General features: G+C 31.5%; 9 protein-coding genes and 1 non-coding gene across 12 annotated transcripts in view; 9 read left to right on the top strand and 1 right to left on the bottom strand.

The window, feature by feature from the left end:
* Positions 1–460, top strand: part of LOC129870811 (auxin-responsive protein IAA27-like) — a 4276-nt gene extending 3816 nt beyond the window's left edge. The window contains exon 5 of the mRNA XM_055945675.1: positions 94–460. Within this exon, the coding sequence (XP_055801650.1) occupies positions 94–128 (35 nt within the window). The 3' untranslated portion in view covers positions 129–460. The remainder of the gene's footprint in view (positions 1–93) is intronic.
* Positions 461–13776: 13316 nt separating this feature from the next.
* LOC129870817 (protein SPEAR3-like) lies at positions 13777–17070 on the top strand. The gene is made up of 5 exons (XM_055945684.1): positions 13777–14118; positions 14819–14917; positions 15752–15819; positions 15978–16065; positions 16694–17070. The coding sequence occupies exons 1-5, from the start codon at positions 13900–13902 to the stop codon at positions 16805–16807; spliced, it is 588 nt and encodes a 195-aa protein (XP_055801659.1). The 5' UTR covers positions 13777–13899; the 3' UTR covers positions 16808–17070.
* Positions 17071–23221: 6151 nt separating this feature from the next.
* LOC129870612 (probable xyloglucan endotransglucosylase/hydrolase protein 26) lies at positions 23222–25512 on the top strand. The gene is made up of 4 exons (XM_055945432.1): positions 23222–23393; positions 24121–24221; positions 24325–24518; positions 25102–25512. Exons 1-4 carry the CDS (start codon positions 23222–23224, stop codon positions 25508–25510), a joined length of 876 nt encoding a protein of 291 aa, XP_055801407.1. The 3' UTR covers positions 25511–25512.
* A 5618-nt stretch (positions 25513–31130) lies between these two features.
* On the top strand, positions 31131–33310 carry LOC129870611 (probable xyloglucan endotransglucosylase/hydrolase protein 26). The gene is made up of 4 exons (XM_055945431.1): positions 31131–31302; positions 31727–31827; positions 31924–32117; positions 32897–33310. The coding sequence occupies exons 1-4, from the start codon at positions 31131–31133 to the stop codon at positions 33303–33305; spliced, it is 876 nt and encodes a 291-aa protein (XP_055801406.1). The 3' UTR covers positions 33306–33310.
* A 3253-nt stretch (positions 33311–36563) lies between these two features.
* LOC129870884 (probable xyloglucan endotransglucosylase/hydrolase protein 26) lies at positions 36564–39392 on the top strand. Its single transcript, XM_055945764.1, has 4 exons — positions 36564–36768; positions 37839–37939; positions 38110–38303; positions 38885–39392. The coding sequence occupies exons 1-4, from the start codon at positions 36582–36584 to the stop codon at positions 39291–39293; spliced, it is 891 nt and encodes a 296-aa protein (XP_055801739.1). The 5' UTR covers positions 36564–36581; the 3' UTR covers positions 39294–39392.
* A 1135-nt stretch (positions 39393–40527) lies between these two features.
* LOC129870030 (casein kinase 1-like protein 3) lies at positions 40528–48421 on the top strand. 3 transcript variants are annotated; one of them, XM_055944606.1, is made up of 17 exons: positions 40528–40842; positions 40963–41003; positions 42891–42960; positions 43036–43184; positions 43755–43850; positions 43956–44026; positions 44217–44278; positions 44443–44506; positions 44603–44687; positions 44795–44921; positions 45053–45129; positions 45344–45398; positions 45728–45858; positions 46013–46178; positions 46316–47004; positions 47301–47440; positions 47549–48421. In XM_055944606.1, the coding sequence occupies exons 1-14, from the start codon at positions 40767–40769 to the stop codon at positions 46169–46171; spliced, it is 1263 nt and encodes a 420-aa protein (XP_055800581.1). In that variant the 5' UTR covers positions 40528–40766; the 3' UTR covers positions 46172–46178; positions 46316–47004; positions 47301–47440; positions 47549–48421. The 3 variants fall into 3 exon arrangements, with proteins under 3 accessions (XP_055800581.1, XP_055800580.1, XP_055800579.1); XM_055944605.1 differs by having other exon boundaries at positions 46316–46506; positions 47301–48421; XM_055944604.1 differs by having other exon boundaries at positions 47301–48421.
* LOC129871854 (small nucleolar RNA snoR86) lies at positions 42484–42602 on the top strand. Its single transcript, XR_008762324.1, has one exon. It is a non-coding gene; the product is annotated as a small nucleolar RNA snoR86 (small nucleolar RNA).
* Positions 48422–49004: 583 nt separating the features above from the next.
* LOC129871136 (uncharacterized) lies at positions 49005–50379 on the top strand. The gene has a single exon (XM_055946016.1). It carries the CDS (start codon positions 49279–49281, stop codon positions 50182–50184), a length of 906 nt encoding a protein of 301 aa, XP_055801991.1. The 5' UTR covers positions 49005–49278; the 3' UTR covers positions 50185–50379.
* A 2098-nt stretch (positions 50380–52477) lies between these two features.
* On the top strand, positions 52478–53645 carry LOC129870691 (B3 domain-containing protein At1g05920-like). Its single transcript, XM_055945538.1, has one exon. The coding sequence runs from the start codon at positions 52595–52597 to the stop codon at positions 53456–53458; it is 864 nt and encodes a 287-aa protein (XP_055801513.1). The 5' UTR covers positions 52478–52594; the 3' UTR covers positions 53459–53645.
* Positions 53646–55176: 1531 nt separating this feature from the next.
* On the bottom strand, positions 55177–60462 carry LOC129870466 (probable lactoylglutathione lyase, chloroplastic). The gene is made up of 9 exons (XM_055945272.1): positions 60195–60462; positions 58411–58615; positions 58180–58304; positions 57966–58030; positions 57469–57681; positions 57296–57343; positions 56064–56171; positions 55814–55954; positions 55177–55709 (listed from the first exon to the last, which is right to left on the bottom strand). The coding sequence occupies exons 1-9, from the start codon at positions 60331–60333 to the stop codon at positions 55668–55670; spliced, it is 1086 nt and encodes a 361-aa protein (XP_055801247.1). The 5' UTR covers positions 60334–60462; the 3' UTR covers positions 55177–55667.
* Between the last annotated feature and the right edge of the window lie 11163 nt (positions 60463–71625).

The raw sequence follows: 71625 nt of genomic DNA, 5'->3' as shown, positions 1-71625 counted from the left end.
TTCCCAAAATAAAATGTCCTAAACTTAACAACGCGAAAATGAATGTTAAACTATACGACATGTAACATACAATATATGTCCTGTTTCTTGCAGCTCCAAGAGCCATGGAAAAGTGCAAAGATCGTTAGAATCTACAGTACTCGCTATAAACGTGTCAATCAATTCTCTATAAGCAATGAGAAATCGAAATTCAGGTGTTTCTTCTGATATATGCCAAGGTAGAAGGCCAAATTCAGATTTGAAGATCAACGCCAGGATTTCGAGTTTCTCTGTCTTGGAAAGCTTTTAACTATTTGTGTTACATATATATTCATAATATGGAAGTGTTCTAATTTTCTAGCCTTTGTAGTATGTTATGCTATATTTTTCTCTGTATTCTTACTGCTTGAGTCTCCAAGGCTTCAATGACAGAATATGTAAATGGTCTCACTTTTGTTTATAGAAATCTATTTGTATGTGCATCTCGAATTTTTTTACGGAGCACCTGCTATCTCCTACCAACACTGGTATTCTGATATGTTTATTTGGTTGTAACAATAGAACATATGGATAAGAACTCCAGCAGAATTTATCGATAACAAGATATGTAGATGCGGAAAATCGTGTCTAATTCTTGCTAAATTTGGCAAAACTTGTGAACAACTGAAAAAGGCATAATACTGACAACTATGACCTCTAATTTTATTAGTGCACAAGGAGATACTTTAACTATTCAAAATTTGAACAAATAAGCACATCCGTCCTACATGACAATTTTGTATCCTTCGTGGCGTCCTATGTGGCTATGTGTATCTATTTGTTCAATTTTATACAAGTTTAAGTGTCTATTTGTGTACATTCAAAGTTGGAGGGCATCAATGTCAGCTGAAGCCAAGTTAAATGACATATTTATGTATTATGCTATTGAACAAACACATACAACACATCTATCTTCACTCCATCCCAATCACCTCACACTCCCTACCCCGCCCGCACCTTCCATATTGTTTGCTCAGATTATATACAAATTTCTATAAGATAATTTTTTCCGCTTATGTACCGAACACATCCTTAACCTTGAAGATTTGCACATAAGGTAAGCAGGAGTTAATGTAACGATCCATTAGGTCGTTTTGACAACTAGAACTTTTTATGTCATAAAAGACTCATACCATAAATTGTTAATGGGTATTTGGACTTAGATAACTTATTTAATTAGGGTTAAAATAGTAATTTATTTAATACCATATATCCCGACAACTTATGCATGAACTTTTCAACAGACCGATTTTATTTATTAATATAAGTTATTGAGATTTATCACTTTAATACATAAGAGATTAGAAAAGTTAAGAACAAGGGCAGAAGATTACCTGTGCGGCGTCGAACACAAAACGAAGCCACCAATTTGCTTCAGGTAAATAATCCACGCCTAAATCTTTCATTATGAATGTAGGAAGTCATGTTACTATTATTATTATAATGATAACTAATGAAAGAGGAATGAGAGAAATTAAATGGGGCAAATTTGGTTGCTGCACGCATTGTTATTATTTACTAATGTTTTGGTGGCTATCGTCCATTACTATATAAGCTAATTCATACATATGCTGCTCGTCCTTTTTTTTTTTCTTTCACATAGTTGTAATTTCGAGAAAATTATTTTAACTTTGATTCCGTGATGGAATTTCTGTATAACATTATAAATTTAATTCAACTTTTGATATGTTGAGATAAGTAATTAAATATTAGGTGTATTGTATTATATGAAAATCATTAGAGTTATGATATTGGAGGAATTGGGGCTTAACCCTAGGTTTGAGTTTTAGGGAATTGATTATAGAGCTGGGTGAGTTGTTGGGTCTAGGTTAAACATATATATAATATGGGTGACTACAGACTCGTGTATTTATGAATATTATATATTTGATAGATTGGAAAACGTTCTGAGGCATCGAAGAAAGGAAAAACCTTGGTGGATTAGCTTGCTTGGCTTCGATTCTTCGATTGAGGTAGATTATGGTTTATTCTATATCATAGATAGACTCTTAATAGTGATTGATAGTCATTGAGTAATGTGGAAAGTTTACTATGCATTTAATTATTGTGGTTTTGATGATTGGTATGAAATTTCAAGACCGTGAAATCCATAATCTTGAACTTGCCCTATAAAAAATGGTATCTTGAATAAAGAAGGCTTGATGAAATATTGTTAAAGAAGTGGAATGTAATAATAAAGAATAATAAATTAAATATATTTGGATTGGGTGTCACGAGCCGACACGGTATATTTGGATTGAGTGTCACGTTCCAACAAGATATTATTGGATCGGGTGTCACGTTCTGACACGATATATTGGATCGGGTGTCACGATCCGACACGATATTATTAGATCGGGTGTCACATTCCGACACGATAGTATTAAAGGAAAACATATTAAAACGACTTAATACTACCCAATCTCAAATAACTCATTCCTAAAAGACCGTGGTGTGGAGGCTTGGGTCCTCATGTATACTTTTGATATTGTTGACTGATTGTGTAATGGTTTATTGTGTTGTTATTTGATCTTGAGCTTGTTGGTTGCCAAATACTAAGTGTTATGGTTGATTTTCCGTTATTACTTTATGCATATTGATTTCTATTTTGAGTCGGCTAATGATATCTACTCAGTACATGTTGTCCTGTACTGACCCCTACTTGTATTTTTCTTTGTTTTATTTTGTAGAGTGCATCGAGTGTTCCATCAACTTCGACTCGACCTCAACTCTAGCCAGTGTCCAGCACATTAGGTTCCAGGGTGAGCTACTCCTTCTAGCTCGTGTTGGATTCTCTCGGGCATGGCATGATGTCCTTAGTTTTCGGACACATTAAGTTATTTACTATTCTGGTGTTTGATATTTTCAGACTTAGTATTTTAGAATTAGATTTCTTTGAAGTGATGACTTTCAGGTTTTGGAAAAACGTATCTAATAGACTTTAGTGGTTTTATTATTTCTTACTCTCATAAATTGAACTTCCGCGTTATTGTCATATTTTCTGAGTTGGGGTTTGTATCGTTGGTTCTCCCACCTAGGAGGTTAAGTGTGGGTGTCACTCATGACCCATTTTGGATCGTGACAGTTAAAAGTTCAAGATTGTACATTTCCATGGTTGAGCTAATTATTGGTTGGTGGTTTTAGCAGTTCAAATTTCTCAACTCAATTAAGGCTCAGTAAAATCCATATCTTTTAGCCCACTGAAGAAGCTCAAAACTCTTCATTTGCTTTTGTTTGCCTTATCAAATTATGAATTTGAGTTGTATACTTGTATTTAGGGGCTTTTGTGGTTCAGTTTAATTCGGTTTTTATTTAAAAGAAAATCAAATCAACTAAGATGTTTTTCTAAATTTTAGAACAAAACCAAACCATTGGAATATAAATTTTTTCAGTTTCGATTTGAGCTCTAACTCTTGTTGGGAACTTCTAATTTAACACAACATTATTATAAACTCTTGTTGGGATATTATACATATTATTATAAACCAAGTTAGGATATTATATATATTTTTTCTAAAAGGGTTTTTGGTATATTCGTACTAAAAGGGGTTGTTTACTTATGTTAGATTAAATAGTTGGTTTGTATAGATCTTGAAATTTGACAAACAAACAATATTGTAAGACCATATTCCACTATACTACAACTTCACTCGGATTAATATCACCGTATCTTAGTCAGAATTATCTTTAAAGAAATTAAAAATATAAAAAAAGTAAATATACGTAGAATAAAAAGGAAATTTAATCTACTATATACATAAAAAAAAATTTAATTTTATATATATATCATATAATTTTTCGATAAAGAGAGTTTAGATGAACCTATGTGGCCCCTCTTGTATGGCATGTGTAAGCTGCATGAATGGTGAGTTTTCACAAGCAAGTTGGCTAATTAATAATACAAATACAATTTGCAAAAGCAAATTAAACCTACAACATATATTTCATTATTCAAAAGCTTAAAGTGCATATGGAATATATGTTGAAAAAAACAAACAATATGTCCATCATCAAGTGTTACACTACTTCACAAATACCATTCTAAAATATAATAAAAAGTTATTACAAGGGAAGTTTCCTTTTTAGTACATTTATTCCATTTGATCAAATTACTATAAATATATCCCCACATGTTCAATAAAAATAGAAATGAACCATGTTGCTTTTCTTGCTACCATCATTGGTGAGTCACTCCATGTGTTCATAAATCTTTCTGTGGCCAGTAAAGAAACAACTTATTTATATATTAATTTTGTAAATGGTATATTTTATTTGTTCTATTTTATGTGGCATTTTTTAATTCGACACGATGTTTAAGAAAAAAATAATATTTTTTAAAAAATTTGTGGTTTAAAACAATCGTTAGATATTTGTGTGGCTAAAAATTATTTCGTTAAGGGTTATAGTAAGGTGACATTTTTTTGGGACATATTAAAAAAAATGGTGTCACATAAAATGGGACAAAGGTAGTACGATATTTGATAGCTAATTAAAAAATAAGTTATTCATGTATGAAATTAAATTGGTTTACAATTTAGAAATTCGGCATACTAATATATGTATAAGTTATAAGAAAGTTGATGTATTATCTTATGCATGGTAAAAGATGGAGTTATTAATACATGCATAACTGATGCCTTCATAATTCTAACCAGCTATCAAACGACCTTAAACGTGTGATTGGTTTTCCTAGAAAAAGTAATATTCTTACGTATTTCTAGTAAGTATTTGATAAGTAAACATAAAATATTATGTAACAATTTTGGCAAAACACTATAGGAGTAGAGTTATGGTACATTACTAAAAAGGGGAGACGAACACCCGAAAGTTCGTCAAAATTTGTCCCGTCAATAACATTTTTGATGAATTTTCAATCGATTTCATCGAAAACGTCTATCGAAAATTCTCGATTTTAGTAGTGGTGTGGGGGGGGGGGGGTAGTGGAGTGTAGGGGGAATGGGGTAACAACTAGCATGGAATGATATTTATGAAATTTATTTTTCTATTTTCTCTAAAAAAGTTATTTTCTTTATGTTTTCTTGAAAAACTATTTTTCTTTGACGAACAAAACATGATGAAAAAAATATTAGAAAATACCTTCTTCGAAAAAATATTTGCATATTTGACCAAATCTTTTAGATTGGATGTGCATGCTTTGAGTACTCTTAATAGAGTTGTTGCCAAGAGATAAGATATTTTTCAAGTTCTTTGATTATTAATTGTTTGATCAATTTACTAATAATCTTTATCTTAGTTTGCAGAATTATTTGATATTTGTAATAATTTTTTACGAAACATTGGTTAGAAATTTACTTTTTTTTTTCATTGGTCTCGAATAACTTTAGATTTTTGCATTGCGAGATTCATTTTTTTGGATAATGGGTCGACACTATCAACATGATTTTTTTTATTTTCAAGGATTTGAATTTGAGATTTTTGATTAAAAAATGAAAATAAAATCATATTGAGAGCACCACTTCAAAAAATAGGTCCAATAATATCGAATACGAATTTAATTAAAACTCAATACATATATCAAATCGGAGGAAAAACCAACAACAACAAAAAAAAAAAAAATCTTAACGCGTAGATCAGGACTTTCTTTGTGGTTTCCAAGATTCCTTATTTTATGAAGCAAGAATACATATATTAGACTCTCTTGGACTTTAATTGGAACAATCAATTAGTTTTATTTATTTATTTATTTATTTATTTTGGTCAATGCAAATGAAAATATTAATCTTCGATTCTATGGATACTAAGTAAATATTTAATGCCAGCAATATTAACCAAAGAGATCTAGGAATCTCTAAAGTCTTTAGAATCAATAATGCACTAAATTATATCTCTTGGTAAATCATACCATCCAAACTATTATAATATATTTCTTCATTCTTAATTATAGGTTTCAAGTTTGCATTCTTAATATTTAAAAAGTCATATTAGAAAACTTTTTTTCATTGAGCCTTACTCATCATAAATTCAAATAAATTGGAGCCTGATATGAATAGTGAAATTCTTCATTCTTAATTATAGATTTCGAGTTCGTACTCTTAATATTTAAAAAGTCATGTTAGAAAGTGTTTTTCTTTGATTGAGCCTTACTCATCACAAATTCAAATAAGTCGGAGCCTAATACGAATGGTGAAATTCTTCATCTTAATTATAGATTTTGAGTTCGTACTCTTAATATTTAAAAAGTCATGTTAGGAAGCGTTTTTCTTTGATTGAGACGTCTTACTCATCACAAATTCAAATAAATCGAGCCTAATACGAATATCAAATATCAGATAAGAAGTCGAATTATATTTATATGCTCCCACGTGATTCCACCAAATTCCATGTCCTATCAATTATTCAATATTGCTAAATATACAAAAAATATATTATACCTTCATTTGCATGCAAATCTTGTGGATAGCTTTCTGTATTCTTGTCAAATGTGGTGGGCGTGGGGTGATATGTTTGGGAAATAAACAAATTGTATAATTTTATTTCTGGAGAATTATGTTGTTGTTTTTTGTTATCAATAAAAAAAAGATATAAATGATTATATCTACCTTTTCAACTAATATAAAAAGATATTCTGAATTTTTTAGAAGGCCCTATATTATCAAAAATGATTTTTTTTATTCACACGACAAACATCAATTTTTAGTTCAACGGCAATTGAGGCGAATCTCTAAGTTTTGAAGTTTCTGAATTTCTATAATAATCTCAAATTAATATAAAATAATAAACGAGTTCATAACAACAACATAATACTCAATATTGAGTTCACAGTTAATTATTTATGAAATTTTTAATACATTAGTGCGTGAACAAAAGTTAATGAATTTCCGTGAGTCCATATTCAAAGATCCACCGCTAAACACCTAATGCTTCTGGGTCTTCAAAATTTTAAATTTATGGGTTGTGGATGTTGAGTTTAAGAAATTGTAGCTCACTAAATTTTAAATAAAATTATTTATATATATTAAGTGAATTTATTGATAGAAATGCGAAGATTTTGCCGAAGTTATAGGGTTCTACCGAATGCATAATTAAAACTCACTCCGTCTCTGCTTATGTATAGTAAGTTTTTCTTTTAGTACCATTGTGACGCAATGATTGAATTACTTTACCCTTAGTCAGAGGTCTCGGGTTCAAGTCCTGAGTATGGAAAAAATTCCTTTGGGAGCACCACTTTCGAATGGACCTTAGAGTGCCCGATTCGAATTTAATTGAGACTTCAAACACTGAATAATAATAATAAAAACTTTTCTTTTAGTAAGAAAATGGAAGAAAAGCTTCTAAATATAATTTATTTATTTCTATATTTTTTGCTTTTCTGCTCGACGACATCAAGTCACAACCACTAATATTATCTATTTTATAGTGCAGGTGAACTTTATTTCACTTATAATATAACCACTTGATTAGTTCATTGAACAAGACCAAACTTATATATTTTATACAACATATAGTATTGTGTTTAATTACATTTAACAATTACTTATAACATATTAACAATGGACAAAGAAAACAAAGTGGACTTCAACATCAGTAATTAATTAGTCCATTCAAAAAGAGGGTTAATTAATTACTAGGTATAAAGGAGCACCTTCATAACTATTAGTTATTTCACAATTTATTTATTTTTTAAAAAAACCCACAAAATTATTACTAATACTTGGTATTTAGCGATTAAAGTTATTCATCATTAAGTCATATTTCTTTTATATATTTGAAACTTAAATCATTAAAATAGCTAACACCAACATATATAGTCTTGAGGGTCAATTCTTGAAATTAATAAAAATTACTTAAGATTGAACAACTTATGGAGGTTAGCAAAAAATAATCGGAAAAAAAACTTTGTCCAATTGTTCTTTTATTAATTTATTCATATTCGACTACTTTGAAGTTTGAACTTTCAATTTTCTTTTTTTTTTTCTTGAGTTTGAATAATCAACATTATATAGTGTGTGCACATTGAAGTCAATTAGGCATAATATTTTCATTTTAAGTTTTACTAGTCAAACTTCAATCCCAATGTATCAATATAAAAAATGTTGGGACTTCTATCACTCATTTTCAAATAAGTACATGGTTATGGACCTACGTGCGGTAAGCATTTCTCGGAAGAAGAGGGGATTTGCGCATCCAACAATAAGATAAATGATTTTATTTGTTTTTGGAATGGTTGAGATTCACTATTTCAATTAGAGACATTGGGTTTGCGGCTTTGCGCCTTTGGAGATAGGAAAAAATTCATGTTAGGAGCACCACTTCAGAATTGAGTCCTGCAGTAGATGAATACAAATTTAATCAGGCTTTAATACAGATTTCAGACATCGAATGAAAAATCAAAAATAAAATATATAATTCTTGCATATATATATAAATAATTTGAAAGACTTAGTTATTAAAAATTCATTATGTATATTATATTACAATTAAATGATTAATTATTCCTTGAATATGTGATTTTCTTATGTCCAAGAAAGATACTATATTAGTTCAAAGATTATGACCAATAATTAATCAAGATGATAATCTTTTGTTTATGCTAGAAGAATAAATTCCCTAATACCAAGAAAAAATTATTATATTACTGAAGTTCTTAAATGATCTTTTTTTCATTGGATTGATAGAACTAGAAGACATGGATTGCCTAGGGTTACTTAAACGCCTAATTGTAATATTCTACATATTAAAAAAATTACCATCATGTGATACTTATATAATTAATATAATTAATAAAATTAAAGTAGAGAAACTAACTCCACTTGTATTTTTAGTACTAAAATATTATTAAAATGATGTATAATTCATGCTAGCCTGGATTCATTATATATTATAAATTAACAGGCTTAACTAATGATAGGACAAGATGAATTTTTTTAAATTTCTTTTTCATACAAGTGACATCTACTAGATGTAAATAGATTTTAGCTTGTTATAGAATAGAAGACTTTTATATTATTATTTGCATTTTTACATTTATTTAACTTTTATTTTTATTTAGTATATCAATGACATGAGTTGAGCTTAAACGAAATAATGAAGATTCATATGACCGATTTTAACTTATTTGAGACTAAAAATTCATTTTCATAAAATATGTTAGAGAAAATAATATTGATATTAGCCTTGATATTATTCATACACACATATAGCTAGAGGATTTCTCCCTTTAGGTTGCTTCTTTACTCCCTCCGTTCACTATATTAAAAATATATATGCATTTATACTTGTTCAGTTTAAAATATTGAGAGATAACTTATACAGTCATTTCTCAAAATATTAAATTTATTATATTTAAAAGTAAATATAGTAAAATTGTATTTATTGCTTCTAAAAAAGTATGTCAAATCAATAATGAATAAATAAAAATAGATGGCCGGAGTAATAAATGTGCCTTCTTAAAAATTCCTTTTTCTGGGCTCCAAAATCACAATAAAATATTTACTTGAAAGCATTAATGTAAAAAGTGGATTAGCTTAGACATGGAGAGCCCAAAATATTGTCTCATAAAGTGTAATTATAATACTTTAATAGCATTAGGGAATTAGACAATCACCTTACTTTCATTCATAACCTTGATTAAAAAAATATGGTGATGCAGAACCTAATCTTTTTTTATAGCATAAAACATAATAATTACAATAAAGGATCAATAAGTACAATAATAAATATAAACAAATAAATAAAGCAATCGTAGGAGGAAACAAGGGTATTATGTGTTGATTAGGTGGAGATTTGATGTAGTGGTTAGTAGTAATGATTTGATTTTGTAGAAAATTAAAAATATTAGGAATATAGCAGTTTTGGTCCATTATTTACTGATAAAATGTTCTCTTAGTTCCTTCAACATCTGATTAAACACATTAACCCTTTATTCAATTATCATAAATCATATATTTATGATAATAATATATTTTCTACATGAAGAGACATACACATCTTACTTAATTGAAAATTAAATAATACTGAATTATAATATAGTATTGTTATTGTTACGCTTTTACTAGCTCATTCTTCGATTCTAATATTAGTTGTTATTTTCTTTGCTTTGATTATCATATCATTAATTTGTTATTGTTTTCTTCATTATTATTTTTAGTATGACTTCTTCACTACTATATTTGCTTTACATACTTGATTTTTAATATCTATTACTTAAGTCGATGATATATTAGAAATAATATATTTACCTTCACAAGGTAGGGATAAGACTGTGCACACACCATCCTCACTAGATCTCATTCGTAGGATTGTTATTTATATATCACAAAGACCAAAAGTATGTTTTTTTTAATCAATAATTTAGGGACTAGAAAGGCTATTATCCTAAAATATTTAGTAGGAAGGAAATTAAAAAAAAAATGGCAAAAAAATGGTGGGAGAATATCTACTGTAGATTTGTGGGCACATGCAAAACTACAGTATACATTACTCTACAAGATTTGCTAAACAAAATCCCTTGGAAAGAGAAAAAATATTTTTATAACATAAGAAAAGAGAATAACCCAACACTTCCATATCAATCCAACTAGACACCATATCAACCAAAATCTAATAAAGTAATGAAATTCTAGTTAATAATGTTGTTAAATTAATCAAACTCTCTTATAAAGGGTTGAGGGTCATTGTGTTTCTTCATGTCGAGGGAATACATTTTTATGACATTATGTTGTGTTCCCACTTCTATGAGTAAGTAAAGTTAAGACAATAACATCCTAATATAGAAGGATTCAGTATTCGAAGTATATGAATTTTAATCAATATTAAATTAAAAAATATTATATGTGCCTATGAGAAATTAAACTCTTATCAAGAAAGGTAGCAAAGCTGTGTTTATACCGCTGGATCAAGAGACTATTTTGTTAATGAATTTTCAATAAATATTTCTAATATATTTAATAGTTTTGTCAATATAATTACAGGGTCTACATGAGAGTTTTGTCAATAAAATTAATATTGAACGGAATAACTCAACTTCAAAAGTCAGTTTATGAGATAATTAATAAATGCTACTTAATAAAAAAAGAAAATGGACATTTAGTTTAACTCGACCCATATTCTAATTATTAATTAAGTTGAATTTGCTACTAGATTGAATTTCCCTTTTAATTTACTTCAACCTTCATATGTACTAATTTATTATTCACTTAAGAAAGTGGGGGAAAAAATGACATCATTTGAAAGAATTGATTAGTTTGTTTTCTTGTAATTTCTTGAGTTCACATGTTTGTTTAACAAATGAGATTATTCTCTCTTTTTCACAAAAAAACAACTCATAATATATGACCCACAAATTATAGCGTGTAACAGCTCGATTTGATATGGTTTTGCATGCCAACTCCCCTCCCCTTTAGGTTCCGCAATTTTTTTTTGTACTTGATATTTATGCAAGATATGTGTCTGGCTTATATATCAATTGATTTTAGCACTATTAATGGAATGTGATGAGATGGATGAATTTCTCTATACCTTTATATATAAAGGTCAAAAGTTTAAGATCTAAAAATAAAATAAGACCTAAAAATAAAATAAGTACTCTTGATAAGAAGCGTTTTCCGATAACCTTATGTGACACAAATGGGAGTTAGTTGGTCCTATACAAAAAAAATTATTTAATCACTTATTTTTTTCTCTTCACCATGAATTATTTATATCATCTTTTTAAGGATAAATTACTTAGTTTTGTATAAATATCGAATGCATGTAAATATTTTACTCCCCATCGATCATATTTTGCTTTAATATTATACGAAAGGTGCAATCTTTTTCTGACATGTGCATGAACATGTGATGATTTGTGTATCGAGACAATATTATAAGAGTTTTAAATATTGTCACCTACAAAACTTACATCAGATTAGAATTTTGATGCTGTAGTAAATCCTCCAACATATATTATGAAATATGTTGTTTCATGAATTACAATAGAAAAAAAGACCATCTATAAGGTTACATAATTATTTCATTTCTTTCAGAAGAAAATCTCTATGGAGATTTTTGTAAATCTGATAAACAAGTGCATTGAAAAATTAAAAGATATTGAAATATCCACATAAATGGAAGGAAATTTTAATTCTCAGTAATGAGAGAATCATTGAATTTGATTGCATCTTACCTAATTAATGATCTACCAACCAAATTCCTATAGATTTTCTCCCAAATTTTATCCAAAAACACATAATTATGAAAATATTATAATTAAAATTATTAGGGTAAGAAGCACGCTACTTGGATTTTTTTATATTTTCCTTTTGTAAATTTGAAGTTTAGGAGAATATATTGTCTACTATAGAAGGTTAGGTTTGATGTTAAAAAAAAGAAAGTAGAAGGTTAAGTTAATTTGTCATAATAGGTTAAATTATAATGTATTAAAAATCATTACACTGTCAATAAATATTTAACTTAATTATTTTCTTAGTTAAAAATCTCTTGTTAATTAAAATTTCTGATTTGATCACTGTATACATACGCAGAATTGTAGACATTCAGATGTAGAGTAATTTTTCTTTCTTTTTAAGAAAAAGATAAGAAAGAAAAGGTAGAAAAATGACAGGAATTTAGATACTACAAAAAATTGTGATAGAATGGATTAATTTTCTCCATTTTCAGAAATTTCGAATTTAAATTTTAAAAATGTAGAAAATAAGGAATGTTTTTTACAATACACGATTAGACTTCTCTATAACAATATCCTTATATAACAATATCTCACTATAAATATTAATTTTTTTCAAAATCGATTTTGTATGTAATATATTATCACTCTATATTTTCTTACTTACAACAACCTACATATTTATAACAATATGATATGTGTAAAATTACTCCCTTATAATAGCTATCTTCTTTTTTAATTCTCTTTGTCAAATGTTATTATAGGTGTCCATCTATAATAATAAAAAAATTCTTGGAACAAATAAGGCTATTATAAAAAATTTAATTATATTACATAAGTTTATATTAATGAAGACTCTAGTATGAATATCAATCATCGATTTTTTTTACTAATGGTAAAAGAGTAGTGGTGGGGAAGCGTCGGAGTGAAGCGCTTAAGAGGAAATATATGATTTAGAATAATTGCATTAAACTAATGAGACAATCACTATCAAGTCTTGAGTCTTGACTAAGATATTATTATTATTATTATTATTAATAATAATAATAATAATAATAATAATAATAATAATAATAATAATAATAATAATAATAATAATAATAATAAACAATTTTATAGAAGTTCACAAAAATGAGCTAGCTAGCAAGCAAAAGTAAAAGGTATAGGTTTTGAGTTTGAATTTCTAAGAATGAAAAAATATTGAGAGCTTTGTACTTATAAATGAGCATTATATTATGTAAATTTAAATTAAATCAAATTTTAATAATTATATCGGGCGCGGAATGAGGAATAATAAAATGTAAATAACATAAGTCTCGTCTTTGAGCTTCTGAAAAAAAATTCATGTTGAAATCGTCTTTCTTAAATATGAGCTCCGCAAAATGTATGAATTAGATTTTAATCGAAACTGTATAATGTAGATATTGAATATCGAGTGAGATATAAAATAATAATAATAATAATAATAATGGGTATAAAATCCAATTATATAAGGATAAATCAAATCAATCTCCATAAATCTATATGCAATCTCTTCCAGCTATGCAATTATTGTCATCTTTTTTTTATAAAAAAAAAAACCACCCCTTTTGAAGATCTCTCTCCCCCTCTCTCTTTAATTGTTTTAGCCATATAATGCTACAAAGTTTTTGTGCAAAAAATCATCTCAATTCTTGAATCTTTCTTGGTTTTAATTTCTTTCTTCATCTTCTTGATTCTCAAAATTTTATTTTATTTTAAATTATTTTTTTGAGAATATGGGAAGCAATTATTTTGGTGAACCAAACTTTGGAAATGAAAGATCATCATCTTCATCAGGATCATCAAGAAAAAGCAAGAAAAATAATTCAGAAAAAACAAACAAGCAGCCACAAAGAGGACTTGGTGTTGCTCAATTAGAGAAAATTAGGTTGCATAGTGAAATGGGTGCTAATTATCTTCACAATAATAATCCTTATGCCAACAATCTCACACAGGTAATTAATTAATTAATTTGTCTCTAATTATCTTGTTTATCTCTTAAAAAAAGTCTTTAGTGACAGATCTAATAATGAGTTCATATGTTTGATTAAAATTCAGTGGTCTCAAGTTCAAACTTTATATGTGTAAGAAACAAGTATTAGATAGAGTCATGTTATATATACTCTAAATCATTTTTATCTCTTCAAATAGCACTTTAGTGGTGGATCTAACAATAAGTTCATATGTTCGATCAAAACTTAGTGGTATGAAATTCGAACTTTGTATGTGTCAAAAACATTTGTGTTATATATACTCTAATAATTTTTATGTCCTCAAAAATTTAGTGGTGGATCTAACAATAGGTTCATGTGTTCGATTATAACTAATTAGTGATCTGAAGTTCGAACTTTATATGTGTAAGAATCGAGTATTAGATAGAGTTATGTTAGATTTACATTTTAGAATTTATTGTCTCACATATGGCTTTTTGCCCTCTAATCATCTTTATCTTTTCAAAAGTCTGTAGTGACCAATCTAACAATAAGTTCATATGTTCAATTAAAATTTAGTGGTTTGAAGTTCGAACATGAGTTTTAAGAAACATAACCCATTAACTGAGTTTAGAATTCATAATGTTTAAATTTCTGAATCCGCCAGATTTATTTTCTTGGGTTAGACTCTTTTTTTATGTGTGTGGATTTTTTATATATGCAGGAGGATATGAGACTACAAGCAACATATTCATCATCTTCATCTTTTTCATACTCAGCATCCTCTTCTACGTATGGTTTTCCCAATCACCAAGGCATTATGGTATGTAGTTGAAAGATATTTATTGGACATATGAACTATTTTCCTAGTAATCTCAATGTTTTTTTTTTTTTCAATTATCATTCCAATAATATGGGAAGATGTCCCAAAACATTATGTACTTATTGTGGAGATGTCTAAATCATTTCTTATAAATAGATATACTATTGGTGTTATTAATAAAATTCTTTCTAAATTTTTATGTGATAATCCATATTAACCCTAGATATACATACTTAGATTTCTACATTTTGCAAAAGAGAGACTATCTTGGAGCAATATATAAGTTATTTAAATGAGTAAATTGTGAAAGAGAATTATATATATTCTTGTATTTGGAGGAGGTTTATACACTTCTTCTCTCATTTTCCCCTCTTTATTGGGCGTACTTCACGCCTTTCATTTTATGTGTCTTAGTTTGACTTGACATAAAGTTAAAAAAAATAAGAAAGACTTTTTTAAAATCTTGTGAACTATGTACAGTTTCATTTTACATTTCTAATTAGTTTGATTGATCACTGAATTTAAGAAAGTAAGAAAGACTTTTAAATCTTGTAACCTATGTATAATTCCATTTTATTTTTTAAAAAAAAAAACATATTAAGATGATGGTGCAAGACATGACATAAATTGAAATATAGAGAGTATTTGTTTCCTTTGTAATTGTCTCAGTATATGTGACTATAGTTCACGGGTTCAAATTATGAAAGTAGTTAATAATGCTTGTATTAAAATAGATGCTGCATCACACCTCATGGAATAACCCTTTTCCTAGACCCAACATGAAGTGCTTTGTGCAACTGTCCTTTTAATTGCCTTTTCACTTCACATTTTCAGATGGGAATGAGTGGCATTGAAGGAGCAAATATTAGATATGGAGATTCTCAGCCTAGTTCTAGACCAAGGTACTTAATTACTGCTCATTTCATAATCAAGGAATTAATATTATTAAATTAATGGACAATTTTAACGGTCGATCTCTCAATTTATTATTAATCTTTATACAATGTTGTCAATTGTACTTGGCTCAAATGATTCTAATTAGTTTTGTGGTTAAATTCAGTACTTGGCATCCTGGCACAGTGTATGATCCTCAAGTTTATGCTCAACCTTATAATATGACTAGACATCACCATAACATGCAAGTAGAGGTATTTTACTTGCTACTTTATTAATTCCAAGTAGCATAATTTGCATGTTCATGTTTTTTTTATTGGATGTTTCGTGTCCACTTTGGGATTCTACTAATCTGAATCCATTAAAGGGGACGCTATAGGATGTGATTAAGACATGACTACCAGATAATCACTAATTTCTAACGAACTTCGTTGGAATATAATGTGGCATGCCGGTAAAGTTTTCTATGACTTTTTTAAAAAAAATTAAAAAAACTTTACCGACGATCCAAATTATGATGTGACGTTTGTTTGAAATAAACGATTTTTTGATTTCGAGGGTGGAAAGATCATGTTCATTCCACCAAGATAGTAATAGCGCGAGTTGACCACTTTTCTACCCTTATAATTGAAATGGTGTCGCCGTCATGGAGTTTCAATTTTCACACATGAACCTCCATGCATGATAATGTCCTTGAGTTTACCTGTGAAATTTGATACTCCACGACAAACTACATTTCAATCACACGAGCAAGAAAGTGATTATTTGCGAATTTTAATTTATTTCAGCACAACCGTTGATGTTGCAATTAGGTGAATGCTAATGCAATAATAAAATTGATTGTAATTTATTTAAATTTTTTTTGGTTATTTTACCTTGTAGGATTCAATGGAAAGGAGAAACAAAGATAGAAGTGACTCTATTGGTTCAAATAGTCAAAATTCTGATTCAAATGGGTGTCAAGATTTAGATTTGGAGCTCAGACTTTCCCTTTGATTTACTATTAATATTACTATGGATTTGGATATATGTTATGATACTAATTAGCTAATAGTGTTTCTTTTAAAAAAATAAATAGAGAGCACCCTTTGGTTTGTATTTTGCAAATGTTGCACAAGTTTATTATGAGCAACTTATTGAAATTCAGTAGTCTTTTTTTTTTAGAAAAATCAACAAGTGTAATTGAAGGGAATTGACTTTCCATAAATAAAAAAAATGGAAAACAATATTCATGGGATGTGTTATAATTCCATTGCAATGGAGGGCAATTGTACAAATGGTCCTTTTTGTGGCCACTATTTAAATTATGTGACCTCTTAATCAGGCTACTGAGCTAAATTAGTTTGCAAAAAAGAAGAATTCATCCAAAAACTTCTTTTAAAGGGGTAAAATTCACAATTAGTCACTTTTCCAACCTTTGTAATGGAGAAATAACCATTATTATAGAGTTTTAAATTTCACCGATGAAGCTTTAGGGCATTATCATGAAATTATAGCTGTGGAATTTGAAGCACTATGAAAATGGCTATTTAGGAACATGGTCTGTAAACGTGATTTCTATCTTTTAAAGGAGAAATTTAACCAACTGAGCTAATGTAGATAAAATTCAATAAATAGCTTCAAAAAAGGCCACACAAGGCAAATAATAACCTCATGTGCATCTTCAATATGCACGTTCATTCATGTTATCCGTTAATAGTTGGACCATTTAAATAAATGACACGTATTCAATTTTGGTTGAGCCATTAATGCAAAGTGGCATGAATGCGCACATTGTGTACATTGAATGCATACAGAAGCTTAACTATTAACAAATGGTATAAATGAGTCATTTCTAATAGTTTGATGGTATATTTGAGCTTTTTTTCTTCTTTTTTTATTATTGTGAATAAGCAGGAGTGGAGCTAGAAGGCGATGTACGCATTGGCGAAAATTATACTATCTATACATAGTTAAAATAATTTATATATATATATATATAATAGATGTTGAAACGTCTTCGACTAGTTTGTATGTCTACTCTTTAGATTTTAAATCCCCTTAATGAAAATTTTGATTCCGCCACTAGATGTACGAGTTCGACCTAATCCAATAACTTCAACTCATATCTTGTATTTGTATTAACAAAATTTATCAAATATATACAAAAATTAAATTTAGACCTATTACTAACATCTTATATCACTATTCTAAAATTTAAAGCTCATATAATTCAAATTTTGATTTTTCCTTAGCAAATAAGTACTTTAGATTCCTGATTCCAATATGTTTTTTTTTATCATCAATAAATCACTATTATTAAACAGTATTCAACTTTATAAAAGAAGGTAAAGGGGGACATAAAATTAAAGTGGCTAGATAGACTAATTTGGTGCTATGTTGAAAATCAACATTCTTTCCCATAAGGTAAAAAACAATTTTTTTTTTCGATTTCCTCATTTTTTGTATGCATCTTTATGGACTTTTTTGGTGTTAAGATGTTCTTTGATTTGGTACAATGAATGAAAATGGTCATAATTCAAAACATATATCAATTATAAGGTTTATAATGTCAAGATGTTAATTATATATCCTATGATAGTAACTGTTGGAAAAGATAAGGTTAAAGAAAATCATACCTTGTTCATTATCATATATAGTTGAATTCATGAAATATTTTAATTGGGTTTTGGAAAATCAATTCATTGACAATCTTAATATCTTGACTTGCTATAATTAGATTAGATTTTACATTTGATATATGGGCCCTTTAATATAATTTCCACTTCTGATCATATATGGTTTGATGTCTCAGCAAAATCTCACAATGATAGTTTAAAAGAATAATAAATTATTTATAAATGTTGGATACTCTTAATAATATCATGCAGATTTAATTCAAAACAACTAATATCACATCGTATTAATAATATCTTTGAATTGTTTTCCACTTCTCCTTTTGATCTTAGATAATTCATGCTCAATGAGCTATAACTTTTGAGTTTTGAATTAGGTTCAAAGTTTAATTTGTCAAATGGTTTAAATTCAGATACATCTAAAAAATTTCATTTTTTCACAACCCACTCTATTCCATTTTGATATTACATTCTTTGTTTAAATGTATTTATTTGGTGTTCGAAATTCACTGACCCAATTAATTTAGATTCATGTTGTTTGTGATGACTTATTAAAGGAAAATATGTTTTCTATCAGGAATTTCTTTATTCACAAGATTCAATAACAAAATCTCTAATTAATTTACACGTGTTGGGATTCCATACAACTCTTTTTTATTCGGTGTTTGATTTTTGTATTGAGGATTGATTATAATCAAATTTGCGCTAGAAAAATTCTACATTGAGGGATAAGCAACTTTATATCCAACGAAATTTCAACACAAGACCTCTAATTAAGAATATGATTCCATATATCCTATTACAATCAAGAAACTATTTAAACAACCAATAATTCTTGATTTAGACAAAGTAAAATCTTAATCCTTAATGGTCTGTCAGGCACTTAAATTTGCTAATTAATTAATGTGAGTTCTGATTGTGATATATAATTGACTAAAGTTAGTTCCATGTTGCACACAGTCAATTAATTATTACATAGTAACATGTCGGGTTTAGTCAACACTTGTCATTTCCATGCCTTAAAATAATTTTAGAGCTGTCACTTGATAATAACTATACATATATGATTCTCAGTGTTTCCTATTTATATTGAAAACTAATTTTTTTTTTTTTGAATTTCATATATAGTTATAGTTTAAAGCGTAATAATAAATTAATATTGATATAATTCATGTATTTATGAAACATGATTACAGTTATTGTATTAGGTAGAAGAGTTATAGCAGACGAATATCAATTGTATCAGCCAAAGAGTTATATTCAGACGGATATTATCTTGGTATTAAGAGGGTATCATATGTATCAATGCATATCGTATCAATTGAAAACGCATGAAAAAATTGTATCATGCATATATTGTGTATTTGCTATGTAATTCAAAATATAGGTACGTTTCATAATTTTTTAAAATTGTTACTATATATCGAAAATATAGTCTAAATGTTTGCAGGCTGCACTGCAAACATTTCTGAAGACGACGCTCCGAACGAGATTTTTACCATCCCATTATCACTATATATATATTCTTTGATGTCATGAATCAGAAAAATCAATTTCACAAGATTTGCATGAGCTGTATACTATCATACTATAATTATGTATTCATTTTTTGAAACAAATAGTCAGATATATACTTATATATATATATATATATATATGCTGACTAAGAGAAGATTACAAGAAATCTTCATATATACGTATGTTGTGCCAGACAAGATATAAATATGCCATAAAATTTACATATGTGTAGCTATAAAAGCATATCAATAATGATAATAATTTGTATATATTTTTACTAATTTTTTCTTCAATTTTAATTATCACATGTTATTTTATTTATTTTAATTATCGTATTATTTATTGCTATTTCTATTTTTTTCTCCATTATTTTTTTATACAAGTTTTTCATTACTATATATTTTTTTAAAATTGATTTTACTATGCTTTACTTGTCGAAGATCCATCTCAAATAGTCTTTTTATCCTTCACAAGTAGGGATAACACTGTGCATACACCAATCTTCCAAATCCAGTTTAGGGCAGGGTGGAGCTAGCAAGGGTCGAGGGGTTCATTCGAACCGCTTTCGGTAAAAAGTTACATCATTTATACATAATTAAAATTACGTATTACGTATATATAGTAGATGTTGAATTTCCTTAGCTTTCGCTTCTTTGTGTGTTTACTTTTTATATTTCGAACCTCCTAGTGAAAATCCTGACTCTGCCACTAATTCACTTAAAGAAAGACACTGACTATGTTATTGTTTTAGAATGGAATTCTTTAACCAAAAATAATTTATATTCATAATAAAATTGACTTACGTTGAAAAAAGAAAGATGAAAAAAACCCAAAATTATGACAACAAAATCTGGCACTAAAGAAAAGTTGGGTGGACAAATTGAGTTATGTTTCTATTTTGATTCAATTCATATTGATCTAAATAAATTTTGAATGGATTTAATTATGACTAGTTTATTAATTTAACTAGATTTAAATCAGTTCAAATTTAACGCAACCCGCTTAGTTGCCATCTCGAAATTTTTCATTGATTAAAAAATGTATCAATCACGTGATTGTAATCCCATTATATTTACACACATCTATTATCAGTCACCAACATGAGTTGCTGTGGAATGATTGAGATTCCTTCATCTTTAACCAAAAATCTCGAGTTCGAGCATTAGATATGGAAAAACTCCTATTGAAAATGTTGTTCCTAAAATGTGCTTTTTTGTAGATATAGTTAGGCTCTAATACGAATATCGTCAGTCGATGTTGCTTAATTACTATATGATTTATGATTCTGGTATATAGTAGGTGGGCTTGTAAATTGGGCCTTCAAATTCAACCTGCACTCCTTAAACTATCCATTAGAGGTTGGCCCACTTTTTAGCTGAATGAGGTCGGATGCTTTAAGCAGCCCAATTCAAATGACAATAATTTTACTTTCGTTTCAATTTATATGACATATTTTTTTTTCCAAATAATTTCTAATATATATAATAAAATAATAAGTTCAAAAAAAATATAGTCATATTTTATTTATATAAAAAAATAGTCAAAAGTAATAGAAAGTATATACTGACTATACATTATGATACACTTAAAAAACTAAATATAGTTTACCTATATGACTATACATGAACTATACACTGACATACACTAAAAAAACTGAATATAAGTTAACCATGCGTGAAGTATACACTGACTATACATGGCATATACACTAATTATTCAATTCCGACCAACTCAAAAATTTCTATAAACAGTTCCAAATTTTAGAGATGAAATCCTCTAGATAATTTGAGTCTTTTAATATATAATTGGCTCAAGATGGTTCACATTTATGATACGTAAAAAAAAATTAAAAAAGAAAAAGGCAAACGAGAAGAAGGAAAGGATGAATTTATCAGTACTCTCAATGGCTAACTATTTATATAGTTCTATCAATTTAAAGAATGACGTTAATTAAGGTCTGCACGTCTTAATTAATTAATTAGACCTAATACAATTGTCAACTCTTTGTAGAGTTGATCACTTCTCATATTTTAGTCTCATGCACGTCATTCAAAACTTAAAATTCTAAAATAAGTATTTGTTAGTACTTCCTTCGTTTCAAAATCATTTATCGTTATTTTTATAAATAATTATCTCAAATTATTTATTATTTCAAAAGTTACAGGTAAAAATTAATGAACCTCCCCCCCCCCCCATTTTATCCATAGTAATAATTGTTCTTGAATATTACAAACATCTTAATAGAAAAAAGATTTAATGAAGAGAGATTATATCTAAAAAAAACATAAAAGAGGGTAAAATAAAACGACAAAACTTTAATTAATAATTTCTTAAAAGGCATGTAAAAGAGAGACACGACAGATAAATTGAGATGGGGAGTATGTCAATACTTAACATGATCCTCAAAGCTCATATGTACGGACAGAGGTGGAACTAAGATTTTTATCATTGTCAACTTTTTTTTTATATAAAAAAAAAAAGACATGAGTAGGGAAAGGAGAAATGGGGAGGGATTACAAGTTGGGAAATCAAATCTTCACCAAAAAAAGGTGAAAGTTCAGATTGTCAATCAATTAAGCTATTAAGATTTTTTTTCGGGACCAAGATTTCAACTTTATGGTAACTAAATTTTAAAATGACACTTTCAAGTGGTAATGAGTTCTAAATTTCATATTTATACATATTTAATAATTTTTTAAATACAAACACATTGTTTGTACAAAAACCACTGAATTCGACCAAATCTTATCTAGACTTTTAACACCGACCCTATATACAAATTCCAGTCTCACGACTCATGTGGCACGTATGTTCATTGTGATCTGGTAGACATCAAACCAAAAGTGCGTATATCATTTGAATTTTTGATATGCCTTATTATTAAAGCTCTTCACTATTCTCTCACATTTCAATATATGCCTTATTATTGTAATTTCTTTTTTTTTACATGTTCTCGTCGATCCGTGCTCCGATATATTAAACTTCAATTATCATCACTAACATTCTTTATTTTTCTTGCTCAAAACCTAACAAATACAACATACATGTAACCAAATTTCTTGATTAATTGCCAACTTACATCCACACGGTATTTAGAATGTCAACCTCAAACATGGTCAGCACAAAATTCATAAAACAAAAGTTTACACACTAATTGAAAAGGTCTTTTTATTTTTATTTTTCTATATAAGCCCTCCCTAACCTAAGAGAAAATGTACACTTTCCAAGTGATCACTCACCAAAAAAAAGTGTGTGTGATCACAAGAATTAATTAAAGATGGCAAAAATCATAGATTTCACTTCCTTGGTTTTGATGATTATTGCAACATTTGTATTTCATTCATATTTAGTCAATGGGATGACATCAAGTAGCATGTATGTCAATTGGGGTGCTCATCATTGTAAGCTTCTAGGGGAAGATCTTCAACTTGTTCTTGATAAATCTGCAGGCAAGTTACATTTTTTTTTGATAATATATATAGTAATTTTGTATATTATGCATAGAATGTCAGATGAACGAGTTGAGTTGAATTTGGACTAATCAAAAATAGATTTTGTCAGTAAATGCGACTCATCCAAAAGTTACTTGGGCAGACATAGGCTAAGAAATGGATCATAACCCAACTCACTCAATTTTTACCAAGTTTTAATTTCTTTATTTTTATCATTTACTTAAATGCCTAGTTAAACTTTTTTTCTACATATTCAATTAGAAAATAAAAAATATTTTAACAAGGTCTTTCATATAAATCAATTTGAGCTACATATCATCCCAATTTTTTAGATGGACGAATCAAATGGATTGGATTGATAAAGGAATGTCGGATCAATAATACGCCCAAATTTGTTACTCTTATTTTATTTTTCGAGATAAAAGTTTGTTAGTTGTGTAGCCTTTCATTGTAACTATTCGAGATGTAGGCGAATTGAGAATTTTTAATCAACCAATTTATAATGAATGCGATTTTTTTTGAATATATTTAATGTGTATAGCTTAAGTTAAAAATAATAGATTCATATGAACCTGCAAGACACGCTCTCGATTCCGCTCTGAACCTATCAGTCTAAAGTGAAAAGTGAGTAAATAAAAAATAACATTTCTATTTGATTTGGGAAAGATTATAGAATTTAAATTATTGGATTTGACAATACTAATTGTTGTGGTTTCAATTTCAGGCTCTGGTGCCCAATCCAAAAATTCATTTCTCTTTGGTAGCTTTGAAATGCTTCTCAAGTTGGTACCTAACAACTCTGCTGGAACTGTCACGACATACTACGTAAGCTTTGGGCTCATTTTGACACTCCTATAAGCAAAGACATTATTTAATGATATGTGGACATTATTTATATAATGATGTGAATTTATTTTTATCGTGACAGCTATCTTCTACTGGTACCAAGCATGATGAAATCGATTTCGAGTTTTTAGGAAATATATCAGGAAACCCTTATATTATACACACAAATATTTACACCCAAGGTGTTGGAAATAGAGAGCAACAATTCTATCCATGGTTTGATCCAACTGCTAATTTTCACAATTACACTATTCATTGGAACCCCAATGCTGTTGTGTAAGTCGATCTTTTCAGGCAACTTTCTTTCATTACAGGAAAGTCGATTTATATATCAATTTTTTCCTCCCTCATTACATATCTACTAGTGTCTCTGGTATGCTGCTAGAAAATACTTTTCAAAAATTAATTTTTAAGGAAACACTTTTTTCAATTTGTGTGATATTATTTAATTAACTCTACACAAATTTTAAGAAAGACTTTTGAAATTTGCAATTAAAATATATATGTCATAAACATTTGTGCAACTATAAGCCAACTCATCAAGAGTAATAAAATAAAAAATTTAAAACTAAATTATATCTAAATATAAAAACACATCATTCTTTTTCAAACATTCTAAAAATTCAACATTAGAAAACTAGACAATCTTGAAATTTGATGAAAATCACTTTCCTTTACAATTATTTAGACTCTTCTCAACTTTCATGTCACTATTAATTTTAACAAGCTCTTAAATTCATACCAAACAAGTTTATTTTTCAGAAAAATATTTTTCGAAAATGACTTCCATCATATCAAACTGGCCATGAAAATCAATCAATCTTGAAATTGAAATTTGATGTGACATTTTTTTTATCAGATGGTTCATTGATGGTATTCCAATTAGGGTATTTAGAAACTACCAAGCCAAAGGAATTCCATTCCCAAACCAACAAGGAATGGGAGTTTACACTAGCCTATGGAATGCTGATGAATGGGCAACAAGAGGTGGACTTGTTAAAATTGATTGGAGAAATGCACCATTTATTGCAACTTATAGAAATTTTAGACCAAGAGCTTGTTATTGGAATGGACCAATGAGTATTTCCCAATGTGCAAAGCCAACAAACTCCAATTGGTGGAGTTCACCTTTATATTATAAATTGAGTGCAAATAAAATTGGTGAAATGAACTATATTAGGAGCAAGAATATGATCTATGATTATTGCAAAGATTTTAAAAGATTCAAAGGGGTTATGCCTATTGAGTGCTCATTTCCACAATACTAGAAGGACACAAATAAATGGAAGTGACTTCACCATTTGAAGAAAGAAAAAATTTGCACTTCAATATTATTCTCCTTTTGGGAATAAATTATTTTCAATGTTTCTTTGAACTTCAACATTTTGGTTATATTTGTTGTATTTTTTTCTTTAATTATTTTATTGTTTTGAGCAAAGAAGATGTTGTTGAGTTGATATCATTTATGTACTTCATTCATTAAAATTCAAAAAAAAATAATTGTTTTTATTCGAGATTCTTACATGAGTATTACTCAGACGCAGAGTAAAAAAATTATCTATCTTTATTCATTCATAAAATTCACTTATTAAAAGATTACACAACTTAGTTATATATACAGTAAGAATAATTGAATCACACTATCATATGAAATTATTTTCAATGTTTCTTTTGAACTTCAACATTTTGCTTATGTTTTTCCTATCTATTCTTTTACAATTTTTTTGGTGTGTTGAGCAGGACGATCATGTTGAGTTGATCCTTTATATATATATATATATCGACTACTTTAAATTGTGGTGTGGGATCTTTATACAAATAGACGGCCAGATTTATTGTTTACTTTTCTAGGTGATATACATAAATTGTACATATATTATATATGATTATACACATATTACACATTAATTATATATATATTACAAATCTTCAAGCTATGTTAAGTTTATGCAGTTGAGTGGGCAGCTATTCAGATTAATTCTTCAATATTTATCCATCAAACTTGGCCCAAAATAGCTTCAGGACTCTTTTTGATCCAAAATATTACAGTTGGGATTATTTTAACATTTCAAAATTTGTTCCAACTTTTTGTATTATATAAAATAAAATTAAAAAAACTCATCTATTTAGGACCCCCAACTAATTCATATCCATCCTTTTCCCTCTTTTTTTCGATTTTATTTGGTTGAAATAGGGGTGGTCTTGGGTTGATTGATGATGAACGACATTAACAAATGTTCTGCATATACAAGATTAGCAACTACGTTTATTTGGTATGATTGAATATTCTTGATACCTTTTAAAACTTACGAATATAAGCTATGTTTTATGTTTCTTCTTTTTCTTAAAAAGAGTAGAATGCATTTTGAAAAATTATATCCAATTTCTTTTCGAGTTTTATCTTTGTAACGATATCTTACACTCTCATGCAAACTAGAGACGAATTCATAAACATAAAGTAGAGGTAGACCATCGAAGTATTTAGGAGTACTCTCATTGGCTAACTATTTATATAGTTCTACCAATTCAAAGAAAGACGTTAATTAAGGTCTGCACATCTTAATTAATTAATTAATTAGACCTAATATAATTGTGAAGTCCTTGTAGAGTGGATCACTTCTCATATTTTAGCCTCAAGCACGTCATTCAAAACTCAAATACTTTTTTCAAAATAATGTCTCATAGTTGGGGAAGAATTTAACTAGCTAGTTAGATAGGTAAAATGAGTATTTAGTACTTTCTTGTTTTAAATAATTTGTCGTCATTTTTATAAATCGTTAGTTATCCCAAATTATTTATCATTATAAAAGTTTAAGATAATTTTTTCTTCATTTTATCTTTAGTAGTAATTATTTTTGAAGACTATAAGCGCCTCAACTGAAATAATATTTAATGAAGAGAAATTATAACTTAAGACATAAATAAGGATAAAACAGTAAAAACAAAATCCTTCTAATTAATGTTTTCTAAGAGCATGTAAATAAAAAACCTTCTAATTAATGTTTTCTAGGAGCATGTAAAAAAATACTATAAAAAATTTGAGACAAGTATGCTAACACACAATAGGATCCTCAAAGCTTATATGTACGGTCGTGACGGAGTCAAAAAGTTTACTTTATGATCATAATTAAACTTTAGAGTGACGGCTCCGAGTGGTAAAAATGGGTTTTAAATTTTATATTTGTACATATTTTAAAATTTGTTAATATATATACATTATTTGAGCAAAAATTATTAAATTAGGTCGAATTATATATATTCATACTTCTAACTTTGCCTCTCCGTATATATTCCAATTTTATGACGACCCATGTGGCATGTATTGCCCGTTGTGGTCCAATAGACTCTTGTGAATTTATCTCTCGATTGACATCATCATTAATTCAAAAGTGTGTGTACCATTTGAATTGTTGATATGCCATATAATTATAGTTCTTCACTATTCTCTCCCATTTCAATATATATGTGTCACGATCCAAAATGGGCCATGAGTGACACCCACACTTAAACTCCTAGGTGGGAAAACCAACGATACAAATTCCAACTAATAAATATGACAATAATACGGAAGCTCAAATAAATACGTTTTCCCAAAATCTGAAAGTCATAACATTAACGACATCTAATTTCTAAAACTAAGTCTAGAAGTATCAAACACTAAAATAAATAAATAACAAAATGTGTCCGAAAACTAAAGACACCATGCCGTAACCGAGAAAAACTATCACGAGCTAGAAGGATAGTTCACCCTGAAATCCGATGATCTTGAGACTAACTAGAGCTGAGGTCGAGCCGAAGTCTGTGGAACACTCGCTGCACTCCACAAAATAAAACAAGAAAAGATACAAGTAGGGGTCAGTACAGGACAACATGTACTGAGTAGGTATCATCGGCCGACTCAAAATAGAAATTAATATACATAAAATAATAGTGAAAAGTCAACAACAACACTTAACAGGTGGCAACCAATGAACAATTACATAACCAGTCAATAATATCAAGATCACACATAAGGACTCAAGCCTCCACATCGCACTCTATTGAAATATGACTTTTTGGAGATTGGGTAGTATTAAGTAATTTTAATTTATTTTCCTTTAATATTACCGCGTCGGAACGTGACACCCGATCCAAATATACCGCGTCGGAACGTGACACCCGATCCAAATATACCGTGTCGGAACGTGACACCCGATACAAATATACCGTGTCGGAACGTGACACCCGATCCAAATATACCGTGTCGGAACGTGACACCCGATCCAAATATACCGTATCGCACCGTGACACCCGATCCAAATATAATTAATTTATCATTCCTTATGATTACATTCCACTTCATTAACAATATTTCATCAAGCCTTCTTTATTCAAGGCACCATTTTTTATGGGACAAGTTCAAGATTATGGATTTCATGGCCTCGGGATTTTAGACCAATCACAACAACATATCAACCATCCAAACCACAAAAATTAAATGCGTAGTAAACTTCACACATATTACTCAATGAATATCAATCACTATTAAGAGCCTATCTATGAACATATTACTCAATGAATATTCAGTTACTCAATGAATAACTGAAGTCAAGCAAGCTAATCCACCAATGTCTTTCCTTTCTTTGGAGCCTCAGAACGTTTCCAATCTATCAAATATATAATATTTATAAGTAAACTAGTTCGTAGGCACCAATATTATTTATATGTTTAACCTAGACCCCACAACAAACTCAACTCTATAATCAATTCTCTAAAATTCAAGCCTAGGGTTAAGTCTCAATTTTCTCAAATATCATCTACCTAATAGATAAAAATATATCATCTACACCTAATCATTAATTAATGATAGAAACTAAAATTCGGTGCCCTCGGAACACCCAAAACAATTAGAACGTTAAAATAACCATGAAAAGTTTGCACTTTCAATTTCTCATCCACTTTAATTATTAATATAATAATACTATGACCATTTATCCATATATAAAATCATAGGGATTAGGAATTGGTTATATATATATATATATATATATATATTCCTTTACCTGAAGAAGCCTTCAATTGTTCCTAATAAAGAAAACTAAAATTTGTTCCTATCCTAAAACCAAAAACGAGCAGTGACTACTTTAGCACCTAAAATTTCTTAGATTTTTTGTTCCTTTTTCCCTCAAGTCAACAATACAACATACTAATACATCCTTATAACATTACACGGATTTCAGTGGTTACCTTGGGCTGCTTCCGTCGTCCGCAGGTATGTTTCTTCTTCTCTCTTTTCTCGTTTCAGTTTTGTGTAGTAATGAACAATTAAAATATTAAACCCTATTCCACTTTATTTTAAATAAATATAGAATAAGTGGTATAGAGTACTAATTAAATTATCAACTTAGCCCATTAATTAAATTAGTTATTTAAATTTACCCCTTAATTAAATAACCTTAGTTATCAATTAGTCCAAAATACCCACTAAAAATTTACGGGATGAGTCTTTTATGAAATAAAAAGTCATAGTATACAAAACGACCTAAAGGGTCGTTACAATATGAGATTTCCCTAGGACGTAAAATGCACCTTCTTCAAAAGCTTGTTATTTCTTTTTTATTTTTTTTATATGTTCTCGTTAGCCCGCGCTCTGTCATGGATATCACAGTGCTTTTGAAAATAGTGTAAACATAAATATCAATCATCAAGTAAAAGTTGTTTCTCAAAATACTGTTATTAAACTGTATTGTAAAATATTAAAATAGTAATAATAATTTCTGAAAATAAAAGACAGAAACTGAAAATAAGAACAGTATCTGAAAAATTATGTAAGAACAAAAATCGAGTCCACTGAATGCACAATGTGTCCTTAAGGAAATTATTCCCCTCAACGTACCCGAAGTTTTGGAATCTTTCCTCCCAGGATAGAACGATTTACTCACCAGAATAGCGGTACAGCAAATTATGGTGACTGCGAATCACTCGAAAGCAGTATATCATACGAGTTTTTAGAAAGTGCAGAAAAGAAGAAGAAGAAAAAGATTGTTTATCAGAAATTTTCGTAAGGAACAATTCTAAGGATCAACAGAAATATATAGCCTGTTTGCAACTTTTCAGAAAAGGTGCATGTTGGGAAAAAGTCCCAACATTAAGGTTTGCAACTTTTTCTGAAAAGTTGCAACCTTTCAGAAAAAATCCGTTGGACAAAAACGGTAGAAAATGTTTTAAATTAATCCGGAAAAGAAAGAAACGGGTCGAATCACGGGTCAGGATTTTTCAATTAATTCATTAATTAAATAATAATTAATTAAAAAATTAAAGAAAATTTGATCAAAAAAGATTATCAATCAAATCCTTTGACCAAAGCCGAGCCAAGGAGCAACAACGACGGCATGAGGGGAGACCCTCTTCTTGACCCTTTAGCTACATCAAGGAGTGCTTCTACTTTTAAGTAGGAGACTTTTTCTTTCCACCACCTATGTGGAACAAATGCTTATTTCATAAAGCAAGAGAGAACAACTCATTTTTCCCTCCACTTCTTTTCCTTCCATTTCCCATTCAACCTATCAAGTAAACCCAACAAATACAAGATTTATCTATTAAACTTCAATTATATAACTTCACTAACATTTTAAAAAGAACTGCTCAAACACTAACAAATGCAACATACATACATGTAACCAGATTTCTTGATTAATTGCCAACTGCATCCACACGGTATTTAGAATGTCAACCTCAAACATGGTCAGCACAAAATTCATAAAACAAAAGTTTACATAGTAATTGAAAAGGTCTTTTTATTTTTATTTTTCTATATAAACCCTCCATAACCTAAGAGAAAATGTACAATTTCCAAGTAATCACTCACCCAAAAAAAAAAGTGTGTGTGATCACAAGAATTAATTGAAGATGGGAAAAATCATAGATTTTACTTCCTTGGCTTTGATGATTATTGCAACAATTGTATTTCATTCATATTTAGTCAATGGGATGACATCAAGTAGCATGTATGTAAATTGGGGTGCTCATCATTGTAAACTTCTAGGGGATGATCTTCAACTTGTCCTTGATAAATCTGCAGGTATAAGTTTTAATTTTTTCCGATTCAATAGCAAAGTCAGGAATTTATATAATGAGAATTTTAAAAAAATATTAAAAATGTCATATTTGGGATCTGAACCTATGACCAAAAACAATTTTAGAACTCCTTTACCATTGCACTAAATTTTTCTATTTATTTCGACGCGATTCAACAATATATATGTCATAAAGACATTAACCTATTTATATAATGCAACTTTTTCCGGCAAAGGGGATTCAATTGGCTCCAGTCTAAACAATCAGCTAGACACACCCCTACTTCAATCGATTCAAAATGAGTGTGATCTTACTGTATATATTTATTTTAAAATTTTGAACATATGTGTACACAATTTGAAAACAGTTGTCACGACTCACAGAATTTGCTTTAGATCCGCCACTAACTTTTTTCATTTAAATTTCAGGCTCTGGTGCTCAATCAAAAAGATCATTTCTATTTGGTAGCTTTGAAATGCTTATCAAATTGGTACCTAACAACTCTGCTGGAACTGTCACAACATACTATGTAAGTATACTTTAAATTTTATGCACTAATAGTATATAATAAGATGTAAATATTATTTTTATAGTGATGTTTTTTTTTAAAATTTTATCATGGCAGCTATCTTCTACCGGTACCAAGCATGATGAAATCGATTTCGAGTTTTTAGGAAATATATCAGGACAACCTTATATTATACACACTAATATTTACACCCAAGGTGTTGGAAATAGAGAGCAACAATTCTACCCTTGGTTTGATCCAACTGCTGATTTTCACAACTATACCATTCATTGGAATCCCAATACTGTCATGTAAGTCGATCTTTTCAAGATAACTTCCTTTTATTATATGAAAACAAGTCTTATCTATAAACTAAACTATAAACTATCTCTACCTTTAATATCTATAAATTTCAAATATCATGTTCTCCAAAAATAAGTCGATCTTCTTGTGTTTGATTGTCGAAAAATATTTTTTGAGGAAATATTTTTCATCAAAGAGATAAAATGATTTTCCAACACTTTTGAAAGTCATTTTCCTTTACGATTATCTCAATGCTTAACTTTATGCCATTGGTTTAACCAACTCTTAACTTCATCAACACTATTCGGTGTGCAACTATAATAGTACTACTCTGTTTGTCCAATTTATGTTTTGTACTTTTCCTTTTTAGTCTATCCTAAAAAGAATATCATACTTTCTTATTTAGAAACAGTTTTAACTTTAAATTTCTCATTTTAATCTTAACAAGGTGATTTATAGGCACACAAATGTTTGTCGCTTGTTTTAGATCACAAGTTTCAAAAGTTTTTCTTTCTTAAACTTCGTATCCAGCCAAACACCGTCACATAAATTAAAACAAATGGAGTAATAATAACAACATTGCAAATAATCCTTCTTTAATAGTAAATGTTTTTTTTTCGAAAGATATTCCACTCTTCAAATAAACACCAAAAAATATTTTTCAATAAGAATATATTTCAATTTTTTTGAAAAAATATTTTTAGGAGATGACTTCTGTCGTACCAAACACATACAAACCTAGACAATTTCTTGAAATTTGATGTGGCAATGTTTGTATTTTTTTCAGATGGTACATTGATGGTATTCCAATTAGGGTATTTAGAAACTACCAAGCAAAAGGAATTCCATTCCCAAATCAACAAGGAATGAGAGTCTACACTAGCCTATGGAATGCTGATGAATGGGCAACAAGAGGTGGCCTTGTTAAAATTGATTGGACAAATGCACCATTTATTGCAACTTATAGAAAGTTTAGGCCAAGAGCTTGTTATTGGAATGGACCAATGAGTATTTCCCAATGTGCAATTCCTACAAAAAACAATTGGTGGAGTTCACCTTTATTCTATAAATTGAGCGCAAATAAATTTGGTGAAATGAGCTCAATTAGGAGCAAGTATATGATCTATGATTATTGCAAAGATGTTAAAAGATTCAAGGGAGTTATGCCTATTGAGTGCTCATTGCCACAATACTAGAAGGACACAAATAAATCAAAGTGACTTCACTGTCTGAAGAAAGAAAGCCGTTTCGACCCTATTTGCAATAGGGAAAGTTGAATTTCTTAATTGTTTCCATTCTCTTTTAAGGAATAAATTGTTTTCAATGTTTCTTTGAACTTGAACATTTTTCTTATATTTGTTGTACTTATATTTTTACAATATTGTTGTTGTTTTGATTAAGAAGATCTTGTTGAGTTGGCCTTATTATATTCATGTACTTTATTCTTTGAAGTAAAAAAGAAAAAAAATTGATTGTTTTATTACTCAGACGGAGTATAAAGATTACCTATGGCTATTTTTATTCATTTATAAAACTGTTTTTTAAAAAAATTACACAACATAATTGCAACAGTAAAAATAATCGAATCACACTGTCGTATCAAATTATTTTCAATATTACTAGATCTTTTATATTACATTGAGGTAAAATTTATTTTTTCTATTAAGCTATCAAGGCTCCTTTTTTTTGTGAAAGGATCATTTATTGACTACATTAAAATGTGGCGTTGGATTTTTACACAACTATTGAGTATTCTGAATTTCTGATAGCTTAATATAAGTCATGTTTCATGTTTTTTTCTTAAAAGGAGTCAAATAGGTTTCATGTTGTTTGGTACTATTGTTTTTTTTTTCATGTTTCATGTTTTTTTTTCTTAAATCCAAACACATCTTTTAACTTCAAATCAAACTTCATCAAATCATATTTTTCAAAAAAAAAAAAAAAAAAAAATAATTAGAAATCTATATCCAAACATAACTAGATTGGCATTGCATATAAATTAATGTATATTGATAATGTAAAAGAAGAAACATTCCAAATAATTCAATCCAACTGGGACCTAGTTTGATTTAAAGAGATCTCAAAGTGGGAATTTTTTTTATATGATTGGTTACCTTATTGAGATTGATAAGACAAGGTCTAAACCCCTTTATCTCTATTTATTCGCGTTGAGAGTTTTATTTTATTATTAATAAAAGATCATTAGACACTTTAATTAAAGGTATACATACAAGTGTTAAAATAAGTTCAAATATAGTCAAATTCGTTCAAACTTTTATGAATTGGGCTCAAGATAATTTATAGTGGATTTAATCTCAACTCATTCAAGCCTTAACCCATTTTCAAAGAATCTTCAATTGAGCCCAATTTAATCTCTAATTTCAACCCATTTTAAGGCTCTTTATTTGCATTGGTGTAATGTATGTTCTCATATTAAAGGTATAAATTACTATTTATTTTATATCTTTTAAAATTAATCTATCTACTTGTAAATTTTTATTTTTATTTTCTTGAGTTGAAATTCAAATTATGGTTATAAAAAGTAAATAATAATATGTTAAAATTATTGAGATTAAGCAGGTCAAATTGGGCGGGTCATGACCCAACCCGAATTTTAGCCCAATTGAGCTCAATCCATTTGAGCCCAAAGTAAATTTAGGCGGGTCATGACTCAATCCGAATTTTATTTCAATCCATTTTAATATTATCAATTTCAATCCAAACCGCCCATTTGACACCCATTTTAATAAAAATTTACAAATAGATAAATTAATCCTAAAAGATAAAAAGAGATAGTAATTCGTATCTTTAATATGAGAACATACATTACACCAATACAAATAAAGAGCCTTAAAACGAGTTGAAACTGGTGATTAAGTTGAGCTCAATTGAAAATTCTTTTAAAATGGATTAATGCTTGAATGAGTTGAGATTGAACCTAATACAAATTATCTTGAGCCCAACCCATAAAAGTTTAAACGAATTGAACGAATTATCTATATTTGGACTCATTTTGACACCCCTACCCCCAGCTATACATTCGTTAAAAAAAAAAAAAAGGGGGCGACTTCACACGTAGATCAAAAGTCGTTACTTCTTCAAAGGAGTACTTACAAAAAAAAGATATTATTGTTGCTAAAATAATTTAACGTTCAAATGCCTTGTCCATGTTGGACTTTTGTAAAGGAAAAATCTTCTCTAGAATCTCTTTTTAAATTTGTTCAATAATTTGTCAAACTTAATTTTAATGATCTTTTCCGTAATAAAATCATTTTTTTTCACACTGTAATTAAGTTCCAAGAAATTTATTAGAAACAACACCTGGTTTTGAAATAGGAAAACATTTTTTAAAAAAAACACGGTGATGAAGACTTATGAGTGTATTCGAAGTCAAAATCTAGCAAAACATTTTAAAAGTAAGGTGTTGTTTTGTTGAATTATGATTAGCGTTATGCACGTATTAATAATGCAATAATTTTTAATTATATAAAGTTTAGTTATTAGGATATATTATTTCATCTTCTATCTTGCATAAAATAATATATAGATTATTTTATTAGAAAAAACACGTGTGCTTTTCATAGTGGAAAAACTTCTAAAATTTGTGCTCTAAAACAAAAATTTATAAATATATTTGTGTGATTTCTCGTAAGATATGAAATTTTAAGTTGAATCTTTTTTTTTTAATTAAAAAGATACTATTATTCTTTTTGGGATAACAAAAAAGAAAAATGCATTACATAATTTGTTCAATACATAGAATGTAACAAAACCAATAATTTTTCTCAACAATTACGCACGAAAATGAAAATATAATAATTCTTTTTCTAGTAAAAATCATATTCGATACAAATTCAATTAATCGAGTCAGTAAATTCTGAATAATTAGTCGAACAAAAATAAAACCATGGTCTAGCTAGTTTATAATTAGGCCGGTCTGCCGGCCAAGTTGAGTCTTTCCAATAGTCTAATGCACGTCATTTCATAATTCCCAAGCCGCGTCCCAACTGTATGCTTTGCCCACTTTTTTTTATATTCGTATTAAAATTCAATTAAATTTGAATTTACACATTGCAAGTCCCATTTTTAGAGTTGATGCTTCCAACATAATTATTTTTGTTTTCAAAATTTAAAATTACAACTTTTAATTAAAAATGGAGGAATTTCAATTTTCTATTATCCCACCACAATTCAGGTTGATGTCACTTTTGTTTTGCTAGCTTCCATATTATTCTTTCAATAGTGACAAGATATATATATATCACTGATCTGTACAAACCAATAACTCAGGATATGAAAATCAATCAAGACGTGGTCAAATTAAATAATATTATTATACATATTTCAAGGGGTTTTCTTGGAATGGCATTATTTGATTATGAACTATATATAAAGATGATATATAAGTCATATTCCTAAGAACAAAAACACACCATTAATTTTCAAGAAACATAAATTTAATTATCCCATATATGTTCAGAATGGGTAGCTCTCTAGTTCTTTCATTGGCTAATTTGTTGATTATTTCAACAATTGTGTTATTTGGTTCTTTAGTTATGGTGAATGGTATTTTCTCAGATAACATGTACATCAACTGGGGTAGTCATCATTCTTGGATGCAAGGAAATGATCTTCAACTTGTCCTTGATCAATCCTCTGGTAAATTAATTTCATTCGAACTCTTTTCGTTGGAAAATTATATTGTACAGTAAAACTTCGATAAAGTAATAATCTCGATAAATGAATATTTTTCTCTGGACTCGACTTGGGCCAGTTATATTAAAGTAATATTCTCACTAAATACATTAAATAATAATTAAAATTAAAGTATTAAAATCTCAGAAAAAATATAAAATAATAATTACTAGAATACATCAATAATTTATAACATAAAATCTCTTCATATTCTATATACATGAGTACAATTAGAAACATTAAACTTCATTAAATTCGTTTAGCTCTCCTAGATTTAAATAATAAATATGCAAAGACTACACTTTTTAGTTTCCTAGATTTAAACTTTTGAAATTCTTAATTTAAATATTTTTTTTCTTTCTTTTGGCACATACTACAAAATACTTTCCAAAATAATAAATATTTATTTGTCGATAAATAAATATTTTATGCATTTATCGATAAACTAATAATCTCGATAAATGAATATTTTTTTCCGGTCCCAAGCATATGCATTTATAGAGGTTTTACTGTATATATAAAGTCAACATTATCTTTTATGTATACGAGAGGTAGCTGTTTGGTGTTTGGCAGACTCTCTTGCCCCTTCTATTATGTTTTGTTCTATTTGAGAAACAAAGACATTTGAGATTTGTATCTATTGTGACATTCTGTATTTAGTAGAGACTTGTACACTTGACAATCAGGTTTTGAGGTTTAATTAAGTTGACTTCGTTATCCGCATTTTTATTTGTTGTGAAACTTTCATTTTTTCTCAACTTCTGCATTTTGTCGTAATATTTGAGTTTTAGGATGACTTGTCTTGGTGGGATAAGATGGGTGTCATCATGTCCAATTTTGGGTCGTGACAGTAAAGTTATATATCCCTGTGTGACCTACATGTCATGAATTCGAACTGTGAAAACAATCACTAATGATCATACCTTTGGAGTGCGACTCTTCACTGAACCCTGCTAATGCGAAATATTTTGCGCATCGAACTGTCCTAAATTATGTCACTCAAATAACTGCTTTACTTTGATTTCCATTTTCAGGTTCAGGTGTACAATCAAAAGGAACATTTTTATTTGGAAGTATAGAAATGCAAATCAAATTGGTACCTGGAAACTCTGCTGGAACAGTCACTGCATACTATGTAAGTGTACTAATTAAACACCAAAAGATAAGTAAGAAAATTATTTATTTTATATATATTTCATGGAAAACATTTTTTTCATATAAAACATATCCTAAGTGTAATTCCTATTGTTAAATATATGCATTATTACAAAGGGAGTATCTGATTTTTAGTTTTTAATTCCACAGTTATCCTCAATTGGTGACAAGCATGATGAAATCGATTTTGAGTTTCTTGGGAATGTATCGTGGCAACCTTATATTATACACACAAATATTTTTACTCAAGGTGGAGGAGGCAGGGAACAACAATTTTATCCATGGTTTGATCCAACTACAGATTACCACAACTATACCATTCATTGGAACCCTAATGCAATCGTGTAAGTTGAATACTCTTTATCGAAAAATTTTATATATTACTTTTTATATGTATTTATTGAATTTCGGAGACTTTTAGCGAAGTTCATGACTTTGCCGCTAATGTCTACTAGGGACTAGCGTTAGCGCCTTTGGTATAATAGGTAGGCAACATATGATCTTGATCCATCGGGAGCTATGCAACTGATGAATTGAGTGAATGACCTTAAACAATTGTTTTAGAAGTTAGGAATATTTTCTAGCCTAAAGTATACTTGAAAATTTATCCATTTTTCTAAAATTGATTTAGTAACGATCCACCCAGCAAGGGCACATTATGTGGTAGTAGCCAGTTCAAGAAAGTGAAACTAAAATGGAAAACTTTCCTTCCTTTTTTAAAGAAACTTTTAAGTAAGACCATGCCCTCTTCCCTTTCAATATCAAGATAATTTATGAAGGTAATACTTTCAACTGAATCCAATACATTTGATAGGTAGTACTATTTTTTTAATAAATAGTAAATTGTGAGCTCAAAGTTCCTAAAGTAAAAATAGATTTATTTGTAAGAACCTTAAATGTTGAATCCATCAAATTCATATTGCAGATGGTACGTTGACGATGTACCAATCAGAGTATACAGGAACTATCAGAGCCAGGGCATTCCCTATCCTAACGCGCAAGCAATGGGGGTTTACTCTAGCCTTTGGAATGCTGATAGTTGGGCAACTAGAGGTGGCCTTGTCAAGATTGACTGGACCAATGCTCCATTTATAGCCAAGTACCGAAATTTCGTCCCACAAGTGTGTGTCTGGAATGGGACCATCAGCATTAGTCAATGTGCAGCTCGAACTCCAGATAACTGGTATACCTCTCCTGAGTATAATCAATTGAGCTTCGCGAAAAAAGGTCAAATGGATTGGGTCAGGAACAATTTCATGATTTATGATTATTGCAAAGATACGAATCGATTCAATGGACAATTTCCAGGAGAATGTTTTAAGCCTCAATTCTAACAAAAGAAATTGAGTCCAATATATAGATATACAGATGAGATGTATTGATATGTTCTTATTTTTTTCCTTTTTTTTTTGTTGCAACTATTCTATTCTTTTTTCTCCCCTGTTTTGCCAAGAAATTATATACACAATTCTTTTTACAAATGTTGTTTTGGTTGTATTATTTGTTCTCTGAAAAGTTTATGTATATCATTTGACCAAGATATATAATTAATACACAATTCATGTATTTCTCAGTCATATAGATAAAACTTCAGATTATTATTTAAAGTTTCACTTACAAATTTTTAGATCATACATCCATTAATTGTAAGAACTATATATAAAAGAAGAGGACTATTTGCTATCCAGCTATCCCAAAAAAAGGGTAAGTAGTGAAAATTTCTACTACTTTTGGCTCGGGGCGAATTCGACATTTAAATTTAATAGATTTAAGGTTCTAAATTCTTTATAAAGGTTGGCTTTTCAAGGCGTTAGAAGCACACATAGTGAGAATCTATGCTCACAAAAAAAGGTTTCAATTAAATTCTAAATTCATCCACTCCACATTGATTTTTCCAAAAATCAAATACCTCAAAATGGCAGATAAGGGATCCAAAATTGATTTGGGGTGAGGTGTTACGGGTGGTTGAGGGCGATTTCAGGTGGCGAGACAAATAAGGGGAGGTGACGATGAAGAGGTCACGACAGGAGTGGATCTAGAAGGGGGCGATGGTGTTCACCCCAATCCTTTTTGGAAAAAATTTATATAGTATACATAAAGTATTTTTTTGTTATTTGTATATAAGATATATAATCTATCGTATTTTTATGGACTAGTTTTACCATCTCTAAATAGAGGTTCTCTTACCTATCACCACCAAATTATGTAGAAATCAAGCACAAAAATACAAGTTCCATTCTTTATTTTTTGAATAATTGAATGTATACAACTTACCTCTCTACCTCTGAAATAAGAGTAAAATTTGCGTATAATCTTCTCTTTGAAAGTGAGATTTTTTATACCGAGTATATTATCGTTGTGATCTAACCAATCCAATTTCATTAGCTAAGCTAGGCCCAAATCCTTAACCAACTATAGCCCATTCTTCCAATGGGCCACAGAGTCAAATCATCCACAAATTTGGTCATCCACGTGGAAACTTTATCCTCTTTTCTCATTTGCTCTCGTGAAACCGTAACGTAATCACACAGCAAATATATACACACACAAATAATACTCTCTCTGCTAATCCCTAACCCCCCCCCCCCCCCCGTCAAAACTCTTCTCCGCCGACTTTTTTCCCACCAGAAAATCTTCGAGTTCTTCGACGGCGTTATTTGCTTCAACTACAACTCCGTTTTATTCTTCTTCAATCAAATCTGTGTGTGATTGCTGTTTGAGACTTCGCCGAATCTTCAAAAGAGTTTTTTCGGTTTTTTTCATGATCTGTGAAGAGGCTGATCTGATCTGAACCTTCGATCTGAGATATGGATAGGATCGTCGGAGGTAAATTCAAGCTCGGCCGAAAAATCGGTAGTGGATCGTTTGGTGAAATTTTCCTCGGTAAGTGTGATTTGTGAAGGTAGCAACGTGTATATGTTTTGAGCTTGTATTTTTTATTTTTGTTTATACAGTTTGAGGTGAGTTTTATGATGATCATGTGTGAATTTTGTAATTTTGCAGCTACGCATATTGATTCGTTTGAGATCGTCGCTGTCAAAATTGTGAGTTTTTATTAGCTTGAGCTATGAATTTTCTTGATTTTGTGAATGATTTTCTTTTTCATGTTGTAAGTGCTCTGTGCATCAGGAAAGTAGCTAGTGAAGTCTATTATAATTGGATCATGCGGTAAACTTTGTACTTAGTGCTTATAGTGTGTGTGGCCTACTGGTTAATCAGGTTCAAATTCCAGGAAAGGCCAAAAATGCTAGGTTAATATGCCTCTGAGATAAACGACAGCAACTGTTGGAGTCGTTTCGCTGCATGTAATAACTGATACTCCCTCATGTGGCACGTTTACAGTGTTTTGGATGGCGAAAGGACCACTTGCCTTTTTGAAGTGCGGCGTCAATTAATACCAAAATATTGACCTGTTTAATTCCATATATAAATAATCAAAATCTCAATAACAATAACATATTAACAAATATTTATATTCAAAAACTAAAAATAGATTGTACATACTAGAAGTTTAGAACTTGAATGAGAAGAAAACAAAACAAAAGTCAAATAGTGATAAAAAACAGAGGTAGAAGTAACTCTGAAAAAAAAGAAGGAAGAAGAAACAGAAGAAGAAGAAAAGAAGAAATATGTATTGGTTGGACTTTGGAGTCGCTGGAAAAGTCTGCCTGGTCGCCAGAGAAGTCTAGTTGAGTCGACTTGTTGGAGGCGCAGTTGCAGTCTAAGAGTGCAACGGTACAAATTTGAAAAAAAAAAACAACCCTAAAATTACTTTTTATCTTTTAGAACCCTAAATTGGTCGCCTTTTTTTAAAAAGAAAATACAAAAGGCGACACCTTTTTTGTCTTTGTAGCCCTCAATTTTGTCGTCATGGCGTCGCCTCGCCACAAAGCTAATAGGCGATTAAGGGTCGCCTCATCTCTCACCATTGGCAACATGGCGTTCGCCTTTCACAACACTCCACAAGTTGAGAGGTGGATTCTGAATTCGGAAGTTTCGGGTGCCACATTGTTTGGAATAGTAACGGTAGTATTTTGGGGAAGTGGTGTCAATAGTCACGGAGGAAAACTATTATTCATTTTTATCAGCAATTTTTAACACAAGTAAAGCTTGTCTACTTGGTGTAGCTAATTTTTTAGGGGGAAGAGGTCTCGAGTTCTATTCTACATAGCCACAATCCTTTTAACAATGAATGCAACATGCTAAAATATAGTTTTAGAAAATGAACCCAACAGGATTCAAACATCCGTTGTAAGGAGTAAAACTTGAGCTTTAACCACGTGCACCTTGAGCTCCATTGTTACTCTGGGTGCCACGCTTAATGTTTATACATATGTATAGAGTTTCAACCGAGATGTTCGGGTGTTGTGGTACCCCCATCCTTCTATATAGATACGCCTCTGCACGAGATTCAAGGATATTTCGGTACATTCTATATATCTTTAATTTAAAACCAAAAGATTCAAAAGCCTTTATGTACTTAAATTCCATGTCAAATCAAAATCAAACAAATTGAAACGGAAGGAGTTATTAAAGAGTGTGTTTATCACATAGCATTGAAGGTTGGTGCTATCAATAAGCGATTCTCCGTGTCTTTCAAATACTTCTCATTTTGATTACAGCCTCGAACAAATCGCTAAATTTCCATATTACTACATGTTTCAATTTCAAAAAAAAAATTAGATATAAGTTTGCATTTTTCCTAAGCCTAAATCATTTAATTTCTCAGTCGGGCACTCAGATTTCATTGATTACAATTATAGTGTGACCACGTTGAATTAGTTTCGCACTTTATTGTTTCTTCTTTTTCGTCTTCGTATGTTTATTTGCATTCTTTAGTATCTTTTTAGTTACTTTTAATGTTACGTGGTGTTCACATCTTGCTAGGATCTAACATTACAGGTTCCTTTCTCTACCAAAACTTTTTGCAGGAGAACAATAAGACTAAACATCCTCAACTTCTCTACGAGGCCAAGTTATACAATATTCTCCAGGGAGGAAGTATGTTTTGGATATTTTGCACTTTATGGATAGACATACAGATAATGCTGTGATTTATAATTTTCTCCTTTCTAGGTGGTGTACCACATATAAAATGGTCTGGTGTGGATGGTGATGACAATGTTCTGGTCATGGATTTATTGGGTCCTAGCTTGGAAGATCTCTTTGTCTATTGTGACCGGAAGCTTTCATTGAAGACTGTTTTAATGTTGGCTGACCAGATGGTAACAGCAGTTTTCCTTCAACCTTTATAATATTCATGCTGCTATGTTTCTGTTTGATAAGAACCTTATGTCATGTCAAAGCTAAGGTATACCTTTCTGACTTTGGTGCATGTTCCATGGTAGGTGGAAACTTGTTCCAGATTAAGAAAAGGTGAATTGGTCTTTGGTTAGGAACATGGGTCTTTGTTTAGGAACATGGCCTGTCAGCCAATTAGCTGCTTTTTCTACCTATTGAACTTTTCTATCCCCTGATATTCTTATCCATTGTGGCTCTCACCAATTACTAAGTAAATTTTTTCAGGATACAGTCTAATAGAACTGCACCAATGTCTTGTTTTGTTCTTTCTGATTTTTTCCGTCAGTGATTTTTCATGTCACATAGATATTGGAGAAATATTATATTTTAATATATATATCTATTGGTGTTTTCTCATAAATATTCAGGACCTTTGGAAAGTATTGTGAGAGTATTTTTTACAACATGGTCAATTTATTTTTTAAAATTTACTTGCTGGCTTTTCCTTATTAGCAGCTTGGCTGATCAGGTTCTTCTGCCTCCCCTGTTCTCAGATTACCAGAATTGAATATGTACATTCTAAAGGCTTCCTACACAGGGATATTAAGCCTGACAACTTTCTGATGGGTCTTGGTCGGAAAGCTAATCAGGTACTCTTCTTTCGATCTCTTATTAGTTTTTATTGGTTTTATTGTTTTATTATTTCTTTTTTCTTTTCTTCTGATTGAATCCTATTGTCATTATGCAATTTTCAGGTTTATATTATTGATTTTGGTCTTGCTAAAAGATACCGTGATGCGACTACTAATCGCCATATTCCTTACAGGTATAATTTTTTGAATCTGCTAATCTGAATTTTTTTCATCATTTATCATTTAGCTTTAAGCTTCCAAGTGTGCTCATGAGTGTCAATGCCTGATTCTAATTTTGTTTGGATAAAACTTCGAAGAGAGAACATTGAGTATTTCTTAAATGCAGCATTATAGATCTAATTTAATATCTTTTCTTCTGTACAGAGAGAACAAAAATTTAACTGGAACAGCACGCTATGCCAGTTGTAATACTCATCTTGGAATTGGTGAGCACAGATACCTTTTCCTAGATTGTTTTTCTCTCCCTATCGTAAAACCCAAAAAGTATTTATCAAGGAAAATAATTAACCTTTATTCCTGCTTGTGAGGAAGAGGGTTACTAAATAAAACCCGTCTTAACACTTAAATGTCATTTTTATATGTTATATAGAGCAAAGCCGGCGGGATGATTTAGAATCTCTTGGATATGTTCTCCTTTATTTCTTGAGAGGCAGGTGCGTCGTTTTTCAATTAGATTAAACCTTTTTTTCTTTGGTCTTTATACATATGTATCAAATATTCTTTTGACCAACATATTGGTTCTTCAATAGCCTCCCATGGCAGGGTTTAAAAGCTGCCACAAAGAAGCAAAAGTATGACAAAATATGTCAAAAGAAGTTATCAACTCCTATTGAGGCACGTGTACCTGAATAGCTTCCCTTGCCACTGCTCCTTTTGTCTCATATTTTTTAAAATAATTTTAAGGTTCTTATTCTGACTCTTTGTACTATTTACTGGTGAAGGTTTTATGCAAGTCTCACCCCGTTGAGTTTGCTTCGTACTTCCATTACTGTCATTCGTTGACATTTGATCAGCGGCCTGATTATGGATTCTTAAAACGCCTCTTTCGTGAACTTTTTACCCGTCAAGGTATGCGTTAAGTTAAGCTTCATCAAGTCCTTGGACAATTCTAGGGTTCTTTGATAAATATCCTACTGAGCTGAGTATATTAAAATCTGTCTGCAGAAGTTCAACTGATGTACATCTTGTGTGTCATGCAGGATATGAATTTGATTACATATTTGATTGGACCATCCTAAAGTACCAACAGGCACAAACAAGTAAACCACAGCATCGGGTATCTTTGTTAGCTTGTCCTATTTCCTGAATTCATTTCAACTATGATTAATCACTTCTCAATTCGATGACATGCTATATTTTGAGCTTTTACTTTTCTTCTTGTTCCTTAAATAAATCTCTGTTCCAACGAGCTTAATAGTACAACTTTTTAGTCAAGGCTTGCTTCATGAGCTGTTTTTTATGAAATTTTTGACGGTTGTGTGATTTTGCAGCAAGTTGTCGGTGAAAGTAGCCGAGCAATTCCAATGGATGTTGAAAAGCGTCAAGGTTTATGACTAAAACTCTTAGAAATTTTCTTTCTCTACGAAGGAAGAGAACTACACAGTACTTTAAAAAGCGAAAGATGTTCTTTTTTGTGAGTTGTGAATATGGTTTTGTACCCATTCTACCTTCACAAAATGGTTTCCTTTATTCTTGGTTGAGTGCTTATAATCCAGCAGTAAAGTGTATGCAGACTTTCACATAAATTAAGAGAAAACTGGAGATAGAAATATGCTAGTAGAAAACATACTTTGATTTTGTTTTGGATGTTATGTTAATCTCTGTTGATGTAATAAGGTTAATCAGCTGAACTGTTCCTTCTACAATTTCTACAGGCAACAATGGACCTTATGTTTCTGAGGTGACTGATCGCATAAGACCGAATAATCCTTCCAGTCCTGGAATTCGTATGCAATTTAAGTCGCCAACAAGCAGGAATTTAACTTCTGCCAATCTTGACAGAAATGTTAGTTATACTTATGCCAATTTTTTCATAGCCTTGATTCAGATAAAGCATTCTTCGCATTAAGCATTGGCTATTTACCATGTCTAATTATTAGTCTTCTTCCTATTATCTCAGCCCAAGTAGGCTTCTCATTAGTTTCCCTTTCATAATGTAGGTACTAAGTAGTGCTCATATGCCATCTACTTCATTGGCTCCTGTTTTACCAAGAGCAAATGCCACAAAACCTTTGTTACCCACTGAAACAACTCATGATGGTGATAATGGAGGCAGCAGCTGGATTTCCTCCTTGCGACGTATTTCTTCTGCAAAGTGATAAAAAGGTTCTCTTCTTTCTCTACTTTATTTTTCTATGGCTATGCTTTGGGGTCAGGTGGCACATTATTAGACATCGCAATTATAACTGTGAATAAGAAGCATTTCTATTCATGATGACAAAGATCCTTTCTTCCCTTTTCAGGATAAGATGAAGTTGGGGCTAATGTGCCTTCAAATTGGGCAGCTCATACTTATTCAATGATTACAAGCTTGTACGGATGACTATGGTGGCTGATCATGGCCTTCTGCAATTTCACGAGTTCAAGAGGGTGGTGTGAATTGAGCTGGACATGAAAGCAGATGGCAGCTGTTTGTCTTTCTATGGGAGCTCGGGTTAGATATTTTTCCTAAGATGACTATAAACAAATTGGTCCATCCTTGAATTAAGATCAGGATGGTTCCTGTCCGCTGAAAAATGAAGCACTAGAGACATCTTATGTCACCTTTTCCATGTAAAATATAGATCATATGTGATTGTCAAAAATTGTGCAGTTCCTTTTGTGCATACAGTGGTGGTTATTTTCTTCACTTGCTTCTTTACTCGCAAAGTTGCATGTGTTGTAATCTTTATTGCTTTATTTTGCGGTGAGCCAGTGATTTGAAACATGTTGATAATGGGATTGGATCTAGTACAGCAATGAAGTTTTGAGAAGTTTGGAAATATGATATATATTGAAAAGTCGTGTTCTCATCAGATGGATTGTGAAGTTTTGATGTACGGATCGATTTATGGAGTTTTCTTTTGTCCACCACTCATCCCACTCTTACATTAAAGTTTTATGCTCTTTTGAATCCTGTTGCCATCTAGTCAATAGGTGAGCTTGTCACCAGGTAATGTTATATTGTTAGTTTTAATTTGGTAATTTCCTGTGAGTTGATAGTCTGATCTGCTCGAGATGATTCCCTTATTACAAATAAGCAGTTTTGACCTCCCAAATTACCTTAATAGTGCATAGACTGGCATTTGTACTGTGACTAGCCTTCACACTTTCTTTTAAAAGAAAAAGACTAGATTCCAAACCATTCTATTTACCATAGGTTTGACCAATAAATATTGTTTGTTGTCTATTGATCAAATTATTTGCAATCAGCTTCTCAATTATGTGTCATCCTTTTGCAATTTGCAGGAATTTCATTTGAAGATTTTTCATGATATGCTGTGAATGTGATTTCTGTCGGAGTCATGGCTCCCTTGGATTTAATCAACTCCAGAAGAACAGGAACTAGTGATTACATTGTTTGGTTTGTTGTTCGTGCGATGTATCAAGTATGTAATGGACAAGTATCCACTGACACCTTTTTGATTTAACAAGTATAATGGTTGATTCATGGGCAGACCACCGATAACTTGGTACCATTCTGCCCCTGCTCACAGGTGTCTTGCTTTTAGTCTTGCTAGATTCGTGAGGAAATCATGCTGAAAAACTTTATCTTTCTTAAGTGTTATTGGGTAATATTTGGTTGGATCAAGGAGCTTCTGAATACTGGTTCCTTTTTCAATTGGTATGACGTATGAACTGAATATCTAGTCCTACTGGACTTGTCAGGACTTGAGAGTGGGAGATTCAACTCGCAAAGTTTGTGCTGATTTCATTATCAGCGAGGCTATGGTACTCCCACTTGCACTGTCATGGTGCTGGAAGAATAATAATTGGTTACATATTTAAGTCCCAGGATGTATAAAAATCAGTAAGTGTCCGTCTAGCGTTGACATCTTGCTTCCAAGAAGACTCTTTCCAGCTTCCCGTTCACAGAGACCTGCCTGTCTATTCTATTAAGTTCAATGTTTCAGCTGAATCTTGGAATTCCAACTGCACTCGTACTATTCAAAGAGAGCTGCTGCTGTTTTCGGAATTAGGAAACTTGACCAAGTCTGTGGTTTTGCTGTTCACTTTGAACCTGTTACTTGGACTCATGATGGATGAGGCAACATTTTTGGAGAGTCCGAGAAACATAGTTTAACACATTGATATCTGGGGAAAGCCAATGCTTTGTCCTCTGAAAATATTAGGTAGTCGATCACGCCATTAAATGGGTAATTCAGGGTGAGATCTCATGAATACCATTAAAAACGGCATTACATTTTGCAATGGCGTTTTCTTACGTGAAGTTTGAAAAAGAAATTTCTTTGAGGGTTTTTTTGGACCAATTTTCTAATTTTTCAACAATCGAATATCAGTAGGGGCGAAGGTCTTAGTTTTTGCAAAAAAATAATATTCCTAGTTGATAAAGTTGCTTATTTGTTGAATCATTTGTCTTGAGCAATACATTTATCTAGTCTTTTAGGTGCAAGTTGTAACCAAAAAACTACTCTTAAAACTTTATTGAAAAAACATAATTTGAATCAATAAGATCATAAAGTGTATTTACACAGAGAATACGAAGAACATGAATAATTTAATGGAATTTTGTCACTGTTTTATGGTAAGTGTTTTCCTCTCCTATTTAGATTTAGAGGGATAAATGAATGAAAGTTTTAATAATAGAGCATATGTAAACAAATGTTAAAGTATTTAATGCGTAATTATTCGAAGGAAAAACATTGATAAATTGTTTTATTACGCTTTGAATTTTTCAAAACAAGCCAAATGGAAAATAGACAACTAAAATTCAAAAGAAAAGGAGAAATTCTTTTAGATAATTTAATCTAAACATAAACGTTACGTCTCTCTTTTGTGATCAGAATTACATGGTGACTTAAACTCATAGCCTTAGGATTGAAAGTGAGGGATCTTGTAAACATAGAAGGGATGGACTTTGAGCTAGGAATACTAAGATTTTCCACAAAAAGGAAGGTGCCTCTCGTTTGAACTCGTTAAAGAGTTCCGCTCAAGAATCCCTTTCAGGGAGATTTAGTCTAAGCTTTCAGGTTAAAAAAAAAGGCGGCAATAGGTAGTTATGTTAGTTAACGCATATATAAGCCATCAAAATTAAAATTTCTCCAAGAAACTTCACATTTCCTTATAATTGAAATTACTATACAGTTTTTTTCTTCTTCTCAGTCATCAAAACTACTTTCTGAGATTTTTCATAGCTTCAAGAAAAGTTCTAATCATTGCGAAAACACCAGAGAAGGAAGAGGAAAGAAAGCAAAATGTTCCATTGATGAACCTCACTATTCTTGAAGAAGAAACAGAGAGCAAGAAAATGAAATCAGAAATTTCAAAAAGAACAACCTTTTTTGATGAACATCCAGTGAAACCAAGAACCCTGCGAGTCAAAATCGCAGAAAGTTCAAATAAATTGGCAAATCCAGGATTTGGGCATGGAAAAAATCACAGTGCTTCATTAGGAAAAAAACCCATTCTTGATGACGACGACGACGAAGAAGAAAAAGAGTTGGAGACCCAAATTGCAGAAAAATCATATCCACCAAAATTGAAGTGGAAAATTCAGAGTGCTTCAGTGAAAAAGAACCAAATTGCAGGAAAATCATATCTACCAACTCTTCTTGATAAAGAAGAAGAAGAATTGGAGAAAATGGGGTCAAAAAGAAGAAATCTTGATAGTGAATCAAGAACCCCAAAGACCCAAATAGCAGGAAAATCAAGAATTGGTTACAGCATTGATGGAAAAAAGTTACCAAAACCAAAATTTGGTTACAGCATTGATGGAAAAAAGTTACCAAGATTACCCAAATTTGAGAAAATACGCGATATTATTAGAGATTGCAGTAAACCTTTTGAGAAAAAGCTGTTAAAAACTGATGTTGACAAGATTGGATTAAACACAAGTGATGTGAAAAAAGGAATTCTTCCATATCTGAACAAAGATGAAACTGTTATTCTTCGTAAGGAAGGGATTTTAGTGAAAACTTATGATGAATTTGGGAATTGTTATGACATGAAATTCGAGTCGTATTGTAATTGTTTCTACAAGCTTTGCAATGGATGGAAAAATTTGTTTGAAGATCATAAACTGAATGAAAATGAAGATTGTTATGTTGCTGTTTGGATGTTTCGAAATGCATACACTGGTGAACTATGTTTTGCTGTGATTCTGAAGAGGTAAAAAAATTCAACATTAGAAGAATTTGATTAGTGTTAATCACTTTCATTAGTGTTACTCTTCAGGAATTAGAGTCTTGTTAATGTCTTGTGCAGTAAAAGTTCAGTTCTTTTTTAGTATTGTATGAATGTAAAAGGCATAAATATATTGGAGTCGATGATACCACAGATAGCTTTCATATCTGTGGAATGGCTTTAATATTTGATGTCTTTGTGAATACTCAAGAATGAAAGTCGATGTTTGATTGCAATGAATATCGGGCAGCAACTTTGAGAAACACAATATTTGATGTCTTGATATTTTTGTGAATATGATATTCAGAAATTTATGTGATTTCGAGATGATCACTTTGATTTTGTGAATACTCAAGAATTTATGGCATATTCAAGGTTGAATTAGTCTTAATTATATGTTTCTGCAGATTTCTTAAGGAATTAGTCTTGTTAATGTCTTGTGTAGTAAAAGTTCAAATTCTTTTACTATTGTATGAAACAGAGACTATGAACCTCGGGCAACAACTTTTAGAAATGCAATATTTGATGTTTTGATTTTTTTTTTTTGAATATGATATTCGTATCCCAGAAGTTTATGTGATTTCAAGATGGTCACTTTGATTTTCAAAAAGACAATATTTGATATCTCGATGTCATTGTGAATACTCAAGAATCTATGGCATATTCGGGATTGACTTGTCTGTTTGGCTTAACTTAGTTTAAGCAGCTTATAAGCTGAAAACAACTTATTAGTTGTTTTCTACTTATAAACTGTTTTAGATAAGCTAAGCCAAACAGACCCAATTATTTTTGGGAAAACTAATCACATGCCCCATAAAAGCAAAATAATTACAAACAAATACCTCTTTAAAATTCATACCCTCCGAAGCATGAGATTCGCGACCAAGATACCATCGCAATATCAATATGCTGACATGGTATCATTGAGGTTTATTTCAGTCCTTAATGATACCACGACAGTATATCTATTATCGATGTCTGCTTCAATTCTTCAGCGACATCTCTATAATACCATCATATACTAACATGGTATCATTGAAGATTGCTTTATATAATCAATAACACTCTTCAAATTATGTATGATACCATCGTGGTATGTGAATATCAATGATGCTATCACATAATATCATATATAATAGCACAGTATCATTCACCAATGAACAGTCCTTCAAGTATATATCATATACTGACATGATATCATCACAAATGTTGAATGATACCATCATAGTATATATATATTGTGATGGTATCATAAAGATTTTTCTAAGTCACTCGATATTACATGAATGATACTACCACAATATATTCGTATTTTATCATGATAATGAAAATCTTTAATGAGATACTTTTCAAATTCTCAGTTATACCATAACAAGATATTGCATATGTTATGGTATCATTAAGGAATCAAACATTTAGGGAAAATTGCACAAATACTGAATAATATCATCATAGTATATATATACTGTGATAGTATCATAAACGCGAATTGGATCTAGACTAAGGGGGTACAAGGGGTAATTAGTTTGAGCCAAATGGGTACAGAAAAAAATTATGTAGGGGTGGGGTATGAGGTGGTAAATAATTTGTTTAAAGAGTACATTTTGTGTATTTATTCCAATATTTTTTTGAGCTTATTTTAAGCACAAAATAATTTTAAGTTGGTCAGTCAAACACTCAAAAAAATTAAAAACAACTTATAAGTCAATCCAAACAAGCTCTTAAAGTCTTAATGATGTGTTTCTACATATTTTTTTTGATTAATTCTTAATCATGGTTAATCTTTAGGAATTAGAGTCTTGTCAATGTCTTGTGCAGTAAAAAAAAACCAAAATACTCTCTTATCTTTGGGTCAAGGCTCAAAGTCATCTTTGAGTTTTCACATGTAACACTAATAGTCTCTCATGTTTGCAATATTGATGCACTTTTGGTCCTCTCCCAAACTTTTGCTTATTTTTAAAAATTAATTTTGTCCACAATTTCATGTATGACATATTTGATTGTCTTTTTATATATTTAGTAGAAATCATAATTCCATGAACATTCCATACATAAAATTGTGGACAAAATTAATTTTTAAATTGGCAAAAGTTTGGGGAAGGACCAAAAGTGCTCCAGTATTACTAAGAATAACTTTGAGTCTTAACCCCCAAATAAGAGACTATTTTGAGCTTTTTCTCTAAAATTCATGTAAGTTCCCTTTTTTTATTAAAAAACTAATAATAAAAAAAGCCCACCGGCTCACTAGCCCACTCCACAGCACTCCTACTTCCTCTAAATCTTCCAAAAATAGAGTTATAATACGACTAAAATTGAGCTGAAACTTGCTCTACACGAAACCTTCTCTTCTTCTCCTTCTTCCAAAAATGATTTTTTCATAGGGTTTCAAAATTCAAATCATGGTGAAACTAGTAAGGGAAGATATTGAAGCCGCATTGCTTCTTTCTTGGTTGAAGTACATAGCAGTCACTGAAAAAGATGTGGAAAAGATGAATAGCAACCCTGTTCTTACAAAGAAAGAGCCTGAAATTGTGGAGAAATCGAAGAGAAAGCTTCTAAGAATCAACAAAAATGAAAACCCAGAAACCCCAGAATTTCAAATTTCGAAAAGGATGAAAAATTCATCATATGGGTTGATGAATTTAACCAAAAATTCATATGGGTCTAGCAGCTTTAGCAAAAACCCAGAAACCCATGAAGCTTCTGGTGCTGGAAATTCCACTCCAGTTCCGAAAAGGGTTCGTGTTTCGCCTTTGAATTTACCAAAAAAATTATCTGGGTCTAGCAGCTTTAGCAAAAACCCATCAAATCCAAATCCAAAAAGGGTTCGTGTTTCGCCTTCTACATTGATGAATTTACCAAAAAATTCATCTGGGTCAGTACCAAAACTTCCCCCAATTGAGAATTTAACAACCCTAATTGGACAATGTAGCAACCCATTCATGAAGCAATTGACGAAATCCGATGTGGATGAACATCAAGGTAGGCTCTTACTGAACAATGAAGATGTAAGGAAACAACTTTTGCCATTGTTGAATGAAGAATCTGAAGATATTGCTAATGGTATCAAAGTTAAAACTTTTGATTCAACAGGTAAATTTTACAACATGAGATTCAAAGCTTGGGGGAATTACAAAAGTTATGTGCTTTTAGGAAGCTGGATACAGTTTATTAAAGAACATGGATTAAAGATAGATGATTATGTTACTGTTTGGATGTTTCGCCATAATCAAACTGGTGAGCTTTGTTTTGCTCTAACATGAATAAAGGAAGAAGAAGAAGGAGGAGGAGGAGGTTAAATCTTGTTTATCTTCTTGAGGTAAATAGATTAGTGATTAGTGATTGATTAGAGTTGTTTAATTTTTTATTATAATCTGGAGGGGAAATTCTAATTTTTGTTTGCTTCTTTACTAATAGAGAGGACAAGATCAATTTTTCCCTATAGAAAAATGGAAGTGAATATATATATATATGCATAGATTATTCTAGTTTTTATGAAAGTTAGTTTTATATTTTGCATAATACTATCCAATGTTTCAACAACGAGATATCAGAGATGTAATTTCACAAGTGTGTGTGCCACTTTACTCCTACTACTTCCTTACAAAGGTAGATGAACTTATTCCGATCTGTTTTGTTTTAGAGGACAGTCGGGTGCACACTAGTTTTTGTTATGCGTGGTCTAAAGAAGGACCAATTATAAGGATTTATTGTACGTCGTCTTATTCTCAGAACTCATTTGTGAGATTTACTGGGAGAGTTGTTATTGTTGTTGATGTTATTATACGTTTTTAAAAAAGACTGTTTACACAGCTCGAATGTAGCTGTATGTGTGACATTAAGGTTACTTGAAAAAATGAATGGGCTTTAACTTTGGAGAAAAGAAGAAAAGAAAATTCAGGAAAAAGCTTAATCTTGAACTAAATATATTATTATATAGTATTAGTTTGATTAATGATTGATTGGAGTCCTTTAACATTGATTAGTTAATGATAATTTGGAGGGATGGAATGAATAATACTGATTTTTGCAGGGAAAGTTCAAAATTTGTTTGGTGGAGATGAAATTTTCCAAGTAGAAAAATGGAAGTAAATATACATATGCATAGATTCTAGTATTTATGAAAGTTCTTAGTTTAATATTTTGCATAATCCACAGATTATGTTACTGTTTGGATGTTTTAATAACAACAATAACATATGTAATGTAATCTGACAAGTGAAATATGAGAAGTTGTTTTCGATGGACTCTCAGCTCAAGAAACTGTTTGGATGTTTCAACAACAACATACTCAATCTAATCTCACAAATGGGTGGGTGTACACAACTTTATCCTTATCTTATGAAAGTAGAGACAGTTTTAGATAGATTTTAACCTCAAAGAAACTATTTGGATGTTTCAACAACAACGAGTGGGATCTGATGAAGATGGTGTGTATGTAACCTTACCTCTATCTTACAAAGGTAGAGATACTGTTTTACCTTGCAACAAACTGTTGGTATGTTTCACCATAATCAAACTGATGGGCTTTGTTTAGCTCTATAGAAAAAAGGCCAAGATTTGCTCACGTATTACTTGAAATTAAGCAAGTTTACCTTTCATTAAACTTTTGTCTAATTATTCATGTTGTTAGAAAAAAAAAAGTCTCCTATTGAAAGATTGTGGTAAAATTAGACCTCTTTATTATATAATTTGGACACATAATGGTTGAAGCTCTCTCAACGACAAGGGTAAATATGTAACCTTGATAACTAGATTATGAGTGAGCCAAAAGATTTATTACCTTTAATTGCCTTTACATCATCCTTGCATAAAACTTATAAAAAATAAATTATTTACATATGAACAAAAATTTAACTGGAGGAAATCAGAGCACTTTTACAATGATAATCATCTTTAAAAACTACGACATATCCAATGTAATCCCACGTGTGGAATCTAGAAAAGATGGTGTGTATGACACCTTACACCTACCTTATGCCCTATAGAACAATGACACTTTTCTTATTATTAGAACCAAAAAATTGGTTGGACAATTTTTACAACAAAGTAATTTGCAATTGGCAGCTTTCTGATCCTCAGAACCTATTGTCCAACTAGAAGAAAAGAGTTTAATGAACAATTCAAACAAGGGATGGTAGACATATTGGAAATAGAGAACTCAGTCCAAACTATGCTAAGTTTTTTTTCTTGAACTATTGTTTTATTTGATTCCTTACTTTGCTGTAAGGAAGGGCAGCATAAATAAGTTTTAAGAAACTTATTACAAGAAGCACGAACAAGTATGATTTCATGCTTCTATTCTTCAAATGCTCTGGTCCCGCGACAATTTCTGTAATACAATCCACAAATGCACAATTTAACGCTCTTATCTGTGGTAGTCTCCTTATATCATTTTGGCGAGGATGTAATTTGATGAAGCATCAATGTCCTCGAGATGTTCCGTGTATGCCTAGTATTTTGAGGAATAGTTTACTCCAATTCCTTGAGAAAATCTATATTGTCAACGAAAACCTGCATGTTTCCCAAAGATGTTAGAGACTTGCAAACTCAATAAGAGAAACTTATAATGAGTGCACAAGGGGGAAATCGTGTAGTTGTAATGTTAATAGTATTACCGTCTTCCAACCATCAGGATCGAGGCACGCTGTAATCTTGGTGCTAATACCGGGTAGAGGTCCTGGTTCCCTGGTAATTTTTCCACCACAAAGTTTTATTGCTTCTGCTGTCTTGTACACGTCATCGGTGCCTATAGCTATCTGTTGGGACATGTATAAGTTAGTGAACTTAGACGCATGGGGCATACCGTGATGGTATGCAACCAAGATAACATGTGACGCACATTGCTACCGATCTATGAAGTGCTACCTGTGCGTATGCGTTTCCCTTGTCATATTCAGTGACACCATAATTATATGTCAACTCCATAACAGCGCTAGTGTCTTCTGGACCATATCCCAGCATTGCTATTGTATACTGCAAATTCGTAACGGCTTCATAAGACTATTTTGTATCAATAATACACAATGTGATTTCCAAATTTTCTTCTATTTGCATGTTTATTTGATTTGATGGAAGTCGCTCCGAATCAAGCCACAAATCAAACGTTTCTTAATGTCTCCGAAAGACTGCCTTATTGAAGCATAGTGCCTATAAATTTCAGATTTAACAAATGCTAAACCTTTGTTGGAGTAAATAATACTAGTGAAATAACTAAATAAATGCAATCACCTAGACATATATTTTTCTATAATTGCCAGAAAGCATTTTCTCAATGATTTAGTTAAGCAACACTTATCATCCTCAGTGCATCAGCAAGTACTAATCTAAAAGTGACAAAACATCTATAACGTTAAAAGTTTCCATCACCATGAACAAGAATATCAAACTAATCAGTATAGAGAGTTAGTTCAACAGGAAAAAGTATTAGATCATAAGACAGGCCTTGAATCCTGAAACTTGTCGAAGGTACAAATATTATTAACCTTACTATCATCGTCTGCAGAACTATATCACACCGTTTAGGATGTCAGAAAACAGAAACTGTCACATAAAATGGGTTGCAGGTGCATGAAAGAAAACAGACCGTGTAATTAGCAATTACAAAAGTGAGTATGATAAGGCAGTCAGATTGAAGTACTACCACAAAAGAACTTTGCATAATGCACATTCAATAGGACAAAATAGCATGTTTGCACAAACAGTTGGTCTAATAGGAAGTCATATTTTAGCAATGCTACGAGTAAGTCTCAAAATCCTGTTTTCTTTTAGGGGACAGGGGTATGATGCAAGTGTAATCATTTTCATTCCATCCAGCCACATCTGTAACTGCCATTTCATAGACCATACACCAAAATGTATGGGATTGCATCAGAAAGTTAACCTATCTACAATATTTTTCTCTTCTTCGGGATAAAATAGTTAACTTATCTCCACCATGCTAGCACTTAAATAACAAGCAATATAGTTACAGATGTATCCCACTGACTTATCTTCTTATTAATATTCCAAGCAATAGGTACTGTCTTCCTACACTTGATTAAACATCCATGATGATTTCATTAGTTATGTTAACTATCTAAAAGAAAAATTTATATTACCTTGTATTCCGGGTTGTCAAGTGTGCGAAGAAGCTTCATACCATAAGCCTGAAGATGAAACAATGTACAGTGAATTTGTGGCTAACAACTTATCCTTGCAGTAGAGCTGAATAGAGCAAATAACTAGCAGTAAATACAATAGCAACAGTGCTTATGAAGTCAAAGTAACTTACGTTCTCATAAAAATTTATGGCACGTTCAAGATCTCCAACTCGAAGCATTACTTGGCATAGGGGCTCGGGTGTTGGCCCCCTCTCCAAAAGTTCAAACTTGTAACCATCAGGATCTTCGATAAATGCAATTACAGTCTTTCCCCCTTTAACGGCACCTGGTTCCCTGGTTACTTTCCCTCCCTTAGCCTTTATGAGTTCAACCGTCTTTGAAACCTAATGCACACCCCCACAAGCTGGTAAGTTCTCAAGTAATATGTGCATTCAAATTACTGAAGAACAGGGTTATGCAGGTAATACAGAATTGCAGAGAACAAATACAAAATGCAGTAACAGTTAAGCCAAGAAAGGACCTTACAGAAATGTAAGATCACATGTTCTATATAAAATTCCATCTTTTCTTTTGAAATGGTAAAGATTATTTAATACAATATTAAGATTCTGTACTGTTCTACGTAAATTCCTTTCATGCTTATGTAACACGTTATAAAGAAACTTACATCCTCTACAGCAATTCCAAAATGGCCAAATCCAGATCCAATATCATACTGGTCAACTCCATAATCTGGCAGTGCCATAAAACTAAAACATTAGATTCTTGACAAAACAGAGCTTACAAAAGAGATAATTAAATTCTAAAGTAAACTTAAACATTTGAGTTGTGTCAAGAAAGGAAAGGAAATGGCATAGTGATATGTATAGGAAGCAACTTACTATATGTGAGTTCAATTACAAAATGAGAGTCCTCTGGTCCATATCCTAGAAATGCATTTGTGTATCTTTCCTCAGGGATGTCACGCTTTCTCAATAATTTCATCCCTAGGCACTCTGTATAGAATCTGCACACAATCACAGAAAGTTAAAAGAGAGAGTAAGAGAAAAGATGACCATGACAATTAAACAGAATTAGACAAGTAAAATATGGAGTATCAACATATTTTGTACTTTATCGTTCTGTCAAGGTCTCCAACACGGTAAACAACATGGAGCATTCTTCTCTTGTCCTGCTTGACCCACTCTAGAACATTTTCTTGGGTAGCAGCAGTGCTTGCATGTGCCATATTTCCTGCAGCACTGATCGACAAACTGCCTCCCTTTTCTCTTAACAGCTTAGAAGCTTTAAGGCCAAAAGACTGCACCTGTGGAACCGCTGCATAACCAACAATATTACCAAGCAAGCAACTCTCTTACCAAAAGATGAACACACTAACATCCTGGGATACAGTAGTGTCTGAAGGTTAAAATACAAAAGCAACAATTTCCACCAATAGTATACAAATGGACGACATCCACCAGTGTACTGGCAAGCAAATCTTAATAGAAATTAACACAAACTATCTGAGGCAGTCAATTAGTCTTCCTGAAGCACTAAAGTAAATAGAAGAGTTGGAGAATACAACTTAAAAACAGAAATCTCCAGCACCAACCTTTCTAATTTACTGCAGCACATGCTTCCATATTCATCTAAGGGTGGTGTTAGTATGGTGAATGTGCGGTAGTTGCTTATTAATGCATAGAGGAATAATCACTTGAACTAACTAAATAACAGACTCAGTTAAGTAAATTGAGGCACGTAAGATTCAATCGACAATTATGCTGTCTAAAAAGTAGAACCAGAAAACTTTTAAATAAATGCAACAAGAAACTCAATCCAGTGTAGTCAAAGGCGCGCTTAAGCCCTGAAACGAGGCTCAAAATGTGTTGAGCGCTTCGCCTCGCTTTATGTGCGCTTCACTGTCGTCATCAAAGTTCTAAGGCAAACTTTTCCTTGCCAATGATTCTCTTTTGAAGAAATGACACTAAACAATTGACATTTCACTTTATCATAATTTTTTTCAATTTCTTTGGTCATATATTTGTCATTCCTGTTTATAATTATTAGTCTTGGACTAAACATATATATTTGTCTTTTTTTTTCCTTTGCCCCTTTTTTCATTAAAGCCCACTCTTTATTTGCGCTTAAAGCCCCAACGGACCTTACGGACCTTAGAGCATTTTTGCGCTTTTCTCCTTTGATAACATTGACTCAATCCCATCCAGGATAAATCTAACCCCAGAAATGGTGCTCTTTAATAAAAAAGAACAAGGGATGAAAGATGAGGCTTTTAGATACTGAAGCCTCTTTTAAAGTCATTTGCCACGACGTCTTCAATCCAATGGGAAACAGAAAGGTAGTAAACCACATTAGCTATACACACCAATGCGTATGACTGACATAAACAATATGATTATATGACAGCAAGATAAAATATTTCTATAGTAGACTGCATACAAATGACATTCGTGCTCAATTTCTATGGAAAATATCTTTGCTTTTAAAGAAGAAGAAAAAATTCACAACCCAAGACACAGATAACTACTTTATCACAAATGGTACATCTATTTTCAGCTATATACCAGAATCTCATTTCCATGTTCCACACACAGACACACACACACACACAAATGAAGGAAAATCTATTTCACTAGCATTAAAACATCTTTTTTAACCTCCAATCTTCCTTTGTACCATTTATTTGTAGTCTGGTGCACATGCTCTACTACCAAAAAAAAACAAAACGAAATGGGTACAAAGAAAATAGGTCATAATTTGTAAAAAAGAAACTAAACCAAAGAAACAGGGATTCAATATCAAACACTGAAAGAGAAAAAATACGAAGTGGGTGTTGCAAAAAAGGCAAAAGGGGTTCAAAATTGAGAGGTGAAAATGAAAAAGATAGAGAATTTACCAGTACCCAGATGACAATAAGTAAATTTCCGTGTAGAATTGTGTGAGAAAAGCGAAACGGAGAAACGTGATGACCCAGAAAACTTGAGGGATGAAAGTGAGGGTCTAATTGATGAGGCCATAGGTAAAATTCTCACCATTTTTTCTTGATATAAAGCTGCTTTTGCAGCTCTATATATAGAGAGATTGATTGTTTTTTTTTATTATTGTAAAATTGAAGATTTGGTATTTGTGGGAGTGAAGTGTGGAGCTAAAGGAGAAACAAATTTTGATGATGACAAAGTTTGTACGATTGCGATAGAGAAGAATGACTAGACTATTCCCAACTATTTTTGGGCTTCATGATATCTCAAGTTCTAGAGAAAATGGGCCATCATGGCCCAAATACCAAAATTATGACCATTTTAGGATATGTTTGCTATGATGAAAAAAATGTTTTCTCATAAAATAAATAGGTTTTTCTTTTATACTTAATCAAGAAATATTATTTTAAAAATATTTATATGTAATTTAATAAAATACTATGGGGATGGGATGAGATGAGGAGTGGGGGTTCGAGGGTGGTGGGATGGGATGAGACGATCAAGGGGTGGGGAATAGGAGTGTTGGGTGGGTGGGGAACGAAGAAATAATGAACTTATAACGTGACTTATAAAACTTATTTTTAATACATTCAAATTCATGTTGAATGACCCCTAAATGCTAAAAAAAATGGTGTTAATCATGGTGAAGTTATATATATTGTTCCCCTAGGTCATTATGGAGGGTTCTATAAAGGTTTTGAAAAAAAAAGTCCCGAAAATCACCAAAAAAATTCATTGACTACCACACCTGAAAAATTAAAAAAATAGTGTAATTCCTGTTGAGTGGCCCTTAAATGCAAAAACATGGCGTGGATCATAGTGAGGCTATACATATTTGATCCATCAGGTCATTACAGAGGGTCCTGTACAATTTTTGGGAAAAAAAAGAGAAACCATATCATCAAAATATTCATTGACTAACACACACACACAAAAAATGAGAAAATCGCCTCTTTCTGATTAACTGGCCTCTAAATGCTAAAAACGGTGGGGGATCATGGCAAGGCTATACGTACTATTCCCCCCGATAATTATTGAGGGTCCAATAACGGTATTGAAAAAAAGTGTCCAAAAATCCTATCACCAAAAATTTATAGACTAGGATACACGAAAAACTGAGAAAACCACCTAATTCATGTTGATTGGCCTCTAAATGCTTAAAATATGACGTGGATCATGGTGAGGCTATACGTACTATTTCTCCAGGTCATTACGAAAGATCTTGTAAAAAAATTTTAAAAAAAGAGATCGAAAGCAAATCACCAAAAAATTCATTGACTAACATATACAAAAAACTGAGAAAATCGCTTAATTCCTATTGAGTGGCCCCTACATGCAAAAATAAATGGCGTGGATCATGGTGAGTCTATACATACTATTTCTCCAAGTCATTACGAAGGATCCTATAAAGATTTTGAAAAAAAAAAGTGTTCGAAAATCATATTACTAAAAAAGTCATTGACTAACATATATGAAAAAATGAGAAAATAAGCCTAATTCAGGTTGATTGGCCTCTAAATGTTAAATAAATAGTGTGGATCATGGTGAAACTATACTTATTGTTCCCCCAGTTCGTTACGAAGGATTCTGTAAAAGTTTTAAAAAAACATGCCTGAAAATTATATCACCAAAAAATTCATTTACTAACACACAAAATATAGAGAAAATCACCAAATTCTTGTTGAATGACCCCTAAATACTAAAAAATGGTGTGGATAATGGTGAGGCTATACATACTGTTTCATCAAGTCATTATGAAGTTTCCTATATAGTTTTTGGAAAAAAATGTCAGATAATCATATCACTAAAAATTCATTGACTAACACACACAAAATATTGAGAAAATCGTCTAATTCTAGTTGAGTGACATCTAAATGCTAAAAAATAACGTGGATCATGATGATGCTATATGTACAGTTTTTCCAAGTAATTATGGAGGGTCCTGTAAAGATTTTGAAAAAATAGTGCCTGAAAATTATATCACCAAGAAATTCATTGACTAACACATAAAAATTGAGAAAATTGCCTAATTTATGTTGAGTGACCCCTGAATTCTAAAAAAATGGCGTGAATTAAGGTGAGACTATAGGTACTATTCCATAAGATCATTACGGAGGGTCCTGTTAAAGTTTTGAAAAAAAAGTATCCAAAAAGCATATAACCAAAAAATTCATTAACTAACAAACACAAAAAAAAACTAAGAAAATCTCCTAATTCTTGTTGAGTGGTCCTCAAATTCTTAAAAAATAACGTGGATCATGGTGAGGCTACACGTACAGTTCCCTAGAGATCATTAAGGAGGTCCTGTAAATGTTTTGGAAAAAATGTGCCCGAAAACCATATCATCTGAAAATTCATAGACTAACACACACAAAAAACTTAGAAAATTGTCTAATTCCTGCTAAGTGACCTATATTCTAAAAAGATTGTGTGGATCATGGTGAGGATATACTATTTTTCTCCCAGGTCACAAAAAAAATCATTATCTAACAGAGATAAAAAAAAATTGAGAAATCGCTTAATTCCTATAGAGTGACCCTTAAATAAATAATAAAATGCCGTAGATCATGGTGAGGCTACATGTACTGTTCCCCAGATCCATATAGAGGTTCCTGCTAAAGTTTTGAAAAGAAAGTATTTGAAAATCATATCATCAAAAAATTCATTAACGGTACACATGAAAAACTGAAAAAATCACCTAATTCATGTTGAGTGGCCCTAAATGATTAAAAAATAGTGTGAATCACTGTGGGGCTGTACGTATTGTTTCTGTAATATCCGTCAAAATGCTCATAAGTGCCTTAAGAATGCCTTGGGAATAGGCCGCTCATGTAATGCATTATCCTTAATCTTTTTGAAAAATTTGAGTTCGGAATATCAATCAGGGGGTTAAAACCTGTGGAAAATAGTCTCGATGGATTTTTAGGACCCGTAGATCGAAAGATAGATTTCTCAAAGGAACTGTGCAGACTAGTAAGGTGCGCGGCAAGTCCGCGTCGCAGACTCACTTGCCTTCGCATCGCAAACCTGACAATGGTTTTCTGGCCGAATTTAGTTTTTAATAAGGGCACTTTAGACTTTTCCCAATTTTTTAGCTAATGAACCTAGACGTTTTTAGTACCTAATTCAGCTCTATAAATTGACCTAAATCCTCTAACTCTATTCAACTCACTTACTCAAATATTTCTCTCTCTACAAAAGACTCTTAAGGGCTCAATTGAAGACTTCAAGTAAATTCACTCAAGCTATCCATCAAAACTCTCAAATTCTTCCAAATTATTTGGTGCTCTCACTTAAGGTATGTGGGTATTGATTTATGGATTCTTTCATCCATGAAGCTCAATCAATTTTCAAGGTTTTTTATCAAATTAAAATATGGTATTTTATGGATTTTATGATCTCTATTCCTATTGCATGAATTATGATTCAAAGTATGATCATGAGTCTATTTTGATATAAATTGATGGTTATTGCATTAAATTAAAGAGTTTTTCCATGAATTCTCTTATTTTGATTTTTAGGGTTCATGATGTAAATTATGGTATTTTCAATTATACTTCCTAATGATATCATATTTATGAATTATGTATGAGTTGATAGAAAATATGTGATCGTGCATGTTTCCAAGTAAATTTCATGATTTTTAAGTCAATTGATTATGCATTTGAGTTCTACTCTAAGTTCAAGATATAAATTTCATGCAAGTTATGAAGTAAGGTGACTTAGGACCCTATGTGGTGACCTAAGACCTAACTATATGAATTATGCAAATATGATTGTAATGATGAATGGACAATTCTCACATTACAAGTATGTTATGAAAATGAGCTACTCTATGATTTCAAACCTATGATCATGACTATGATTTATGTAATTATGATTTCTATGCTATGCATGTATTCTGTGGGATTTGACTTAGCACCGAGTGGACTTGAGGTGGGGGCCCTACCAAAAACCTTACTAGCAACCTCATGTCCCATAAACTACGTGCCACTGTAGGTTGCATTCATGGCCTAGCTATTGGATCCACATATAGCGTATGTATGACCCACCTAGAGGGGTAGAGTCTACCTTGACAAGTAGATTCCCCTTTTTCTTTGTTGTATGAGGAGACAATGGAATTCCATATTATAGCCCGCATGGTCTTATTGTCGGTTATGGTTCCCATCCCACATATGTATAATCTCTTATGTATGTTATGATTTTAAATTATGCTTTTTAAATGCTTTGGTCAATATGATTTTCTCATGACTTTACTTACCTCATCTTATCATATGATTTACTTGACCATTGCATTCCATAATTTACGTTGTATGCCACACCCTCATACTTTGTACATTCCAATGTACTAATGCATACTTTTTGCCTACATTGTCTAATAATGTAGGGCTTGAGGTTGAAGATCATACTCATCTACGTGGCTAGTTAAGTTTTCTTATCCAGCGGGGTTTGTGATGAGTCTTTATTTATCGGGGATTAGTTATCGAGTTAGTTATTATTTTCAAAGACTTTTGCTATGTTTCATATTGAGGGTAAGTTAAAGACATGTCTTAGCCCCCGCCTATATTCATAAGTAGAGGTATCTAGTTGGACAAATGTTTTGAGTTTATGTTGTCATATGACGTTCTTAAATTTCTATTCATAGTCTAGACTCTCTTATGATGTTTCTGCTTTTGCTTTACCTTATGTAGGCTTATGATATGTACAAGAGGCTTGGTTGGGGCCCTTTAGGGTTTCAATCGTTGTGTTACGACTATGCCCTAGTTTGGGTCATGACAGTTTCTCCAAGTTATTACGAAAGGTTGTGTACATGTTTAGGAAAAAGTGTCTGAAAACCATATCACGAAGGGTCCTATAAAGTTATTGCAAAAAAAAATTGACGAAAGTCAGTTCACCAAAAAAATCATGGGCTAACACACATGAAAAACTATAAAAAAAATCATCTAATTCCTGTCGAGTGACCCCTAAATGCTTAAAAAAATAGGAATCATGGCGAAGCTAAACATACTGTTACCCTTGATTATTATGGAGGGTCATGTAATTTTTTGCAAGAACATTGCATGAAAATCAATTTAACAAATAATTAATCGGCTAACACACGAAAAACTGAAAAATGGCCTAATACCTATTGAGCGGCCCCTAAATTCTAAAAAATGAGGTGGATCATGGAGAGGTTATACGTACTATTACCCCATGTCATTATTGAGGGTCATGTAAACCTTTTGCAAAGTAAATGCACGAAAGCTAGTTCTCCAAAAAAAATCATGGCTAACACATACAAAAAACTAAAAAAAATATCTAATTTATGTTGATTGACCCTAAATGCTAAAAAATGGTATGGTTCATGACGAGGCAACACGTACTATTACCTTAGATCAATACAAAGGATCCTATAAAATTTTGCAAAAAATACACTAAAGCCAGTTCACCAAAACATTAATGGGGTAACACACGAAAAACTGAGAAAATTGCCTAATTCATTTTTAGTGAGCCATAAATGCTAAAAAAGTAGTATGGATCATGGTGAGTCTATATGTACTTCTCCCCTATGTACTTACGGATGGTCCCATAAAGGCTTCAGGTAATAATTGATCGAAAGTCATACCACCAAAATAATCATGGCTTAACACATATAAAAAATGAAAAAAATTGTCTAATTCCGCTTGAATAACTGTGAGAGAAAGAAGAGAAGGAGAAGAGGAAGTACGACAAAAAGGGTATGAAATAGATTGCTTGTAGCGATTGCGATTGCTTATTTGGTTGGGATTACCAGCCTTACCAAAGAATAAGATAAAAAAGAAGAGTTCCCCCTAAATGCTACAAATATGATGTGGATCATATCGAGTGTATACATACTGATCCTCCGAGTACTTACGAGTGGTACCTAATGGTTTTGGAAAAATATTGACCAAAAGACAGTTGACTAAAATATACATTAGCTAACACATACGAAAAATGAGAAAATCGCTTAATTCTGCTTGTACATCCCCTAAATGCTATGAATTCACCGCGGATCATGTTGAGACTACACTACTGATCCCAAAAGAGTTTTGAAAATAAATTGATCGAAAGCTAGTTCACCAAAATATACATGGGCTAACATACACAAATAATTAAAAAATTATCTAATTCCACTTGTACGACCCCTAAATGCTATGAATGCATTATGGGTCTTGATGAGGCTACACGTACTGATTCCTAGGGTACATACAGAGGGTCCCATAAAGGTTTAAAAAAATTGTCGGGAAGTCAATTTATCAAAATATTCATGGTCTAACACAAACAAAAAATGAAAAATCGCCTAATTTTGATTGTGTGACCCCTAAATGCTATGAATGCATCATGGATTTTGCCGAATCTAAGTATACTGTTCCCCCAAAGACTTAAGAAGGTTCCCATAAGGATTTCAAAAAAAATTGAGCGGAAGTCATTTTACCAAAATATTCATAGTCTAACACACATAAAAAAAAGAGAAAATCACATAATTCTGCTTATACGACCCCTAAATGCTATGAATGCACAGTGGATTGTCCCGAGACAACATGTACTGATCCCTAATGTACATACGGATGGATCCATTAGGTTTTCAAAATTTTTTTAATCCGAAGCCAGTTCACTAAAAATATTCATGTGCTTAACACACGAAAAATGATCGAGGACATGACCTTAGATAGGAGGGTGTGGAGAACACACATTAGGGTAGAAGGATAGTACATAGCCACGGTATTCTATCGTATTAGTAGACGCTTTAGCAAACTATAATTTCTTGTTTTCTGATGTCTGCTATTATTTATTACTTTTAGTACTTTCCATAGTTTCCATACTTTAATTATTCTATTTTATTTGTAGTGCCCCCGTTATTAGCCTTATCTAACATCTTTTTATACTTTATTGAGCCGATGGTCTCTCCCAGAAACAGCCGTCCTATCTTGGTAGGAGTAAGGTCTGCGTACAATTTACCCTCTCCAGACCCCACATTGTGAGATTCCACTGGGTTGTTGTTGTTGTTGTAACACACGAAAAATGAGAAAATTGCTCAATTCCGCTTGTGCAACCCATAAATAATATGAGAAAAATGGCTTAATTTCGCTTGTGCGGTCCATAAATATTATGAATGAGTCGTGGATCATGTCAAGACTACATGTGCTGTTTCCTCGAGTAGTTATGGAGGTCCCTGTAAGGGTTTCAGAAAAAAAATTAATGGAAAGCCAATTCACCAAAATATTTATGGTCTAACACACATAGAAAGTGAGAAAATCAACCAATTTCGCTTGTGTGGCCCCTAAATATTATGAATGCATCGTGGATCGTGCCAAAGCTACACATACTGATCCCTAGATATTATGGAAGGTCCCATAAGGGTTTTGGAAAAAAATTAATCGAAATTCAGTTCACCAAAATATTCATAAGCTAACATACACGAAAAATAAGAAAATTATTTAATTCTATTTGTGCGGACCCTAAATGCTATGAATGTGCTGTGGATTAGGCAGAGGCTACATGTAGTGATCTCCCGGGTACATACAGAGGATCCTTTCAAGGTTTCAAAAAAAATTGATCGGAAGCCAATTCACCAAAATATTTGGGGCTAACACACGAAAAATGAGAAAATCAACTAATTTTACTTGTACGGTTCCTAAATTATATGAATGCGCCATAGATAACGTAGAGGATAAACTTACTAATCCTTCGGGTACTTACGGAGGTTTCCATTAGGGTTTTGGAAAAAAATTGAATGGAAGCCAGTATACCAAAATATTCATGGGTTAACATACATGAAAAATAAGAGAATCACTTAATTCCGCTTGTGCGGCTTCTAAATGCTATGAATGTGTCATGGATCATGTCGAGACTACACGTACTAATCTCCTGATTATTTATGGAGGGTCCCATAAGGGTTTCAGAAAAAAATTAATTGAAAGTCAGTTCACCAAAATATTAATGGGCTAACAAATACGAAAAATGATAAAATCGCCTAATTTTGCTTATACGACCCCTTAATAATATGAATGCGATGGATTGTGCTGAGGCTACACATACTGATCCCCCTGTACCTACGAAGGTTCCAATAAGATTTCAAAAAGTTGACCGAAAGCAAGTTCTTTAAAATATTAATGGGCTAACATATACGAAAAAAAATGAGAAAATCGCATAATTATGTTTTCGCGACTCCTAAATGCTATGAATGCGACGTGGTGACACGTACTGATCTCTCGAGTGCTTAAGAGTGTCCCATAAGGTTTTTGAAAAAAATTAACTGGAAGCTAGTTCACCAAAATATTCATTGGCTAACACACACGAAAAATGAGAAATTCGCTTAATTCCTCTTCTGTGGCCCTAAATGCTATTTATGCACCGTGGATCATGTCGATACTACACGTACTATCCCCCAGGTAATTATAAAGGTTTCCATAAGGGTTTCAAACAAAATTTGATCGGAATCCAGTTCAACAAAATATCATATCGTAAAACACACGAAAAGTGTGAAAATTGCCTAATTTCACTAGTGCGACTCCTAAATGCTATGACTGCATCGTGATCATACTGAGGCTACATGTACTGATCTCTAGGTACTTACAAAGGGTCCCATAAGGTTTTTGAAAAAAATATTGACCAGAAGCCAATTCACCAAAATATTCATAGGCTAACACACAGAAAAAAAGAAGAGAAAATCACTTAATGCCACATGTGCGATCTCTAAATTCTATGAATGTGCCGTGGATTGTGCCAAAGCTACACGTACAGATCTCTCGGGTGCTTACAATGGTCCCATAAGGGTTAATGTTTTTTAACCGGAAGCTAATTCACCAAAATATTCATGGGCTAACACACAAAAAAATGAGAAAATCGCCTAATTTTGCTTGTGCGGCCCTAAATGCTATGAATGGACCGTTGATCATGTCGAGGCTACATTTACAGATCTCCTGGTTACTTACGAAGGTTCTTATAAGAGTTTTGGAAAAATATTTAAGGGAAGCAAGTTTACCAAAATATTTATAAGCTAACACACACAAAAAATAAGAAAATCATTTAATTCGCTTATACAACCCCTAAATGCTATTAATGCGCCGTAGATCATATCGAGACTATACGTACTATCCCCCAGGTAATTATGAAGGTTCCCATAAGGGTTTCAAAAAAATGATCGAAATTCAGTTCACCAAAATATTCATGGGAAAATAGAGATAGCTTTTTCCCTTAGCAGAGGTTAGCAAGATCCTAACTCTTAGAAAAGAAAGGAAGCTCGATCGTGAATAGGCTAGTTGGGTTTTTTAGAGTGAGTTGGTTTTGAATGAAAAAAGTTTCATTCTGACCCTTTTGTCTTGAGTGAATGGACTGAGACCGTTCAAGCAGTTTATCAGTAAACGACTTCTCCTTCACGTGCTTGATCTGAGATAGGTGGCCAAAGCCTCAAAAGTGTGAGAAATCTCTTCATCAATGGCATAATTAGCTAGGCTATCTGCCACAACATTTTTCCACGGGATAAGGTTTGCAAGTGCGATCATGAATCGTGGGGTCTCCTCAAGGTCATTCAGAACCACTTTAAGGCTGTTTATTGACCATAGGTATGATATCTAGAAAACCACATGAAAAACGAGAAAAATCGCCTAATTTTACTTGTACGACTCCTAAATGTTATGAATATGTCGTGTATCGTGCTGAGATTACACTTACTAATACCCTGGGTACTTACGGAGGTTTCCTTAAGGGTTTTAAAAAAATGAAATGTACTGATCCTCCGGGTACTTATAGAGGTTTCCACACGAAAAATGAGAAAATCACCTAATTCCGCTTGTGCGTCCCTAAAATGTTATGAATACGCCATGAATTATACCGAGATTACATATACTGATTCCCGGGTACTTACAGAGGTCCTTATAAGGGTTTTAAAAAAAATTGACCTGAAACCAGTTCACCAAAATATTCATGAACTAACAGAACTAAAAAATAAAAAAATTGCCTAATTCCGCTTGTACAATTCCTAAATGCTATGAATGCGCTTGTGGATCATGGCGAGGCTACAAGTACTGATCCCCAGGTACTTTAGGAGGGTCCCATTAGGATTTTGGAAAAATTGACCTGAAGACAGTTCACCAAAATATTCATTGCTAACACATACGACAAATGAGAAAATTACCTAATTTCGCTTATGTGGCCCTTAAATTCTATAAATGCACTGTGGATTGTATTAAGGCTACACACACTGATCCTCCGGCTACTACGGAGGGTACCATAAGGTTTTCAGAAAAAAATTTGACGAAAATCAGTTCACCAAAATATTTATGGGCTAACACACACGAAAAATGAGAAAATACACTAATTCCTCTTGTGCGGCCCCACCCCTAAATGCTATGAATACATTGTGGATCGTGCCAAGACTACACATTTTAATCCTCCGGATACTTATAAAAGGTCACATAAGGGTTTCAAAATTTTTTTTGTCGAAAGTCGATTCACCAAAATATTCATGGGCTAACATATACGAAAAATGAGAAAATCATCTCATTCTGCTTGTGCGGCATTAAATGCTATGAATGAGCTGTGAACCGTGTCAAGGCTACACGTATTGATCCCCGAGTTCTTGTAGAGGGTCCCATAAGGGTTTCAGGAAAAAGTTGACTGGAATCTCGTTCATCAAAATATTCATGGGCTAAAAAAATGATAAAATGAGAAAATCGTTTAATTCTTCTCGTGCGACCCCTAATATGAATGCGTTGTGGATCGTGCCGAGACTACACGTACTGATCCCCCGAGTACTTATGGAGGGTCCCATAAGGGTTTCAAAAAAAATGACCAAAAACCAGTTTACCAAAATATTCATGGGCTAACACACGAAAAATGAGAAAGCCTAATTCCGCTCGTGGTGCCCCTAAATGCTATGAATGCACTGTGAATTGTGTCAAGGCTACACGTATTGATTCCCCGAATACTCATGGAGGGTTCTATAAGGATTTTTGAAAAAAATTGACAAAAAATTTTATTCACCAAAATATTTATAAACAAACACACGAAAAATCAGAAAATCTTTTAATTTTGTTTGCGCTGCCCCAAATGCTATGAATGCTCACTTAGTTGGGATTACTTGTAGATTCAACCGTACAAATAAAGATAGTAAACCGATCCATAAACAATCATGTCACATCTTACGTCATCACCCATTATCTTCATACGGACAATCATAAGCAACGATCCAATTGAAGAAGTAAACGTAAGATCAAATTTTGGTATTATATAGTGTGGTATTATCCTCTTAAACCAAGTCCATAAGATCATTTTTTTTTTTATTTTCTATTTTTGGGAATTGGTTTGCTTTATTCTCAATGCAGTTAGGCATCGATGAAGTCAAAA

This window comes from Solanum dulcamara, chromosome 10, assembly GCF_947179165.1.
Source record: "Solanum dulcamara chromosome 10, daSolDulc1.2, whole genome shotgun sequence".
Taxonomy (NCBI): domain Eukaryota; kingdom Viridiplantae; phylum Streptophyta; class Magnoliopsida; order Solanales; family Solanaceae; genus Solanum; species Solanum dulcamara.
This window is presented reverse-complemented; position numbering and strand designations above follow the sequence as displayed.

Coding starts and splice junctions, on each gene's coding strand:
- LOC129871136 (XM_055946016.1), top strand. CDS start 49,279: ATGAACCTCACTATTCTTGAAGAAGAAACAGAGAGCAAGAAAATGAAA.
- LOC129870466 (XM_055945272.1), bottom strand. CDS start 60,333: ATGGTGAGAATTTTACCTATGGCCTCATCAATTAGACCCTCACTTTCA. Junction 57,344..57,468: donor CCATAAATTTTTATGAGAAC/GTAAGTTACTTT, acceptor TTTCATCTTCAG/GCTTATGGTATGAAGCTTCT. Junction 55,710..55,813: donor ATCCTGATGGTTGGAAGACG/GTAATACTATTA, acceptor GGAAACATGCAG/GTTTTCGTTGACAATATAGA.
- LOC129870817 (XM_055945684.1), top strand. CDS start 13,900: ATGGGAAGCAATTATTTTGGTGAACCAAACTTTGGAAATGAAAGATCA. Junction 15,820..15,977: donor CAGCCTAGTTCTAGACCAAG/GTACTTAATTAC, acceptor GGTTAAATTCAG/TACTTGGCATCCTGGCACAG. Junction 16,066..16,693: donor ACCATAACATGCAAGTAGAG/GTATTTTACTTG, acceptor TTTACCTTGTAG/GATTCAATGGAAAGGAGAAA.
- LOC129870691 (XM_055945538.1), top strand. CDS start 52,595: ATGGTGAAACTAGTAAGGGAAGATATTGAAGCCGCATTGCTTCTTTCT.
- LOC129870030 (XM_055944605.1), top strand. CDS start 40,767: ATGGATAGGATCGTCGGAGGTAAATTCAAGCTCGGCCGAAAAATCGGT. Junction 44,027..44,216: donor AATCGCCATATTCCTTACAG/GTATAATTTTTT, acceptor TCTTCTGTACAG/AGAGAACAAAAATTTAACTG. Junction 44,922..45,052: donor TGAACTTTTTACCCGTCAAG/GTATGCGTTAAG, acceptor TGTGTCATGCAG/GATATGAATTTGATTACATA.
- LOC129870612 (XM_055945432.1), top strand. CDS start 23,222: ATGGCAAAAATCATAGATTTCACTTCCTTGGTTTTGATGATTATTGCA. Junction 23,394..24,120: donor TGTTCTTGATAAATCTGCAG/GCAAGTTACATT, acceptor TTTCAATTTCAG/GCTCTGGTGCCCAATCCAAA. Junction 24,222..24,324: donor GAACTGTCACGACATACTAC/GTAAGCTTTGGG, acceptor TTATCGTGACAG/CTATCTTCTACTGGTACCAA.
- LOC129870884 (XM_055945764.1), top strand. CDS start 36,582: ATGTTCAGAATGGGTAGCTCTCTAGTTCTTTCATTGGCTAATTTGTTG. Junction 37,940..38,109: donor GAACAGTCACTGCATACTAT/GTAAGTGTACTA, acceptor TTAATTCCACAG/TTATCCTCAATTGGTGACAA. Junction 38,304..38,884: donor TGGAACCCTAATGCAATCGT/GTAAGTTGAATA, acceptor TTCATATTGCAG/ATGGTACGTTGACGATGTAC.
- LOC129870611 (XM_055945431.1), top strand. CDS start 31,131: ATGGGAAAAATCATAGATTTTACTTCCTTGGCTTTGATGATTATTGCA. Junction 31,303..31,726: donor TGTCCTTGATAAATCTGCAG/GTATAAGTTTTA, acceptor TTTAAATTTCAG/GCTCTGGTGCTCAATCAAAA. Junction 32,118..32,896: donor TGGAATCCCAATACTGTCAT/GTAAGTCGATCT, acceptor TATTTTTTTCAG/ATGGTACATTGATGGTATTC.